The sequence below is a fragment of the Prunus mume genome, linkage group LG8 (genome assembly GCF_029339155.1).
Source record: "Prunus mume cultivar Tortuosa linkage group LG8, ASM2933915v1, whole genome shotgun sequence".
In the NCBI taxonomy this organism is placed as follows: domain Eukaryota; kingdom Viridiplantae; phylum Streptophyta; class Magnoliopsida; order Rosales; family Rosaceae; genus Prunus; species Prunus mume.
The window spans coordinates 14,688,459-14,748,730 of record NC_142705.1 but is presented as its reverse complement, the minus strand read 5'-3'; the positions used below and the strand labels follow the sequence as shown (position 1 = coordinate 14,748,730).

The window sequence follows — 60,272 nt, the reverse complement described above, 5'->3', positions numbered from 1 at the left end:
TTGAATAGCGAAGAGAACGAATCTTAATTACTAACTCAACCATATGGTAACAATTGGCTTATGAAGTGGGTTTAGGGGCAAAAGAGCTTACATGCAACAAGGATGTCACAGTGACAGTATCTCAAACCTATCATATATTGTCATGTCGGAAAATTAAAACACGTGATAATGGGTGATTGACGTAAGATAGAGTCACAGTAGTATTCCCAGTATAAGTAAGCTTTTCTCCTTTAGGAGAGTAGTCTGTGACTAAGTCCCAACTGGTGGGGAAGCTTCACGGTAACTTCATCCAAGTGTTTTGATCGAGTAACCACAGATAGACCCAACCACAACAAATAAGGTTGGGGAGTTAGGTCCATAGAATAATTCGAATACGTCTAGTCGGATTCAGTGTGAATGAAGGATGGAAATCCTACTTACGGTCTTTCACGTGGCATTTATTAGTGGTGAATCGACTCGGGTGAGATGATGTGTCAACAACCTTCATCAATACTGTATTTTATTCTTGATTTAAATAGTATGTGAACCTATTCAATGAGCCACATTTATAATCTTTGGTGATGAAACTTCACTTCGAGCACAGAAACGTGTATATACTTATTTTAAGTGTTAGTGCTAAACATAATCAATCAAGTGCCGTCATTAGATAGATCTTGGACACAAAAATCTGCCCACGTTCATTCACACAATTTTTTATTTTTTTTATTTTTTACTTAAAAGGGGCCAAAGAGCATGCACATTAATTTTGATTGACACATGATCATGAAATTTTAATTTTCATAACAAAAACGTTTTCTTAACAAATAATTTTTTTTTCTTCCCAAATCATAGATTTAGAGGGTCCCCAGATTTTATTCAATACTACTCATGTCATACTTCACTAAGTGTTCAAGATTGTAGCATGTCGGCAGCACAGAAAGGCTGCTAGATTGATGATGAGGAAGTATATCACCTTTTGTCAATCAAGGAAAAAGTTTTGGTCTTTTCTAAGACATGCCAAGAATGAGTCGCCAAAGTGCCAAATTAGGACCATACCTCTCGTGTACTTGGGTAGCTTTATTATCTCGACCGAATACAAAAAGATGAGGAAAAAAAAACAGAGGTGCAATGCAAAACAAAACAAAGTTTATAGTTGGTACATTCCATCATTATGTACTTCGTTTTTACCCAAGTTTTATCAAAGAAATTCTCCTAGATCCTATGCCTCTTGGCTCTTACCTCTTTCGATAATGCCAAATCAACCACGCTTTTACCTTTGATGTGTATTATTAGTCATAAATTGTCCAAATGTACGTACGATTAATCATGCTTTTTACTGCTTCCCCTATTTCTAACTGTTTTTTTTTTGTTTTGTTTTGTTTTTCAATGCCTTATTAATTTCTTCCAGAAGATTATGGATCAAAAACAATTATTTATATATTCAAAAGTGACTACATGCACGTGGATGATTATCAGTTGTTGTTAGTGTATTGGGGGACTCACATGCATTCAAGGACGGATCCAAGATTCTAAGAAGATAGAAAACTCGATGATACGGGCGAATTTCGTTGATAACAAAAGAATTCCAAATAATCTTTGATCTCTTACTTTTTTTTTATATTGACCTGACATTATAAAAGTATAACCTATTAAATAATATATACAAGACAATATGTTACCAACTAATTAATTCATTAAATCTCACTGATTGATAATTCATTATTCATACAAGTAAGAACACCAAAATTATTATAATAGTTTTCTCTATTTCATGACAATAAAAGCCTTTGACTGGTTTTCTCATAGGAACACTCTTACAAAATGTAATGGAAGTAATTCTTTTACCTATAGTATGAAGAAAAGGAAAGCTAGTGATATGAATGCTTTTCCAAAAAATCTAAAAATAGTTGATCACATGTTTATCAACTCAGAATTGATGTAGAACATAATTAATCCAAGGTAAAGTTTCCAATGTTTTCAAAACGAAAAAGATAGTTTCCAATATTAGCTAACATTAATTTCACACTAATCGGGCAAAAATTTATTATGTTTACACTTTTCTATCTTTTGCAAAGATTTACAAGTCAACCTTCTAGCAAGCAGAGGTGGGCTAAATGTAATTTTAAGTTGAAAGACAAGAAAAGTCACCTGGGCTATAGCCCAGGTTAGTACCTAGGTCTGTCCCTGCGTGCTAGCCTTCCTCAAAATAATATTGTTTTGTGGAGACGATCACTGCTACTAAGTAGATGAAAACTATCTTTCATAAATAAATAAATTTTAAAATAAAATAAAAATTAAAAAACCTCACCAAGAGCTCTCTTCCTCCTCCTCCATTTTGAAAGTCCATGGCTTCTCCCCACCCGAAATGGGTGTTTTTCCCCTGAGATATGTCTTAGATCTGGGCCTCCTTGCCTCCACTTCGGTTTTCTTTAGCTTTTTTATGTTTTTCCCTAAGTTAAGCCCATCATGTGAGTCTCTATATCTTCCATCTCTCCCTCTCCTTTCTTTCCCAACCACTTCACTTTTCACCCTTCACTTCTTACATCTACACTCTCCTCTTCTCTTCTCTGTTGTGATGTCTCCCACCCATGGCCAGCGACTTCGTCTGGTCGCCAGTTCTCAACCACTACCCTTTACTCCTCGATTGCTCGTCCGCCTCTCCCGTTGTTCTTCCTCGGTGGTGTGTGGTGGTTCGTGGCTGCGATTAAAGTGCATACTGCACTTAACTCTTGGATTATGAGAGTGCTTCCGCTCGGGTGGTTTGCTTACCCCCATTTTCCGTTGGCCTCTTTGATACCTCGGTATCAGCTTACTCCTCCTTGGTGGTGGTGGATCTGCTCTGGTGGTGTTGTTGACATGCTATGTGGTGCGGCTGCTTTGTGTTCTAGATCTTGGGTTTCTTTGTTTAATGTTTTATAGGCTTTTGTTGTTTATTTGGTTTTGTATCTTTGGGCTTGCTTTATTTGTTAGTGTTGGGCTGCATTTGGATTGAGCTTTCCTTATTTTGTAATGGTTCCCACTATTAATGAATAGAGTTCCCTTTACCAAAAAAAAGAAGAAAAAGAAACTGTCTTTCATCGCATAATTTTGACTTAACACGTGGTTTTTAGTGAATATGTATTAGTTAAACTATTTTGTCTATTGAAGCACTAGGAATATTATATTTTTGTTGATAAAAATTTAGGACTAAGGACATTCACACCATCGAGATTTAGGGTGCGTATCAATATGGGCCTTGATGTTTCAATTTTACCAATTTGATATCTAGCATTTCAAAATCTGACCAATTTACATCAGCCGTTAGATTGACTGTCTTGTCAAACGTTAAATGCTGACGTAGCAGATGCTGGACCTACCACACCTGACAGCTAAGTCCAAATTGTCCACTTGAAGGCATTTATGGAAAATAAAAATATTTCGTGCTTAGACCTTGGCACCTATTCCAAGGTCATCACTACCTCATTTAACCCAACATCAAATCTTTAGTTTTAGACCAAAAAATCGAGTCCATAAGAAAATGCTCATTGAACTTCCCCAAACTCATTTTGCAAAGAAGAAGATCAAGAAGCAATTTGATTCCTGGAATGGATGAACATGCGATGATGTGTTGGTGTGGCAAGGTTGCTACAATTCGAACCTCTTTTGGACATATTCGAATCCTAGGAGGCAATTTTCCATGTGTGTAGCAAAGGTACATGATTCTAACAAGGATTGCCAGTTCTTGGTATGGTCTGATGCAGAAATGTGTGACTGGTCAAAGGCAGTGATTCCTAGGCTTCTAAGATTGCGGAATAAGTTGGAGAAATCAATGGCAAAGGCAAGACAAAGAGAAAATGTGGTTTGGATATTGTTGGTGGGTTCAAAAGTTCTATTTGCAAGCTTCATTTTGGGAGGGATGTGTGGATCTGGAATAAACAAAAAGAGAAGATTAGTATTGGCCTCTCCCATCGAATGAAGTGTTGCGGGTTGTTGGGTATTGTGAAACCCTATATTTTTTAATATATAATTCTCTTGGTTAAATATATATTAGTATGTGTAATTATCTTGGTACGTATATGTAAATATTGTTGTTACACTTTTATATTAATTATTATATTATTATAGTAATACTTATATATTTATATCTTATTACAAATATTATTCTATTATATATATACATATATCTTAATATATATGTATATATATATGTATGTGTATTACTTATATATATATATATATATATATATATACTTTACTTGGGTAAAAATACATAAACTGCCAATGGTAGCCAACCTATCCTTTATACATATAAGTTATATTGTATTTGAATTAAGTAGCAAGTAAAGTTGAAGTGGCATTTTACTACTAGCTGGCATCAGTTTAGCATAGGGTGGCAAGATTAGTTTTCATTTTATTGACACCTGCATCCACATGCAAGCATTAAAACATTTAAATAAGAGTAGATATTCCTTGGAGACTAAGTAGGCAAGGAAAGTTATCCATAGTTGTTGCCAAATCTCAGCACTAGAACCGACATTCTCCAAGTATAAATAGGCTCCTCTATTGTTGAAAACATTAGATAACAACCTTGTGTAATATTAGAGGTTGCACATAGGGAGGGAGAGAAAAAGAAAGAGAGAGTGGTAATAATATTGTTGGAAGAGTTAGAGGTCAGAGCTTGTGTTTTCTTAACTTAGAGCAAAGGCTTTGGTATCAAGGTAGGTTCTTGGGGGGTCTTTTACAAAGATTGATTTAATTAAATTTCGTGAGCTCTATATTATGGATATTTTTTTGATATTGTATAATGTTCTGGATATTGGATGTTTATAAATTGTTAACTATTTGGTAAAGGTTTAATTGTTAAGATGGCTGGAGTAGAAGGACAAAACGAGAATGATGTGAGTGATAGTATGAGAATAATGTTAGCCATTCAAGATATGGCCTCTGCTATTCGTGAGACAAATCAACATAATCACGAACCCCATCAGGAAACTCAAGATGATCAAATAATGAGGATTCAAGGAGAATTTCGTAAGACACGACCACCTGTGTTCAAGGGTGATCCAAACCCTATGGTAGCAGAAGAATGGTTAAGACAAATGAGGAGAAAGATGAATGAACAAAGAGTTCCTGGAAACCTGAAAGTGACCATTGCTTCTACCTATTTGGAAGGACAAGCTTATCATTGGTGGGAATCTGTCTTGGCTATGCCTAATGTTAAGGTTGCAACTTGGGTTGCCTTTGAGACAATATTTCTGGAGAAATATTTTCCTGAAACTATGAAAACCATGAAGGTACTTGAGTTCACTAATCTTTATCAAGGTGATATGACTGTGGGAAAATATCAAGCTAAGTTTGAAGAACTTATGCGGTTTGCTTCTTGCATGATTCCTGATGAGTCTGCAAAAGCAAAGAAATTTAAAGAAGGGTTGAGACTAGAAGTCAAGGAGAAAGTGGAACTTTTAAATTAATAAAGTATGCTGAAGTTGTTGATCGTGCCTTAATGGCCGAACAAAGGATACCTAGTTCTAAGAGAGTTTTTGAAACTAAGAATCCTAATAGGAGACAAAGTAACAAACGCCAAAGATTTTTTCCCTCTCGTCCCCGGTATCAAAATCCAAGATCATTTGAGGCATCTCAAAACTCAGGATTTTGTTATCATTGTCGGCAGATAGGACATTACTGGAGGGATTGTCCCCAGCTACAATCATATTAGATACCTGTTACTCCACAACTACAACCACAGTTTCGTGCACCACAACAACAATTTCAAGCTCCACAAACACAGTACTGTGCTCCGTACCAAGCCCCATATCAAGATTCACTTAATCAGTTTAGAGGTCCTGTTAATCAACAGACACAATGTCTGAGGGGACAACCTACACAACAAAGGCCTAGGGCACCAGGAGCAGCAAGGAAACCAGAACAACTCACTCAAGGATAAGTATATGCTGTTGGACAAGTAACAGAGCCGAATGAACCTACTGTGGTAGAAGATTAGTGTGAGCATATAGGTTTGAATTTAAAGAAGTTAATAACAAAGATCTTTAGGAGTAAATTTTCTTAGTCAAGTGTTAGTAAATTTCGAGGACGAAATTTCTTTTAAGGAGGGTAGATTGTGAAACCCCATATTTTTTAATATATAATTATCTTGGTTAAATATATAGTAGTATGTGTAATTATCTTGGTACATATATGTAAATATTGTTGTTATACTTTTATATTAATTCTTATATTATTATAGTAATACTTATATATTTATATCTTATTACATATATTATTCTATTATATATATATATATACATATATCTTAATATATATATATATATATACGGTCAGTTTAAGAAGTCCCTGTTTATCTTCTTCCTCCGAACGCCAAATCCAAACACTTGAGTAGCTATGAGTCGTTTATTTAGAACAAATTCTTGTAGTTCAAGCAGTTCTAAAACCAGTATAAGCCGACTCCCAGAGATAGTTAATGAAGAACAATTTGAATATGATTCTAGTAGTAAAGAACAATTAGACTTTAGAGATTGGAATATACCTAAAGTCCCGAGTCAAAAAATTTATAAGAAACATTGGTTGCCTTCTAGTTTTAATAGCACAATGCATGTTAAGACAGTTGAACAAGTGTATGCTTTAAGTAAAGAACATGAAACCTGTCAGTTGCTTAATCTTGATTCAATTAAAAAACATAAGAATGATGGTAGTAATTTCTTGCATATTGGTTTAGTTCAAGTTTCTGTTAAGCCGCTAACAAGATTAGGATTGAAAGCCTCTATCCTTCTTTGTTTGCGTGATGCTAGATTCACTGAGTTTAGTGACAGTACCTTAGGACTCATTGAGTCCAGTTTGTGCAATGGTCCAATACACTTTGATTGCTATCCAGATTTCACTGTAAGTCTTAGTGATCCTCACATTCTAAGAACTTTAACTCTGAATATTAAGACTGAAGGTTATAATGTCCTCCTAGGAACCCAACCTTTAGCCTTAGTTTACAGAATTTATTATAAAGTTACAGGCACTAATATGAATTTCCAAGCCCTTAATAAAAGCCCAAAAGACTAAACTATTTTAATCCAGAGTCATACAACAAACGCCCATATCCAAGTTCCCCAAACCATTAAGTGGTCAGAAGTTGCCCTTCCAAGAGATTGGACCCTAGTTACCAAGAGCCAACCAGCTCCAATACAGCGTAGTCTAAACAATTTAGATTACATCCAACAATATTTAGACGGCACAGTAAAAATTAGATTTGAAAATCAGCCCCTAAGAAAGTCTAATGTCCAGTTACAACAGTTGCCAACCCCTGGTCAATCCCAAAGGCATGCCCCTGCCAGGCAATCCTTTGCTGCCTCATCTTCCACTCTAGAACAAGACCTAGAGTTAGAAAAGGCCATGATTGATTTCAAACTTGAGTCCCTGAGAAAATCCTCTCAGGTAAACCAGCCTTGTTACGGCAAGGTACCAGTTCAAGACGATAAGTCCGATTCACCTGAGTCACCTACACAATCCGACGTCTTAGTTGAAAATAATCAACTTAGAACCCTCAATAAGAAATTTGAAATTAATTGGAAACGCCTTAATTGTCACATCAAGGCTCCAGAAAATCAACATAGGAGAGATAGTTATCACCAAGCCTACCCTGATAGTGAAAGCCGTCAAAAAATCTTTAATGAATGGAAAGATTACATGCGGTCAGCCAAAGTTGAAATTTTCTACCTTGATTTTATTGAAAGCCGTTACATGACTAGTGAGTTAAAAACTTTAACTAAAGAAAAATGGAAAATGGTAGACAGATCCGTAGTTGAAGCCAGTCATCCTCCAGTTGACACCATAATCATCAATCATAAGAATACACCTATGCCTGCTAGCCCCTTCAAAGCCTTTGAAAGCAATGATGAAAATAGAAGACTAATTGAGCAGAATAATTACACCAACCAGAGTTTAATTGTCATAGGAAAACAACTAGATACAATTGAAACTAAAATTGACAAGATAAGTTCCCCAGAAACTAAGTCTAAACCAAAAGTTGAAAAGCCTATAGTCCAGTTTCAGGATCTTAAGTCAAGTCCCACACTTAAGATTAAACCCACAATGAAGAAAATTGAAGAAATATTAGAACAGTTGACCCCAAGTAAAGCTGAGAAATCTGGTCTTAAAACACTAGATTCTTTTGTCACCACAAACCCCTCTGAGTCTGAGCCTGAGTCAACAGAATCCGAAACTAGTAATATTTCAAAAATAGAAAATGCCTTTAAAAACCTGGAAGCCCAAGTTGAACCTAAAGTCAAGAGACTAGATAGACACATAAGCCCTACTAGTTTAACAAAAAATTGGTACCCTAGACCAACTCCTTCCAGACATCCAATTTGAAGAAAGAAACTTCCAAACCCAGTTTTCAGTTTCTTCTGATAAATTATATGAATGGAATATTGATGGTCTGTCTGAGCAAGAAATCTTTAATAAGCTACAACATATGTCCATGGTTGCCAATAGTTACATCACTAATCACAGTTTCAGACAATCTGAGATTGTACCCCTATTAGTTACCGGGTTTACCGGTACTCTTAGGTATTGGTGGGATAAGCATTTAACCCCTGAGTCCAAAAATCTGATCATTCATGTTGTAAAACTCAATGAAGACGGTCTCCCTATATTTGAAGAACAAATAGGTCAAGGTATAGAAGACGGAGTCAACACTTTGTTTTACACTATAATTGAGCATTTCACTGGAACCCCTAGTAATACCACTGCTAGGATCCATGACCAGCTAAGTAACCTCAGATGTCCTAAGTTGTCTGATTTCAGATGGTATAAAGATGTCTTCATTTCTAGAGTCATGCTTAGAGATGATAGTAATCAGCCTTTCTGGAAAGAAAAATTTGTTACTGGTCTCCCAAATTTGTTTGCCCATAAGATACGCACAACCCTGAGTAATGAGCAAGGTCATATAGATTGGGATAGTTTAACCTACGGAAATATTATAAATACAATCAACCAAGTTGGTATAAAATGTGTATTGATTTTAAGATTGGTAGACAAATACAATCTGACAGGAAATCCGTCAAATATGAATTAGGAAATTTCTGTGAGCAGTATGGTCTTACCAGATTCCTCCTTCTAGGAAAAATAAGCCTAGTCATACCCAAAAACATCGTCATTATTTCCGCAGAAAACAATTTTATCAACATAATGATGATAGTCATGAGTACTATAGGAAAAAGAAATTTCCCCCCAGGAAGAAATGGTCGAAAGCTCCAAAAGGTCAAAAGAAAAATCATTTCAAAAGAAATAATGATAAAGCCAAAGTCAAATGTTTTAAATGTCAAAAGTTTGGTCATTATGCCTCTGAATGCAGAGTAAAAGACACTATGAAACAGTTGAAAATTACAGATGAAGAGAAAGAAAAGTTGATACAGGTTTTAGAGTTGCGAGACTCTGAAACAAGCAATAATGAATCCATAGTGGCCAGTTCTAAATCTGAATCTGACCAGTTTTTAGGTTCACAGTCAAGTTCACCTAATGTCCAAATTGGTTGCACAGATAAATGCTGTAATAGATTAAAATCCGTTTCTGTTCTTACTAAACGGGAAGAATAAGAAGAGTTACTAATAGATTTAATAAGCAAAGTTGAGAATCCTGATTTGAAGTCTGAGTATTTAAAAAAGCTAAGAAAAGTCATTAGCCAAGAAAGTCCGAGTCAGTCTGCCCCTCAGCCGATTAGTTTAAACACCACTTTAGAAAAATTTGCCAAAAAGAAAGAAGTTACCTTACAGGACCTCCAATTAGAAGTAAAAATGATTAAGAAAGAAATAGTTGAGTTAAAACAGGTAAGTCATAAATTACAAAGTGAAAATGATACAATCAAACAAGATTTAGTCCGTGTTATGGAAAAAGAGTCTTCTGAGTCTAAAAGCCAGTCAGAAAGTCCTCACAATTCTGATGATGAACCTTCTGATAGCAAACAAGTTGTAAATCTAATTAAGCAAGTCAACTTTAGAAAATGGTATTCTAAAGTAACCATATTTGTCCAAAATTTTGAGTTCACCACAGTTGCCTTATTTGATTCAGGAGCCGACCTTAACTATATTCAGGAAGGTCTCATTCCTACTAAGTTCTACCAGAAGTCTAGAGAATCCTTAAGCACCGCTTCAGGAAAATCTCTCCAGTTGAATTTCTAAATACCAAAAGCCCATGTTTTCCAAAATAAGATCTGTTTCAAAACCTCATTTGTCCTAGTCAAAAATATCACTGATGAAGTTATTCTGGGATTACCTTTTATCGCCTTATTATACCCCTTCCAGGTAGATTATGATGGCGTCATTTCTACCTATTTAGGTGAAAAGGTCAAATTCGAGTTTTTATCTAAGCCTGAGTTGCATAACCTAAAAGCTCTACAAAAACAGTCAGTATCTAAGTCAGTACAAATTATTAGAAAAAATAACCAGTTGAATTTTCTTAAAGAAGAAATTAAATTTAAAAGACTTGAACAACAGCTTAGTGAGAAAACTTTACAGTTGCAAATTTAGCAGTTCGAGAATAAGTTAAAAAATGAGATTTGCTCTGAGTTGCCTAATGCTTTTTGGTATAGGAAACAACATGTTGTCTGTCTTCCTTATATCAAAACCTTTAATGAGAAAAATATTCCTACTAAGGCCAGGCCAATTCAAATGAGTCGAGAAATAATGGAATTATGTAAAAAAGAAATTCATGAGTTGCTTTAGAAGAAAATAATTCACAAAAGTAAGTCCCTTTGGTCATGTCCTGTTTTTTATGTCCAGAAAAACACTGAGCTAGAAAGAGGAGTTCCAAGATTAGTTATCAATTACAAGCCCCTTAATTCAGTCTTAAAATGGATTAGGTATCCTATACCTAATAAACGAGACCTGATTAATATATTAGAAAAAGTAGTTGTTTATTCCAAGTTTGATATGAAGAGTGGATTCTGGCAAATCCAAATAGATAAGTCAGATAGTTATAAGACTGCATTCGTTACCCCTTTTGGTCATTATGAATGGAATGTGATGCCATTTGGTCTAAAGAATGCTCCTAGTGAATTCCAGAATATTATGAATGAAATTTTTAATCCTTATAGTCATTTCTCAATCGTTTATATTGATGATGTCCTCATCTTTTCTGAGTCTATAGAACAGCATTGGAAACATTTGAATAAATTCCTTCAAATTGTCAAACAGAATGGTTTAGTTGTTTCTGCCAAGAAAATCAAGTTATTCCAAATCAATGTCAGTTTTCTTGGTTTCAATATCTGCCAGTCTCAAATCTCCCCAATTGATCGAGTCATTTAATTTGCTGATAAATTTCTTGATCAAATTCTTGATAAGAGTCAACTCCAGAGGTTTCTAGGATCTCTCAATTATGTTTCTGATTTTTACAAGAATTTGAGAAAACAATGTAAGCCTTTGTTCGAAAGATTGCAGAGTAATCCTTCCCCCATGGTCAAATGTCCATACCAAAGTTGTCAAACAAATCAAAGCCCATGTCAAGACACTTCCCTGTCTTGGTATACCTTCAGTTGATTTCTTTAAGATAGTCGAAACTGATGCCTCTGACATAGGTTATGGTGGCATCCTTAAGCAAAGAGCCTGTCCAAATTCTCCAGAACAAATTGTTCGTTTCCATTCTGGTATTTGGACCCAGTCGCAATATAATTATAGTACTATTAAAAAAGAAATATTAGCTATTGTATTATGTATAAGTAAATTTCAAGATGATTTGCTTAATAAATTTTTTTTGATAAGACTTGATTGTAAGTCTACAAAACATGTTTTAGAAAAAGATGTTCAAAACATTGCATCTAAACAAATTTTTGCACGATGGCAAAGTATTTTAAGCATATTTGATTTTGAAATTGAATATTTGAGAGGTAGTGAGAATTCAATCCCTGATTTTCTTACACGAGAGTTCTTGCAGGATGCACAATGGCACCCAAAAAAGACCAGCAAAAAGAATCCGCCACCCAATCTAAGCCATCCAAATCAGCCAACCAGTCGTCCCAGTCGCTCCGAATCCTTCCTCCATCCATGAGTCAAAATAAGCCAGTAATCACCTAAGCAGATAGTTCCCTTTCCTGGTTGCACTCCAATCTCAGTTGCCACTCCAATATCAGTTGCCAATAAATTCTCAGCCTTAGGATCCACAGGCCAAGTTCGCCTGATTACAATGACCTTAATCTCCAGTTATGATCCTTTTGCTGGTCTTTCAGTTGCCTTCAAAAAGTCATCTCCTTATTTGCCTAAAAGTAATTCTCACTTATTTATTATTGAGCCTAATTATGATATTCATTCTGACCCAATTGCCATTGCTAAGCACTATTTTCCCCCAGGATTTCATTATATGCCACCCAGTCCATATAAGTCCCTCAAGTACTATAAAGATATATTACTTGAAACCCAGTCAGTCGAAATTAAGCCGATAAGGGATCGAGATCACCCTGAGATCATCCTTTATCATTCCCTCTACATTCATAGAGTCATAAGTCAAGAATCTTTCAGTAGCCACCCTTATGAGTTGAAAACCCTTCAGTCAAAATTACAATATAATTATTCCGATTATATTGAAGCCTGGTACTCTATCTTCCTCCACCAATATGAGGATTTTAGCCATTCCTGGTTCATTAATTTTGACAATAAGTTCAAAAGCTCTTTTCCCTATTGGTTTCTCCATTGGTGGGAAAAGCATGGTCCAGTTGATGAAATTCTACCTATTTCTGTTCATGAGTTAATCCGCCATTTCACCAAAAAAGCCAAATTCGCCAGAGTTGATTTATTTTTCCCCAAACAGTTGCTTTTTGTTGCCTGGTATAAGGTTCCTTGGATCCTCAAATGGTCCTACAGAGTAACCATGGATACCAGAGTTCTTGCCCGTCAATTTTCTGTTAAGTGGTGGGACAAATTTGAAGTTGACAGAATTGCCAAGTATGTCTACAATGATTTGCCCAATGATCCTATTCAGAATCCAATCTCCTCTACTGGATCAGCCCAATTTGCTCTTTTAGTTGAAGGAAAATCTAAGTCTGAGCTCCAAGAAATTGCTCGCCAGTTAATAATTCAAGCCTCCCAAATGGATGATGATGAAGATAATGATTCCCCTTCGTCGTCTAGTTGCCAGCCCATGCAGAGTCCTACTAAGCCCAAGTCCTAGTATGAAGACAGTCAAGATCCCTATGATGCCTATGATTTAGGTTCTGATTAGGGTCCTAGTTGCAGACACAATAATTGCCCCGGAGAATGTGATTGAAAGCATCCTGTTAAAGTAGCTATCCTGCTTTCTCGTGCCTCTACAGTCAATATTCCCCGACACTTCACCTCGAGTAAAAGCAAAAGTTGCCGACAAACACTTCACCCTGAGTTAAAGCAAAAGTTGCCGACACTTCACCTCGAGTAAAAGCAAAAGTCGCCTTCAGTTGTAAGACAGGTTACAATTTACAATTCAGTTTTTTTAAAGATTGTCTCTAAACACTTTAGAGAAATCATCTTTGTAAACACTAAGTGTTCTTTGTATCTGAAGTTGCTGGAATCCTTTTGAGTATAAATAAAAGTTGTTATTTTCAATTATCCCTATTTTGAGTAATTTCATATAAGCATTATTTTATCTGCATGATTTATTGCATCAATCTGCATCTCTGCTTCTTCTAGACTATCTCCTTGGTTCCCCTTGTTTTGGTATTAGAGCAATAAGAGTTACGGTCTTTGTCTAAGTCTGCTACTTATCCCCGCCCAAGTGGCTGGTTTAAGCTTCTGAGTAGAAGTTCTACAGTTGCTTCTTCTTTTTCCCTTTTTCTCTTTGAGTCTTTTGTTGATCTTTCTTTAAGGTCTGACCCGTGAGTCCTTTTTCCAAACAGTAAGACCCAAGTGTAGAGGGCCTGAGCGGTGGGCAGGAGACAGAAAATTAAGAGAGGTTAATAGGTTTCTTGTAGAGAAAACAGTCAGTTTAAGAAGTCCCTGTTTATCTTCTTCCTCCGAACGCCAAATCCAAACACTTGAGTAACTATGAGTCGTTTATTTAGAACAAATTCTTGTAGTTCAAGCAGTTCTAAAACCAGTATAAGCCGACTCCCAGAGATAGTTAATGAAGAACAATTTGAATATGATTCTAGTAGCAAAGAACAATTAGACTTTAGAGATTGGAATATACCTAAAGTCCCGAGTCAAAAAATTTATAGGAAACATTGGTTGCCTTCTAGTTTTAATAGCACAACTCATGTTAAGACAGTTGAACAAGTATATGCTTTGAGTAAAGAACATGAAACCTGTCAGTTGCTTAATCTCGATTCAATTAAAAAGCACAAAAATGATGGTAACAATTTCTTGCATATTGGTCTAGTTAAAGTTGTTGTTGTTAAGCCTCTAACAAGATTAGGATTGAAAGCCTCTATCCTTCTTTGTTTGCATGATGCTATATTCACTGAATTTAGTGACAGTACCTTAGGAGTCATTTAGTCCAGTTTGTGTAATGGTCCAGTACATTTTGATTGCTATCCAGATTTCACTGTAAGTCTTAGTGATCCTCATATATTAAGAACTTTAACTCTGAATATTAAGACTGAAGGTTATAATGTTCTCCCAGGAACCCAACCTTTAGCCTTAGTTTACAGAATTTATTACAAAGTTACAGGCACTAATATGAATTTTCAAGCCCTTAATAAAGGCCCAAAAGACCAAACCATCTTGATCCAAAGTCATACAACAGACGCCCATATCCAAGTTCCCCAAACCATTAAGTGGTCAGAAGTTGCCCTTCCAAGAGTTTGGACCCTAGTTACCGAGAGCCAATCAGCTCCAATACAGCGTAGTCTAAACAATTTAGACTACATCCAACAATATCTAGATGGTACAGCAAAAATTAGATTTGAAAATCAGCCCTTGAGAAAGTCTAATGTCCAGTTGCAACAGTTGCCAACCCCTGGTCAATCTCAAAGGCATGCCCCAGCTCGGCATTCCTTTGCTGCCTCATCTTCCACTCTAGAACGAGAACTAGAGTTAGAAAAGGCCATGATTGATTTCAAACTTGAGTCCCTGATAAAATCCTCTCAGGTAAACCAGCCTTGTTACGGCAAGGTACCAGTTCAAGATGATAAGTCCGATTCGCCTGAGTCACCTACACAATCCGACTTCTTAGTTGAAAATAATCAACTTGGAACCCTTAATAGAAAATTTGAAATTGATTCGAAATGCCTAAATCGTCACCTCAAATCTCCAGAAAATCAGCATAGAAGAGACAGTTATCACCAAGCCTACCCTGATAGTGAAAGCCGCCAAAAGATCTTTCATATATATATATATATGTATGTGTATTACTTATATATATATATATATATACACTTTACTTGGATAAAGAATACATAAACTACCAATGGTAGCCAACCTATCCTTTATACATATAAGTTATATTGTATTTGAATTAAGTAGCAAGTAAAGTTGAAGTGGCATTTTACTACTAGCTGGCATCAGTTTAGCATAGGGTGGCAAGATTAGTGTTCATTTTATTGGCACCTGCATCCACATACAAGCATTAAAACATTTAAATAAGAGTAGATATTCCTTGGAGACTAAGTAGGCAAGGAAAGTTATTCATAGTTGTTGCCAAATCTCAGCACTAGAACCGACATACTCCAAGTATAAATAGGCTCCTCTATTGTTGAAAACATTAGATAAAAACCTTGTGTAATATTAGAGGTTGCACATAGGGAGGGAGAGAAAAAGAAAGAGAGAGTGGTAATAATATTGTTGGAAGAGTTAGAGGTCAGAGCTTGTGTTTCTTAACTTAGAGCAAAGGCTTTGGTATCAAGGTAGGGGTTTCTTGGGGGGCCTTTTACAAAGATTGATTTAATTAAATTTCGTGAGCTCTATATTATGGAAATTTTTTTTGATATTGTATAATGTTCTGGATATTGGATGTTTATAAATTGTTAACTATTTGGTTAATGTAGTACTGTTTGATTTACGTTCCTTGTATTGGATATTTACGTACTCTTAACTATTTGAACAATGTGGGCATAATTATATCTGCATTGGTGATATTTTAAATGGCTACATTGTTGTGAAGGGCATAATTATATCATGTCATAGAATTTGACTAAAATTCTGGAGTTGAGAAAATAATGGTGGAAAAGAGGGTAATGGAGAGGATCTTTTGTGTAGTTGAGTCTAACTCTTGGTAGGTACCAGGTCTCAGGGATCCCACAATGCACATGGTTTTTATTAGGTGATTCGGGATTGGCGAAAGGGAGTTAGACAAGATGACTAACAAAAGGGGAATTATGGGACAGTTGAAATGGGTGTTAGTTCATATAAATGGGCATTCGGGACCAAGTGGGACGTGCAAGTCTGCTTGTCCAATTATATGAATTAACGGGATTAGATGAAGAGCATTCATGCATTGTTACTAATAATGTGAAATTTGACTGCTTGATTATTTATCACTTAATTTAATTATATCAATTTATCGTGAAAGGTTTATGTCCCTATTGAGTTGTGGTTTTGCTCATCCCCTAATAGATTTTGCAGGTACCGAACCTGAAATCTGGAGCTTGTGATGATTTTTGGCATGTCTATAGAGTGTATTATAGCTTGTGGATGAATAATGAGCTACTCTTTCAGTGAACTCTCGAGTAGTTCTAACTTGTAAAATAATGTAAAATTTTTACGGTTTCAGATGTTATCGTTTCTGCGTTTCTGCTGAATATTCTATGTGAAATATTTATTTTATTTATTTAAATATTTTCTTCACATTTTAGTTATAGTTTTTATTAAATTCTATAATTAAGGTGTGAATCACGTCTTAACCCAAGGTTTTGTAAATCCGAGGGTTGGGGTGTGACAGGTGTAGGGGTATTTGGGTTGTTTGTGTGATTTTGTAAGGGTTTAGGGTTTATAATGTCATTTTGTAAGGCTTTAATGGCTATGTAAGGGTTAATGGATGTGAAATATAGGAGTGGCAATGTGAGTAATTTTAATGTTTTTTAATTATATTATTATAAAATTAAATATTATATTTTCGTCATTGACTTTATCTAGATTAGGTAAAATGGAGACTTTAGAAAAGATCAAAGGACAGAGAAATTTTTTAAAAGAAGTCAAAATGGACAAAATTACCCTTATTTATTTTTGGATTTCCTAAGGAATCCTATACATTTGCATGTCTTTGGTTTGAAAATTGAGAGATTTTTTTGTCTTTTTTGAAAAGATTTTGGCTTTTTCCGAAAGTGAAAATTTTTTTGTGGCTAAAACCTAAATTTACTAAAAATTTTATATTACCATCAACAGTACATCTTGAAATTCAAGGCAGCTGAAAGACAAAATTTTCTCTAATACCAACAAATAACCTAGAAAATGTTATGTCGCTTCCTCTATGTGGATGGTATTGTTGGCAAGGTGGAAATCTGATTTCTATCTCTGTCTTAGCTTTATCTTATGTCTAGTGTGAGTTTGGTTTAGTTTCTTTTTTGTCATCTTATGTCTCTCATTTTCTCTTAATCATTAACTCTAATGCCTATTAGTGGGTTGAGTTATGAGTTTGTTGTGTTAATGGGCTGGGTTATTGATGCAGAATGCATATTATTAGTTTTCCTACTTCTATTTGGATTAGTTTTCCTATTATTAGTTTTCCTAATTCTTAAAGATTCCTTCTTGTTAAAGGATCTCCTATTAGTTAATTTGCTTTTCTATTTCTTAAAGTTTACTTTTCCTTTTCCTAGACTAAAAAGGGTTTTTGCCTCTATAAATAGAGTTGTTTGTAATCTTTTAAGGCAGACTTGATTAATGATAAATTTCCTTACTTTAAACTCTCTGATTCCTTCCCTTTCCCTTCATCTCTTCAGTCTTTAATTCTTCTCATCGATCCCTTATTTCTTCTATGTTCTATTGCTCAAGTGTTTACTCTAAACCTACAGGTTGTTCTACATCAGAAACTTTGTCTTGGAAAGCATGAAATTGTTCTGCAAGGCTGGCCACGATTTAGGGTGCCATGGAAGATTATTTTGCCTGGTACAACTTGATGGATGCTCATAAACTTCACATTGGTAAGATGACGCTACAGGGAGCTGCTAGACAATATTGGAATTCCGTGGAGAAGCAACTATACCAATTTGGACAACCACATGTGACTCTCTGGGACGAGATGAAATTAATGCTTCACGAACAATATCTTCCCACCTTTTATTGCCATCAATTGTATGACCAATTATGGACCATTTCACAAGAAATTTTAACCGTTACTGAATTTCACGCTCGTTTTATCGAACACAAGATATGTGTGGGGATTCGTGAAGAACCCAACATCACTATGTCTCGCTTTATCCATGGTCTTCGTGATGATATCAAACGTGAAGTCCGGAGGTTCCATCCGCATACTTTGGAAGATGCATATTGCCATGCATTGGAAGCTAAAACTTTTTTGCATCCACAACGTTGATATACAGGGCATTCTGGGCACTCTTCCACTCTTACTCCAAACCGTAGTACTCCTAACTCTAAATATGGCGTTGCCAGTCCACTTGCTCCTACGATACCTGCAATAGAAAAAGGACCAGCCCCATCCACGACTGCTCATATCGAATGCTATCGTTGCCACGCTAAGGGCCACATTGCCTCTCGTTGTCCCTGCAGAACTTTAACCCTTGGTTCTCTCAATGAGGACTCTTATGTGGACGAGTATGTGGAGCCTCTTGAACCTATTTATGATCCAAAACTTGATAATTGTTGTGAGAAGGAGGCGTTTCACCAACTGAGTGTTATGCGTTGTATTTATTCAGCACCTTCATCTCCACCTCCTGATTCATGAAAGCGCACAAGTATCTTTCAAACATATGTCGCTTGCGGTACCAATAGATGCCAACTAGTTATTGATGGGGGAAGTACTCTGAATGTCATCTCTAAAACTGTTGTCGATCGCCTTCACCTTTAGGCCGAGCCACACCTCCATCCTTTTCATGTTGGTTGGGTCAATAAAACCAGATTACCTGTTACTGAAAGATGTCTTGTTCCTCTTCAATTGGGTCCCTGTCATAAGCAGCTTTATTGTGATATCCTACCTATGAGTGTTACACATGTGCTCCTAGGCTGACCTTGGCTTTATGACCACAGTGTGAAAAATTGCGGCAGAGAGAACACCTATACTTTTCAATATGAAGGAAAGAACATAACACTAAAGCCTTCCAATCAAACCATCAAACCAACTAAGGATGTTCAACTAACACTATCAATTAAAGAGAAGGCTTCGGAGCATCGATTGAGTATTTTATCACATGTAGACTTTGCACAAGAACTGCAAGAAACTAGTGTGGTCTTTGCTCTCTTGTTTAAACTAGCATCTGACTACACTCCCACTCCACTTGCCGAACCCATACAACAGCTCCTCACTGAATTCTCTGATGTCATACCTGATGACTTACCAGATGACCTACCTCTAGCAAGAGAGATTCAGCATGTCATTGACCTAGTTTGCAAATTCCTAATCTTCCCCATTATCGTATGAATCCACCTGAGTGAGCGGAATTGAATCAACAAATTCAGGGGTTGCTGGCTAAGGGCTTTATTCGTCATAGCTTAAGTCCTTATGTTGTTCCAGTTCTCGTTACCCCCAAAAAGGATGGCTCCTGGCGAATATGTGTGGATAGTCGCGCCGTAAATAAAATTACAGTTAAGTATCGTTTCCCCATATCGCGACTTGAGGATATGTTGGATGATTTGGTTGGTTCCCAATGGTTTTCTAAGATAGATCTTCGCTATGGCTACCATCAAATCCTTATTTGTGAATGAGATAAGTGGAAAACCGCGTTTAAAACCACAGATGGCTTATATGAGTGGCTTGTAATGCCCTTTGGCATGTCCAATGCACCCAGCACATTCATGAGGGTGATGACTCATGTGTTACGACCTTATATTGGTAAATTTCTGATAGTTTATTTTGATTACATATTGATATACAGCCGCTCCAACATCTTAGGATGATATTCTTTACTTTACGAAAGGAAAAACTGTATGCCAACTTAAAAAAATGTTTGTTTCTTCAACTGCAAGTTTTATTCTTGTGGTTCAATATTTCTGCAGCTGGGATTAGCACAAATCCTGCCAAGGTGAAGGCTATTATTGGTTGGCCAACACCCACGACTTTGATAGAGGCACGCAGCTTTCATGGTCTCGCCTTTTTGTATTGACGATTTATTCCAGGGTTCAGTACTATTATGGCACCAATAACTGATTGTATGAAACAAGTAGCTTTTCTTTAGACCTCTGTGGCTGCCAAGGCCTTTACAATTTTGAAGCAGAAGATGACTCAAGCGCTTTTTCTTTGACATCCTGATTTGACTAAAGTCTTTGAAGTCGCATGTGACGCTTCCGGAGTTGGGATTGGTGGTGTGCTTAGCCAAGAAGGACATCCCGTAGCATACTTTAGTGAGAAACTTAATGAAGCAAAGCAACATTATTCTACTTATGATAAGGAGTTTTATGATGTGGTACAAGCACCTCGGTATTGGCAATATTACCTACTACCAAACGAATTTGTTTTGTATTCAGATCATCAAGCTTTGAAATATCTCCACTCTCAACACACCACCATTAGCAGTCGACATGTTAAGTGGTCCGAATATCTCTAGAATCTTTACATCTGTTTTATGACACCGTCCAGGCATTGACAATAAGGCAGCCGATGCCCTTAGTCGTGTGGCTACTATTTTGTACACAATGACAGTTCAAGTAACCGGGTTTGATCGTATTAAGACTGATTATTCGTCTTGTCCAGATTTTGTAATTATTTTTCATGAAGTTTCCAATGGTAACCGTCGCGAGTATGTAGACTTTATTACAAGGGATGGGTTCTTATTTTGAGGAACACAATTATGTATTCCTCGTACTTCTTCTGTGAATTCCTTGTTTGGGAACTACATGGTGGTGGCCTCGCAGGACATTTTGGCAAAGATAAGACTATTGCCTCGGTGGAAGATTATTTCTATTGGTTATCGTTAAAACGTTATATTGCTCATCTCATCTCCCAATGCCACACATGCCAGCTAGCTAAAGCTCGCAAACGTAACACAAGTTTATATACCTATCTACCAATACCTCATGCCCTATGGAAGGATCTTAGTATGGATTTCCTGCTTGGCTTACCTAAGACTAGTCGCGGCTATGACTCTATCTTTGTCGTAGTTGATCGTTTTTCTAAAATGGCACATTTTCTGCCTTGTGCCAAAAATGCTAATGCTTCTTGTGTGGCCAAGTTATTTTTTAAGGAAGAAGTCCGTTTGCATGGCCTCTCTGTCTCTATTGTTTCTTATCGTGGAAGCCTTTGTGGAAACTTTTCGATACTACTTTGAAGTTTTCTTCTTCTTTCCATCCCCAAACATATGGTCAAACTGAGGTGGTTAATCACAGTCTTGGTGATTTACTCGGCTGTTTAGTTGGTGATGAACCTAGTAATTGGGATCTCTTGTTGCTTGTGGTTGAGTTTGCTTATAACAACTCAGTTAATCGAAGTACCGGTAAGAGTCCTTTTGAGGTTGTTCATGGGTTTTCTCCCCGATCACCTGTTGATTTCATTACTCTTCCTCTATGTCGTTTGCTGAACATATTAGGCAATTGCATGATGACGTCCGTAGGCAGATATCCATGCACATCGACACTTATAAACTGGCAGCCAATGCTCATCGTCATCAATAGGAGTTTTAGGAAGGAGATTTTGTTATGGTGTGGATTTGTCCTGAGCGTTTTCCTAAGCAATCTTTTAAGAAGCTTCATGCTTATTCAATGGGTCCTTATTGTATCATTAAGAAGCTTAGGTCCAATGCTTACTTGATTGAGTTGCCCACATATATGCATATAAGTCCCATTTTCAATGTTTCTGATTTGTCTCCTTATCGATGCACCTTTTCTCCACCTATTTCTATGGATGTTGCTCAAGGTTCCACTCCTCCTATGGTGCCACATATTCCTTCTACTAGTTCTACCCCTACAGATCAGATTGAGGACGTCTTGGATCATGAAGTTGTGGCCTCGTCTACTGGAGGTTTTACCCGTTATCTGGTTCGTTGGGTTGGAAGGCCTACTACTGAGGATACTTGGATTACAGAAGCTGAATTTCGCCAATTGGATTCCACTCTTCTGCAAAGTTATCAAGATGCTCTTCATGATCTTGATTTGGCTGCATCCCATCCTCCCATCATTCATACTTACAAACGTTGTCGTCATCCGTAATCTTGGTTTACTCGCCGGTGTCGAGTTCTTTTTCAATGGGGGAGAATGATGCAAAATGCATATTATTAGTTTTCCTACTTCTACTTGGATTAGTTTTCCTAATTCTTAAACATTCCTTCTTGTTAAAGGATCACTTATTAGTTAATTTGCTTTCCTATTTCTTAAAGTTTACTTTTCCTTTTCCTATACTAAAAAAGGTTTTTGTCTCTATAAATAGAGTTGTTTGTAATCTTTTAAGGCAGACTTGATTAATGATAAATTTCCTTACTTTAAACTCTCTAATTCCTTCCATTTCCCTTCATCTCTTTGATATCTAATTCTTCTCCTCAATCCCTTATTTCTTCTCTGTTCTATTCCTCAAGTGTTTACTCTAAACCTACGAGCTGTTCTACATCAGTTATTTATAAAATGTTTTAAGGTTTTTTTTGTTTTGTTAATGGGTTAGGTTGTTAATGGTTTTATTTATCAAGTTGTTAATAGGCTTTTAGTGTGTTAATGGATTGTACTTAACATTTGTGAAAGTTTTAGTTCAAAATTTTTTGGTTTAAAGCCAAAATTATTTTTATTTATCTATATATATAAAAGCAAAAGGCAGAGAATGGTGAAACATTCAAAATACCAGAAAATGACATTATTTAATAAAAACATTAAGAATTGAAATTATTTATTAAATGAGGATAATATGGTAAATTCACACATTTTCATTTAAAAAATTAAAAATAATAATAAAATAAGATAATGAGTCCTATTTTTATGGACAACACTACCTATTATCTTTTTAATTCTAAAATAAAATATAATATAAAAAAAGATAATGGGTTGTTGTGTTCCTAAAAATAGAATCCATTATTTGATTTTTCTTTTAATTTTAATTTTTTTAATATGAAAAAGTGTGAATTTACCATATTATCCTCATTTAATTAATAATTTCAATTCTTAATGTTTGCATTAACCAATGACATTTTCTAGTATTTTGAATGTTTTACCATTCTTTGCCTTTTACTTTATATATCTATAGATAATGGTAAAACATTCAAAATAGTAGAAAATGTCCTTGGTTAATGCAAACATTAAGAATTGAAATTATTAATTAAATGAGGATAATATGGTAAATTCACATTTTTTTCATATTAAAAACAAAATCAAATAATATGTCCTATTTTTATAGAACAGAAACTTGCCCTTGATTAATGAATTTATTAAGCATTGGAACTTTTTTATTAAATAAGGATAATATAATATAGTAAATTTTTATTTAAAAAAACCCAAAATAAGAACATGGGGTCCTATTTTCATGGGACACAATTTCTCTCTGTTTTTGGACTCTCTCTCTCTCTTTTTTCCTTTTTTTTTTTTTTGGGATTTTCTTTCTTAATTCTTAAATTAAAAACCAATTCACTAGTGTTTGTTAATGAAATTCAATTATACCTTCGCGTTTAGTACGTAAGTTTCCCCCAACCGGCTTTTAAATCCTATATCCACCACTGTTACCCTTCAAGGATTCTTAAGATATCCTTATAGATGTAGGATTAAACCTCTTTACTTTGAATAGATTATGAACTATTGATCCATAAAACCCTAGCACATAAAATAATTTATTGTGGGCCACTGGTAAATATCCTAGTTAAATTCCAAACCCGATTAAGATCCAGTATGGTTAACGTAACTAGGAGACAAAATCCATCTTGACCAACAACAACAACAACAACAACAACAACAAAAGGAGGAGACCAAATCCAAATAAGAAAAAATGGGTATTAAACGAGAAATAACTTCCAACTACACTTACCTTAAAATAATAATAATAATAATAATAATAATAAATAAATAAATAAACCAGAATCATTCATGTATTGGATTGTGGAGGGAGGGCCCGCTTTTACCCCATGTTAGCCTATGTGGGCGTGGCACCGGCATAGGATGTAAAAAAGCTTTCTTGAGACAAGTCTTGCCTCTCCTTCCCCTTCCCTATATTTAAAGTTTTATTTCATTTTTTTAAATTCTTTTCTTTTTCTTTCCGTTTTTTCAACAGTTTATTTTATTTTATTTTATTTTATCCTAAAGATTGTATCATGTCGGCAGGCTGCTGTATTCATGTGGAGTTATGGACAATTTCTCAATTTTTTGTCAATCAGTCAAGAAAAAGAGAATAGGGCAAAAAAGAACCATTATATAATAAAGTAGGGTCGATGATGTAGGCTAGTAGGGACAAACTATTTTCTGGTTTTCGACCATAACAAACTTGAGTTTTAGATGCTACCAACCACACACACCACAATGATCTTTGATTTTCTGCTGAATTCGTGTGAAGGAGGCGTGTGGATGTTTCATAACACATGCTAAGGCGTCGCCAAAAGTCTCCATAGCTCTCCTGCGTTTGTGTAGCTTTATATCAAGGGCACAAGTTGGTACAAAACAGAACTTTTAGTTGGTACTTTCAATTATTATGTACTTTTCATTTTATGATACGTGTTATAACTCGTTCACCTGTTATAACATAAGTGGGCGTATATTAAGCCTCTTAACTCTTACCTATATGATGATGCTTAATCGACCACGTCTTTATTGTTGATGAGTCGAGCGTCCCATATGTTAAATAATCAGGAATCGCCCACATTTGCATGCTATCACTACTTCCATTGTTAAATTTAAACAGAAAAACAGAAAAAACCATAGCGTCTTTCCCTCTCTCACTTTGTCTTCCCTGCCTTATTGATTTCATCCATAATAATATGATCAAGAAGCAATCACGCATGCATTCAGGATGGCTACAAAGCACAACACGCGTGATTATACTAAAGTAAGTATAAAAAATTCAATTCAATCCTCCACTAGACAAAATTTGAGGTCGCATATGTTGAACCGCACAACCAATTGCAGACCACCATTAGAAAAATCGAAACATATCCATAAATTTTTTGACACAAATATGTGCGAAACCCAATCCATATACTTTTTTGTCCGAAAAAAACCAAACCACTATTTAACGGGCTCTACATAGTAAACACAAAAATCAACCCCAAAGTCAACTTATAGATTAGTTTATCAAATTTGAAATTGGGTTTTGACAATGTAGTAAAAAAAAAAGTTTTTTAGGTTTTAGACATAAAAAATTTCACTTTTGGAAAAAAAATTTTTTGACACAAAATGTGCGATCCATATACTTTCAAATCCAACCACTGTCAATGGGCTCTAACCTAGTAAAAAAGAATCGTGACTTATTAGTAATCTCAAAATTTGAACCCCATTACACCTTGACAAATGTCGTAAAAAAACCCCTCCTTTCTAATTTTGGGCCAAAAAAGTAAAACATCCTCCCTCTACATGGGCTTTACACCTTTCCTGCCGGAGAAAGGGGCCACCATATGAGACAGTGAAAAGATGGACTTATCATCAAAATCAGAATCTTCATGCGCACAAGGAGGACCCACTTTTACACTGTTTTTGGAGTCTACGTGGGCGTGACATAAGATGGAAAATGCTTTCTTGATATGATATGCACGAACTGACCCTATAACATCTTGGACAGGAGAAGGCTAATTTCGATTGGAAAAGAGATGGGCAAAGTTTGGATTTTTGCAAGATATTTGTTGATTGCATATGGAGAGAAGAGGAACAACAACAAAAGACCAAGATAAATATGTGAAATTAAAAAAATGGTTAGATTTGAAAACTGAAGATGAAGAGGACCCTCACTCTGAATCATACGAAATTCATAACAATATACACTCAAAATCAGGCACACAAATTTTCAGCCCTGCTTACAGTAAAACTTCCTTTACTAAGATTTCCCTTCTTTGCTTGTTTTGTTTGAAATAGAACCGGGCCGGGTATAATCCAGTTGTAAAAAAAAACCGACAGTAAATGAAGAATAGAGTTCAAACTCAACTATGACATCTGCTAGACCTAATTGCAAAGGAAACAGAGCATTATAACTCCAACAGCAACATTGCATTTGCTAAGCAATTTGCATAAACTTCAACGATCAGTTAAAAGCGCAGATCGAAACGAAAGAAACTACAACAAGGGTTGTTAAGGATATACCATCTCAACGTTTACACATGTAATTAGTGAAATGTATGTACTGCAAATTCCATTCTTGCCTACATCTTTTGAAAGTTAGAATGCCCCTGCCTGACGTCAGTGACATGCACCTTGTAATAAAAGCAATATTACAATTGTGTCACTACTCACTAGCACAAGTATAATGGTGTTGCTGAGGGAAGCAGAACCCAAATCAGTATTTCATCCTTGGACTTCTGGAGCGGTTCAATTGTGGTGATCTACACAGAAGAGGGAAGGAGCTATCAATTATTATAAGAATAGCTAAATCCGGCTGCTTAAACAATTGCATCCTAAGAGATTAGTATACGCAGAAAATCTAAACCAATTTGATGGACTGAATATGCATATAAAGCATTTATGCATATAACCACAATTGCTAGGCATGCCACAAGGGGGTTTTATAACTAGTGAATTTTAAATCATAAAACGAAAAAAGGAAAAAAAAAAAGTAAGACTTTCTTTGCACAAATATATATGATGTATTTACCTTCACTCGAAAGAGCAGATGGAGGAATTTACGTGAGCATATCAATAGAAGGTAAATAAAGGGCATGGTAAATTATTCCCATGGCATACAAAATAATCAAGAAGTAAAGGACAGCAAAAATCAGGGATGCGAATGACATAACGCAAAGTACCTACAAGCAAACGGACCTTCTTGAATTACTTCCAAAGGGACCAGTCATGAAAGCCGAGTTAACAAGGATGGTCCGACCAAAAAGTTTAGCTCCATTCATTGCTGATATTGCTGCATCAGCTTCCTCAAATGTCTCATATTCAATCAGCGCATTACCCTGAAATCGTTTAGCATTAATAAGCATAAACAGGTATCCTACGTTTTCTCACCCTTTTCTTAAGTAAAGCCCTCTATTGGAGTAAATAAAAAATATATATCCAAGAAATTATATGGTCCCGGCATGCTCTTTTTATTTATTTTGAAGATAACATTTTTTAATCAACAAAATACAGCACAGATTGTGGAGGAGCCCACCTCACCACCTCAAAACGGAAATTACCATAAGTGACACTAATGATGAACAACAAACGAGATTCTGATCAAGAACTACATCTCTGCTGCCTTCCAATCTAAAAATAATGCAGAATAATGTCTTTAAACTCTCTAGAAACTAATGCCCTTAGAGAAGACCGATTTCCGATCCCACCTGACTATAAACCTAAAAACTTTTCTTCATCATGAGTTGGCCGACCAAAGATTAGTTCATAGACCCAAACACTTCCAGTGAATGACAGAGCAGCATCCATGCAGATGAAGCACGAATCAAGTATATAATCCATCCAAAAATTCAGCAATTGGATGCAATGAAAATTAAACCTCAAAAGAATTTCAAATGGAAAAGTGTACGTTTATAAACAGGCAAAAAAAAGTAAGATATGCAAAATGACAGGTCATAGATTTGAAAACGTCGCAAAAGAATAGGCATGTGAAAGGGTCTATATTGTGCCTAAAATTCCTAACCAAACCACAGTACGATGACTTGATGGGATATGAATCATAGGATGTGGGTAGTACCTTACATAACTGACTGAAGGTAGCCATGGTTTATGGTTTCAGATGACCAATATATCCATCGTGATCAACAACAACAATAACTTTTTGATAGGAGCAAAAACATTAACTTGGAAATGGGAATCTCAGCATTTGATTCCCATGATGAACATAAGAATTAAGATCCAACTAAATTTTCATGCACATTGCAAGACCTCAAAGATCCAGATAATTGGATTTGCATTTGCATATTGCAAGACCTTGAACTCCAACACCATTTCACATTTGATGAATCTGAATGTGAAAGAAGATACTTTGAATACCATCTTAAGGCAAGAAAACACTACCTTAAGGCTTCAATCCTATATAATAAAACCATTAGTGCTCAAACAGAAGCATCACCTAGGTTTTGTCCGAAAGCATCAAGATAAAAATAAAAAAACTTACCTTAGCAAATCCAGTGCGACGGTCAAGATTCATATGCAAATTCTTGATTTCCCCATAGTCACCAAATACATTCAAAATATGATCTTCCTGTGCCTCTTCATGTATTCCAGTGATCAATACAATCCATCCTTCAATAGCTGCATGCATAATAACCCAAAAGTCACCCAGAAATAAGTCAACCTTACTAAGTGACAGCAAAAGGACAAACATATTTGTTGAATACCAAGAATAAGAGTTGGACTACACATTGCAGCAAATGAATCATTAAGACCCATAAAAAATTACATTACCACTCCTCTCATTGTAACAATAGAAAGAGACAGATCATGGTACCAAAAAAAAAAAAATTGAAATGTCTCTGTACGAAGACAATTCATCCCACAAGGCTTTCATCATAGTGAGATAGGATGAGACGGAAATTTAAGCTTGATGAAGATCTTTCAAGATAGCATCCAACAACCACAAAAGAATCATTGTAATGTAATGAGCCTAGCTGCATAATCTGGTGAAGAGCACCAGATTGTTTGACAATACCATCAACAAACCCAAGTTTGGTTTTTACTGTAAAAGCCATATGCACCGTCATGCTCCTTGGCTGATTGTAATAACCATCAAGAAGAGTAGACAAAAAGAAAAGAACTTATAGAATATAGAGGGATCCCTGTTGGGTCAGTAAGCATTCTGTTTTGTGCACCCTATCTTTTCGAATCACAAGGAGCCACTTTTTTTCATTTAGAGTTTCATAACAACCTTAGACCATAATCGTATGGAACAAAGTGGTAGTTCTGGTCTCCTTGGAACTTAACTTCTGGTCTTTTCTTCCACTTGCTTACCAGAAAAGAAAATCGTTCAAAAAGTTCTAAATATTCAGTCTTGTTACTATCATATCTCGCTGACCAAATAGAGAGCCTTGTCCCTTAGCCCTAAACCCAAAACCCGAAACCAATTAGTATTAAACTGAAAATCATATTAAATCTCAGAAACAGCCAGGTGTAGTTTCTTGGATCCAAAATAAGGAAATGTCATTTCATTTTCATTCATCTTTCTCTGCAACCAAACAAAGAAGTCCACAAAACATTACAAATCAAAAAGAAAATTATGCGGAAATAAAAAATAAAAAGGCCTAGAAGAAGTTATAAAACACGTAAATAGCCCTAATAATCATTTTGTTAAGCCTAAAACAAAATAAATAATAATTACAAGCACAAAAATTAAGAATTAATATCCAATCAAACGAAGCCTAACAACTAAATCAGTCTCGCTCTACAGTTATTTCCCTAACTTCAATCCGGGACCAAAACAGTGACATTTGGAATTATTCACAACTAAATTCCCGTTATCGAGCATTTTCCGAGCAACCAAACAGAAAATCGAGCATCAAAGAAAAAAATGCCGAATCCGAAGGAAATGACAAATAGAGCAATGCGAGAGAGAGAGAGAGAGAGAGAGAGAGAGAGGAACTGACAACGTTGAGGAGCGTAGCCTTGAGAAGGGGGCTCATTCGCATCGAGGAAAAATGGATTGTTTGGGTGGTCTAGGGTTTTGGATTGTGATCTGAGACGTCCTCTTTCTCCTCTGCCTATGGTTCTCCTAGGCATGGGCTCAACGACTGCGTCCTCCATTGAAAAGTCGTCGTCGTGGCCTTCCATAGCTTTCGATCTCTCTCGCTCGCTCTCACTGGTCACTACCGAGAACCAAATGCTTTTTGGTGCAATTAATTAGGACTGAGTACGGTGCTTTCTTTTTTACTTTGCGGGTTCCCGCCAGTTCCCTCCAGTCTCTGTTTGTCAAGCGAACGAGTACATACATTAGTTGCAAGCAACCCGAATAATGCTACGTCACTAGCGAGTATTGAAACACTTGTCATAGCGGTATTGGCTAATAACAACAAAATACTGTTATTTTCATTTAATAAAAGTCTTTCGCCGGAGTGAATGATGCAATTTTCTCTGAACAAATAAAACGCTCTTCTTCTGTTTTTTAATACAAGCGACAGTCTAAACTATAAAAACGATGAAATTTGCTCATACACATACTACCAAGGTAGGGGTGGGCACGATGCAGATGCGGTATTGAGCCTGCACGCCACCGATATCGGAAATTTGAATCGGTATGACAGTGCGGTATTAGGGTTTGCCAAAATTGGTACTGCATCATACCGTAAATCGGTATCGATGTACGGTATCGGTACCATTTCGGTACCAAAATGATACAACTAAAAAATGAACTAATTCAATATTCAACACCAAAATAAGTGATGTCTAAGTTACAAATTCAAAGATTCAACATATTCAATATCCATCAACATATTCAATATCCAAATCAACCAAATCAATATTTATTCATCAACATATTCATCAAATCCAAATGGTTAAAACTCATGCATTATGGCTTACAAACCAAAAACTTATGCCTTATGGCTTACAAAAATACAAACACAATCCAAACATAAATGACAAAAGCGTTTGAGAAATTGAAAGGCAAGCGAGAGACAGAGAGCGAGAGAATGAAAAAAAATTATATTTCAATAGAGTACTATTCGGTACGGTACGGTATTGATCGGTATCAAAATCTTGATACCGCTACCATACCATACTCGATTGGTACGGTACGGTACGGTACCAAATATCTATTGGTACCAAATGAAACGGTATAAAATCGGTACGGTACGGTGCGGTTAGGGTACGGTTTCGGTATTTCGGTTTAAGATGCCCACCCCTATACCAAGGTGCCATGGAAAGTTCGAACATGAGATCATTGGTCTACAAGTCAATATCCTTTTCTACAATGCTAGACTCCGTTGGGAATTAGTTAAGGGTTTTAATCACATGTGTAATACATAATTTTTTTAAAAATTATTTATCTTATGCATCTAATAGATGGCTGAAATTAGAAGTCTTTATCTAATCTTTTACATAAAATTTTAACTTGAGAAGCTCTCGTAAAACAAAAACACTTGGTTAATAAATTTACCACAAAAAAGGTTTGAAAACCTTTTCGATTCCTATGGTTTTGTTTGAAATTGCAATTTGGTTCTTGTTCTTTTTTCTTTTGTAATGAACCTAAGGTTCTTGTCTTTTAATCTATTAATTATGGTCATTTTTGTCTAGTTTGAACATTAATGTGTGCAGTTGCATATGTAGAGACTCGAACACATCGAAGTAGATTAACGTTAAATAAAATTGGCTTGTTAGATATACACACATTGATGAAATTGTTCAAATTCAAAATACATTGACCAAAATAAAACGTCGAGCAAAATACAGGAAAAAAAAACATATTGCTATTTGAGTTCCAAAATGAAGAAAACATAGCCATTTGAATTCCAAAATGACAAAATGCTTTGCTGTTGTTTTTATTCTCTTATAAAATGAGTATCCAGATATAAGTTTCTTTTTCACTTTACCCACCCCCCTACCTACCTACACGCACAAAAACTCAAAACTCTAATGAGAAATGTTCGAATCCAGCAACATGCTAATCTTATCTAGCAACTTTTATTTAGTAAATTTTATCTTTTTAAACAAAGTTTTAAATTATATATATATATATATAACTAAAGGTTAATTTCGATTTAGTACCTAGAACCTTAAGGCATGTTTGCTCATGCACTCTCAATTTTGACAATTACATACCTTAAACTTTTTAATTTTTTGCAATTTGGTTCTAGCATTAATTTCACTGTCAAAATTTCAGTTAATTGTTTGCATGACAGGCCTGGGTCTCACCTATTCGTTTATTCGATGTCAGTTCAAGAGTGTCTCCACGCCCATAAAGAACACATTACATGCATTCATACCAAACCATTTTTGAACAAAATACCCAAAAATACCATTCAACTGACATTGAAGGAAGTGAATAAGTGGGACCTAGGCTTGCCACACAAGCAATTAACGGAAATTTTGACAATGAAGTTAACGCCAGAACCATATTGCAAAAAATTGAAAAGCTTAAGGTATATAATCGTTAAAATTGAGAGTGCATGAGCAAATATACCTTAAGGATAAGAGTTCAGGTACTAATTGAAATTAACCCTAAAACTAAACATTACAATTAGAAGATTATTGCTTATACACAAATCTAAGAATTTTAATTTTAATTTTAAGGTTACAGTTTAGTACCATATAGTTACACCCTTAAGTTAAGACATGTAAGTCTCTATCTTCTCAATTTTAACAATCACATACCTTTGTCTTTTAAATTTGTTATAATGTGGTTTTGCTGTTAGAGTTTGTCAAATCTCTCTGTTAGTTGTCTACGTGGCACTATGGGTCCCACATTTTTCAAAATTTAAAATGTAAAATTGATTAAAATATTAAAAACCAAAAAAATTTATTTTAAAAAAAATCTCTCTCTATATATATATATCAAGCTCCAACACCCAACCCTCAAACCTATACCACAGCCACCCTCCAACACAGAGCAACCACCCAGCGCCCCCTTCCCTATGACCACCACCTTCCAACCCTCAACCAAGGGTGGAGGCAATTGGGGACCAGTGCAGTCACTACCCCCCACTGAAATTTTATTATAAAAAAAGAGTAATGTTAAACTTACCACATTTTTATCTCATATTTCTATACCACATGATGTGGCATGTCCATATTATATGTCACATCAATTAAATCAATAAAGTGTATTTTAATTAAGACAATTAGAAAAACAAATATTAGAATAAATCATAAAAGAAAAGAAAATATTAAATAATTTTAATTGACGTGGTTGTCCACCTCAACTGCTACATAAGATGGTATAGGGATGTGATATACAAATGTGGTAAGAGTAGCATTATTCTAAAAAAAAATAGTACTAGTAGTATTACGAGTCTGAAGCAATATGGATATGGGCCAAATAGGATTTCAGCCAAAAAGTGGCGTAGTCTATTAGATTTTAATTAAATTACCTGCAGCAGTGGCGTGATCTACTAGATTTCAACGTGGGCTAGCCAAATATTCTAAAATTATACACTACCCATTCCTAAAATGATTAGAATTATTAGTATTATTATATATTGCCTTCTTAAATCAATAAACCTAAGCCTTTTTCTCCTTTCGTGGGTTAGAAACACGACCAGACCAGCCAGTTGCTTGTGAGTTTTTTTTTTCTTCTCAAATTCTAATTATATTATCAAGTTTTTTTTTTATTTCTATTGATTTTAATGGGTCTTTCAATTTATGTGTAGATTACCAAAGGGAAAAGGCTTTGGAGATATTTGGTAAATCGCTATTCAATCCAAGTATGTATTTGTCTATCCTTTGTAATTTTTCTTGCGTAGTACGTAATTGTTTATCCCTTTAATGCAATTGTGAACTTGTGTTGGTGAAATTTTAATTTTAATTTATAAATTTCTATATATATGATTATTTATTGGTTTGATTAATATATTGCTTTGAATTGAATGCTCAATTTGCTTCAGTTTATAAGTTTGAGAAGATGTTCATAATTGCTTCGATTTAAATTTAGTTCATACATGTGTTTCAGTTATGGAAAGATTTTTCAAAAGAAAATCAAAGTCTGAGTTAGTGGAGTCGTCACCTGCAAAGAGTCAAAAGAAAAATGAAAGTAGTTCAAAATAAACTACAGAAGTTAACTTGGAAAATCTGTCATTTGATCTCGGATTACGTAATCAAATATTGAGTTACCATCCAAATGTTCGAGACCAAGTTCGAAGAGATTATTTCCAAAAAGGTCCTTGTCAACCTCGAGGGCATAATTTTCCTTACAAAAATTTTGGAGCAAAACGAAGACGATTTAATCCTGGTTGGTTTAGTGAGTTTCCTACTTGGTTGGAGTACATCATAGAAAAAGATGTTGCATTTTGTCTATGTTGTTATCTCTTTAAACCTGATATTGGAGAGCAATCTAGTGGTGAATCTTTTATTGGTGTTGGATTTTTGAATTGGAAGAAAAAAGATAGACTACAAATTCATGTTGGAGGACCAAATAGTGCCTATAATAAAGCTTGGAGAAGTTGTGAGGTCTTATTAAACCAAAGGCAGCATATTGAAACAATTCTCTCAAAACACTCAGAGCAAGATTGAATTGATTATTGAACCCATTTAGGTGCATCAGTTGGTGTTAGTAGGATACTTTTACAACAAGGGCTTCCATTTCGTGGGCATGATGAATTTGAAAATTCAACCAATCAAGGGAATTTTCTTGCATTTTTACGATGGCTATGTCGTTTCAATGATGATATAAAAGTTGTCACGCTAAAAAATGCTCCTGAAAATATGAAGTTGACATCACCTGATATCCAGAAGGACATTTCAAGTGCTATTTCAACTGAAATTATCAATGCAATCATAAGGGATATTGGTGATTCATTATTTGTCATTCTTGTTGATGAATCATGTGACATGTCTTCAAAGGAGCATATGGCAATTGTGCTACATTATGTGGATAAAGGTCAAGTAATTGAACATTTTGTAGGTATTGTGCATGTTATAGATACTAAATCTTCCTCACTCAAGTTAGCCGTTGATCATTTCTTTTCGAGACATAGATTAAGCATCTCTAGATTGTGAGGGCAGGGTTATGACGACGCAAGTAATATGAGAGGTGAGTTTAGTGATCTTAAAACACTCATTCTAAATGAGAATGACTCTGCTTTTTATGTTCATTGTTTTGCTCATCAACTTCAGCTAGCTTTGGTAGCTGTGGCAAAGAAACATTCAGAAATTGCAGATTTATTTACTATGGTTTCTAGTGTGGTGAATGTTGTGGGTGCATCCGCTAAGCGCAGTGATATGCTGAGAGAAAAGCATGCTGATGTAATTTTTGAAGCACTCAATAATAATGAGCTCTTAAGTGGGCAAGGCCTGAATCAAGAAACTAATCTTAAGTGGTCTAGTGATACACGATAGAGCTCTCATTATAATTGTTTAATCAGTTTGGAAAACATGTTCCCGTTTGTGAATAGATGTGCTTAAGATTGTAAGAACAGATGGATCAGGTTACGAACAAAAATTTGAAGCAAAGGTTCTATTGACTTTTATGCAATCATTCAGCTTCATTTTTGGTCTACACTTGATGAAAAGAATTTTAGGAATCACAAACGACTTGTCTCAGGCATTACAAAAGAAAGATCAAGATATTGTGAATGCCATGGACTTGGTCAAAATATGTAAAGGAAGATTGCAAAGTATGCGAGATAATGGTTGGGATTCTTTACTTGATCAAGTTTCTTTCTTTTGTGGCAAGTATCATATTGAAATTCCAAAAATGGATGATATTTTTTCCAGTGGAGGGAGACCAAAACGTAAAGCTTAGCCCATCACAAACTTACATCATTATCGTGTTGATTTATTCGTTGATGTCAATGATATTCAGCTCCGAGAGTTAAATGATCGGTTCAATGAGAAGAATACTGAATTACTTCTTTGTATGGCATGCTTGAGTCCAAGTAATTCATTCTCTGCTTTTGATAAAGCAAAGTTGATGCGACTTGCCCAATTTTATCCAAGTGATTTTTCTGAGCACGACTTCAAATTACTTGAAGAACAACTTGAGAATTACATTTGGGATATGAGCTCTAGCAATGAATTTATAGAATTGAAAGGTATTACTGATCTTAAGCAAAAGATGGTTGAGACAAAAAAAGACCATATCTACCCTTTAGTGTACTTGCTTCTGACACTAGCACTAATCCGACATGTTGCGACCGCAAGTGTAGAGAGAGTATTCTCTGCTATGAATATTATGAAGAATCGGTTATGCAATCGAATGGGGGATTTGTGGATGAATGATTGCTTGGTTGCATATATTGAAAAAGACATTTTTAATAGTGTAGATAACGAGGTTGTTATGCAACGATTTCAAAATATGAAAACTCGTCGAGGACAATTATGATTGTAATGAATAGACAATATAGACAATATGATTTTTGATGTTTTGATGTCTTGTGAGTTCGAAATTTTTATTATTTATATTTTGTGAGAGACCCCCAGACACATGAAATTCAGCCGCCCTTGCCCCTGTAACCCCAACCCTATCCTGAAACATCTCCCCCACCAATTTCCCTTTGTTCTTAAGAGACCACCCTATATAGCCCTCCCCCCTCCTCCATTATGTCTTTCACCCACAAATCCCTCAAACCCACCCCACAGATGCAAACAATGTTCGAATTTTGTTTTTATTTTTGTTTTTTGAATTTGCAGAGATAGAAAGAGAGATAGGGGTAGAGAGCAGAGAGCAAAGAGAGAGAGATGAAGACTAGCAGATCTCAATGAAAAGCGTTGACTGAAGTGTCAACTAGGTCTGTAAGATGGAGAGAGAGTGGTCGACGAGCCGGGTTCGTTGCAGGCTGGGGTTCTGGGTTTTTTGTTCTTTTAGGTTGTGTTTCTCTTTTAAATGCTGGGATTGGACCTTGTTCTTCTGTACATATATGAAAAATTTATCTAATGCCATTAGAGATGTGTTTTCCATTTGTTGAAGAAAATAATGATTTTCTTTTGGGGGAAAGGGGAGCTGGGGAGGGGGTTGGCTACTATTGGCTATCCAATAGAGAAACCATGTTTGTGAAAACATTTGGGATCGAACCTTGTAAATCATTTCCATCTAATTCAATATATACAAGGTTGTTGCTATTGGCACTGAAGAATTTAAAGGACTATGAAAAATTTGAAGGAGAAAGAGAGAGAGAGAGAGAGAGAGAGAGAGAGAGAGATTTATTTTTATTTTTTTTGGTTTTTCATATTTTATTTATATTTTAATTAGTTTAAAATTTAAAAATGTGAAAAATTTGGGACCCACAGTGCTATGTAGACAACTAACATAGAGATATGACGGAAACCCTAACGGCGGAACCACATTGTAACAAATTTAAAATACCAGGGTATGTGATTGTTAAAATTGAGAAGATAGAGACTAACATATCTTAAGAGTGTAACCACAAGGTACTAAACTGTAATTAACCCTTAATTTTAATTGTATACATAATTTTCACTTATTTAGAAGGATGTTTGCTTAAACTTCCCATTAGAGCACTCTCATCCATTTGCTATGGCAAAAGGCAAAGGCAAGACAATGGTTGTTACTATTCACATGAATAGTGGCAGCTCTTGCAAAAGTCTTGTTGTGTTTCCACCCATTACCATGACAAAGGGTAAATACTATTCACTTTTATTTATTTATTTATTTATTACTTAAACGATTAATTTAGATAAGATTTTCAGTTGTCACGTGTTAATATTTATTATAAAATTCACACATCATATTTCAGATAAGATTTTCACCCTCTAAAATTGCGTCACGTGGTCATCTCTATCTTCTAAATCCCTCTATAAAATCAAAACCTCAACTCAAACCTCTCACACCATATCCTCTCTATCCTTTCAATTTTCAGATACAATTTTCAAATAAAATTTTCGAATAAGATTTTCGATTAGCACATATCCATATTTATTATAAAATTCACATCTCAAATTTCAAATAAGATTTTCGGATAAGATTCATGATTGCCACATGTTGATATTTATTATAAAATACAAATCTCAAATTACATATAAGATTTTCACCCTCTAAAATTGCGTCATTGTCATCTCTATCTTCTAAATCCCTCAATAAAACCAGAGCCTCAACTTAGACCTCTCACACCATATCCTATCTATCCTTTCATTTCTCATATTTTAGATTTCATAGTCCACTCTTAATGTCTTACATAAGAAGGTGCTTGAAGAGGCAATAGCGAGAAATGAAAGAAAGAAGGTGCAAACGAGCTGAAGAAGAAAGAGAGGAGGAAGAAGATGATGAACAAGTTGTCATGGATATGCGTATGCTTGATCTATCAAGCCAAGGCAACCACAATGGTTTACAAGTCAGTTGTGGCTTGAACATGGACATACGTAGGCATTCTCGGGGTAAAAATCTTTTGGAAGATTACTTTATCCCAAATTTGTTGTCCTCTACTATTGATTTTCAAGAGCGATATAGAATGCAACCTTATTTGTTCAATAAAATCATGCATAATGTTTGCAATTACGATGCATACTTTGTTCAGAAAGTGTGATGCTACTGGGGCTTTGGGGCTTCTTTAGAAACAAAAGTTTACAACTTCTTTACAGATGCTGGTGTTTGGTGCATTTGCAGACCAGGTGGATGAGATTGCTAGGATGGGGAAATCCATTATCCTAAAGAGCTTGGTCAGATTCTGTGATACAATTGAAACTCTATATATGAGGGATTACCTCCGCAAATTTACGCCTAGGGACCTCCAAAGGCGTCTACAAAAAGTCGAGGCTCGAGGTTACCCATGCATTATTGGAAACATCGACTATATGTTGACAAGAATTTATGAACGGCCCATAGGAGCAAATGAACAACCACTAGAGCACGAACTATTGGTTAGGGACGGTCATTACAACAACCTTATAATTGATCATTATACGGAGATGCAATCTTTTTATATTCATGTATGACGTCAAGTTGACTTGATGGAGCACTTATGGGCAGTGAGAGGCAATGACAGTCAATAAAGTCAAGTGAAGATGCTTAGTTTTTAATTATGCTTTGTGTTGATGTATGCGTTGTTTGAATTATGCTATGTTTGTGCTTTGTTTTGAATTATGCTTTGGTTGTGTTTTGTTTTGAATTATTCTTTAGTTGTGTTTTATTTTGAATTATGCTTTGGTTGTGCTTTGTAATGAATTATGCTTTCTTTGTGTTTTGAATCGTATTATGCTTTGTTTTATAACTATATTATAAAACAAAGAAATGTGTTAAATAAATAGCTATATTATTGAATGCTTTCTTTATTCAATAAAAGAAAACAATACAACTAATTAAATAAAGAACAAGAAATACAACTAATTAAATAAAAGACAAGCAATACAATTAATTAAATAAAAGACAAGCAATGCAACCTAATGGTTTTCATCATTTTACCAATCAGTATTGCTGGGTATCGTCACAGAAAAGCCTTCTTCTCATAACATCACTTCATTCTAACTTCCAAAATGACTTTGTTTCTAGCTTCCAAAATGACTTTGTTTTAGGGAACATATGGCTCGTATCCATGGCCATGGTTTCTCAATTCTTCTTCTCCATGTCTTTTTTGTGTGATTACTCCCTTTCTCTTGCAAATTCTTCATACATTGTCTTCTCATCCAAATCTCTTTTCATGTCTCTCTCTCATTGTGCCGTTTAGAGCAATTTGCTCCAAAATTTTTGTAGTATCATTGGTGGAATTACTCCCACTGTTGGCCTTCGCCGCCTTTCTCCCAATAGGCCTCAATTCCTTTCGGATTAGTGAGTCTTGATTCATCGAGGAATCCAAAGGCGAATCCGATGCCGTTGAATTATGGAGCGACGTTTCATTCAACACAACAGTCGGACCCGTGAGAATAATTTTGAATCTCGAACAATTTTTCATCACCTCACAACATTGGTGATTGTTGAAGATTTTTTGCCCTAGCCAATGGCATCGAGCCACATTTGTGCTTGCATAATCTATTAAATAAAATATTGAAAAAAAAATGGACATTAAATTTAATAAAACGGAAATTACGAATAATTTACCTCGTTGCCAAGATTTTGGCCTTTTTGAATGTTATCCCTCGCTTTTGCCAACGTATCTCTCCATTTCCCTAACTCTTTATTCAAAAAATTTCACCTACTAGCCAAGGCCATTTCCATACGAGTGGCCTGATCTTTCACAAAATTTGGCATGAATTTTTCTCCACATATGAGAGAACTTCATCTCATTGCTCGTGATAGGGCAATGACCAACTTGGATCCAACACTCACATAACAAAACATCTTAAACGGTTGTCCACGCCCCTTCGGCTTCGATGGAAGATGTCATTTTTATTTCAACACAAATGAATTTCGAAAATGAAGAAAATTTGGCATGGAAAGTGAATAATATTGGAAGGAGAAGAAAATGTATGAAGATTTGGTGTGGAAAGTGAAGAATATTAGTAGGTATTTATAGAAGAAAAAAAAATCAGAATTTTTTTGTATTTTTTTTTTAATATTTAAAATATTTTACAATTTTTTTATTTTAAATCGCAGCCGTTGGATTGGAGGACAAATAACGATCAGACAACCCATGACAACGATAAAAAAATTTAAAACCCACCTCTTGCCCGAGCTCCTAAAGCCCGTTGGAAGCACAAAATAAGGCTTGGACCCCCTCCTACCAGGGCCAAACTGCAGCGGTGGAAGTGCTCTTGGAGCGGATATGGTTCGGTTACCAAATTGACGTCATTGACAACCAAATTCATGAATCAAGACTGCAGGACCACAAGCATCCAGTGACTACTTTCAATTCATCGAGAAATTATTCAACTCTATGTAAGAGAAGATGAATTTTGACGGAAAAATAGACAGAGTTAACGGAAAGGAACACTAGTAGAACGTGAGACTTAATTTGAAGACGACATGCTATGCAAATCGTGATATAATTTGGTTAGAGTGCTGCTAAACGAACCCTAAAATTGACTGAGTACACCCTATGATCTAAGTACACCCTAATATTTAAATCAAAATGTCAAATTAACTAAGTACACCCTATTTAACTACCAAAAATACCTATGGTACACCCTAATACACTCTATCTCGCCCAAAAAAAAAAAAAAACCAACAACATTCATCATTCTCCCTATGATCCCCTTTTCTCCGTACTTTAATTCTAAAAATTTTAACTGTAAAATCTGGACAATATTGTTCTTTTTGATATATCCTAAATCTAACTAATGATACAAAAACGTTCAACATAATTCTTTGATTTCATTCCTCTTGATGCTAAATCAAATAATAAGTAATACTAAGTAAGGGAATCACTCTTATTAAAATACTCAATTTTGCAGCTTCGGGGTTTTAAATTTTTTTCCCAAGAAACATAGTATTTCATGCCGTCTGATTTTTATTATTATTAATGAATCCAACATCTAAAACCAAAAAACAACTCTGATTGTCTTCTCAATCAGTGGTTGACAAGGTTAGCCTATCTGCAGTCCTTGTCTTTTTTTCAATGAAATCTTTGATTCATGACCACACACCAAAAGAAATAAAAATAAATGAATAAATAAAAACCCACTGATTGCCTTGCTTGCTGATTTAAGCCCCAATATGATTCGTGTGGCTACTTTTGAGGAGGGAAATTGGAGAAAACAAGTTTTTACAAGGAGCTTCAAATATTTTTGGGAATTTTCTGAATTGAAAGATGAAAGAAATGAAAAAAATTATAAGTTTGGAGAAGAGTGATTGAAAGGAGAAGAGGTTCTGCTGGGCTTGGTTTTGAGAGATAAAAGAGTTCGGCTGTCCAAATGCTAAGATGGAGAAGAAGAGAAGTGTAGGGAAAAATATGCGGAGTCATGTTTTAGATGGTTTTTAAAGAGTGCTGAACGAAATCTAAAATTAACTAAGTACACCCTAAAAATATGTGGTGTTATGTTTCACAATTCAATATATCATTTATAGTCATTTTATATTAGGGTAAATTAATAATTCAATAAATACTTTGATAGTATGGTGTACTTAGTTAATTTTAAGGTTCGTTTAGCAGCACTTTTTAGTTAATGCTGCACAGAAGAGTTGAGTCACAAACCTCCACGTCACGCTACTCATATTCTTCCTTTATTCTTTTCCTAATCAAGCTTAAGAATGTGCTCCAACACAACACATTGGGCTCTCATTAAGCTTGCACGAATTTCAGGGGATTTGAAAATATATCTTTTAGCCTCAAATATTCCTCCACTTGAAATATCCAATTCATTTGCAATGGCCACAGTTTCATTGAACGGTTTTGGAATTTTATCAAAATTTAAATAGAATCTAAAATGATCACAATTTCAGGCAGATAATAGGTGAAAATTTATTTTGAATTGAAAAAAAGTCAGAAAACATGCTTTTTCAAGCATATATCTCAATTGCGTCAATTGAAAGATATAATTTAGTAATTTACTATGAAAAAGAATTCTCAAAACAATTTAAGCCTTCTGCATTGTTCATACACTGGACGGTTAAAATACAACCCAAGAAAAAGCGCTCCAGTAGAATTCACATTCCTCGTCGTTCTTGATGAATCCGCTCGGCCTACATTTCAAGGGCTGCAAAGATTCTTGAGATCCTCCTCCTTTGCATACCAGTTGGGTATTATCTTTGATACATGGGGATAAAGGTCTTTGTATGAGTTTCTGATTGTTCCTTCTGCTACTCCTGTAGCAACTGAGATATCTGCACTCACAGTGGCCATTACTTAAATCAGCACTTGTTAGAAAACCATAAAAATTATGGGTGGCATGAAACCGATCAAGTCTTGGATCTACCAATAAACCCATTAAATTACAGGTGATGCAGGCCATATGTTCAGTTCACAAGCTTTCAACTACATTTTTCAATTAGTTTCTAAGAGGGAGGATGATACTGAACCTTTGAGAGGCTTCTTATCGTCTGAAAGCTGAGTGATAATATAAATAACTGCTGCTGCTATCGATATAGGGCTCCTCCTGGAATTGAGAGATAAAAAAGAAACAGGCCATCATCAAAAGCAAGTACTATAAAGTCAATCATAATTCAAGGACCGATCTCAAGATAAAGAATCTATCAAGACAACAAATGTATGAATCAGATATTAACTTAAGGCAGCAGAATTCAGATATTAACTTCTTCAAATGGAACCAGGGAATGCCATTTCTGACCATTATGTCTAATGTTAAGGAATCAAAACCAGAAAGATGAACTTTTCATTATAACCTGCAATTCCTCATCACTGTCCAAAACAGAAGTGCAGGAAAATGAACTAAACAAAAAGTGGTTCTGATCAATTCATAGGGCTCATGTCAAAATTGATAAGGTGAAGTAGAAAAAGGGAAAGAAAAAAAAAAGTCCCATTTAAACAGAAAGCCAAGAGATTGAGCAAAAAAAAAAACAGACTGCCAAGCTCACCCAAAGATGGCCTAATATTTGAAGAGAGATTGGGCATTCCTTAAGTCATTTAGGGCTGTTTGAATAGTTGAACACAGGATTGCACAAGATCATTTTGTTTATTAGTCCAATTTGCCCCTCTACATAGTACTTCACCTTATATCAGCCAATCCTTTATGATGCCTTGCCATTGGCCTCCACAATGAATGTTTAACATAAACAATTCGAATCAGCTATTTTGATCATGTTACGTTTTACAATATTTCTGGGTCCATCCTTATCTTTTCCAAACACTTGACATCCTATGAGATAAATGACATGATCTGTAATGATGAGGAAAAAAGAACCTGTGGAAATTGATAAATGGTGCAAATGAATCTATGGAACCATGATGACAGTATACACAATAAGAAAGGTAAAATCAGTCATGCAAATATGCAATCATGAAAATATACATTATTTTCAGCATAATGCATAACAAAAGGAACTACCTTATATCAAATTCTTCTGACTTTTGCACAGCTTCTTGGGCAGCTTTGACTGCTTGATTATTCATTCCAAGATTGGAACAGAAGCGCCTCTACAGTTAAGTTGCTATTAAGTCAGTGAAAACTACAAACTAGGAAAAAAGGAACTAAGAATTTAAGCCTACATATGTAGCTCACCATAAAGTCCCCAGCATGTATTGTTCCCATCTCCACTGACTGACCCTTCTCTAGTCCCAGTTGTTTCACTATATATTCTTTTGCTCGGCCAATTTCCTTCTTTGAGGCTCCATTGGCGACAGAGCAAATTTCTATTTGAAATCCACAGGTTCAGGGAAGCTCATACACAAAGGCAAAGTAATTCAGGAAGCATCCAGATGTTAAAAAAGTCATAAACTGTACCCTTTACAGTGCGTGGCTTGTCTTCTTGTCGACAAGCAATGTACAGGCAAGCAGCCAATAATGCATCCTGATTTCTTCCTCTACTAGATTTCTGATCTTCCACCCTCTTATATATCTCATTAGCCCGATCCTTCAAATCAAAACATAAAAGCCTCATCATCTAAAACTCAAATCCCATGAAATAGCAGGCTATGAATATAAGTTCTTAAGATCCCTTTTATTAGTTTTTAAGAAGGAAACAGAAGATTTTATTAATCTAAACTAAACAACAATGCAACAGTAATGATAATGAACAAACAGTCCGCCGAAGGTACAATCATAACCTTCTACAACCAACTAAAAGTAACAACACAAACTACAAGAAGTGCTTAAGATTCCTGTACATCAAAAAGAATATATACTTTTCAAGATTTTACCAGAAGTTTTTTGCTAAAATAATTATCAACTACATGACGTAAAAACATAAAAATCAGCACAGACAATGTGAATTCACTACTTGTTATCACACTCCTAATTGCAGCAGATATGTGAATACAAGTTTCGCTGTGATGTGAAGATAATGCACTCTCTCTGTCTCTCTCAAAATTAGAAAATAAATAAAAACCCTGAATCAAGTCTCAAGGATAACCCATCCCACTCGACTTTTATAATGTTCCTCTCAAGCCAAACGTGCCACATCAAAGTAAGATTGAAACAGCTACAGAAGCAACTAAAGCCTAATCTTTATCAAATTTTATAATCCAACAAGATCACCAAATCAGTATTCACCCAATCAGCACCAAAATGGAAAAAGACCAGTATCCAGAAACCGCAATACGCCAAACCTTGTAGAAGTAAAATGATCTACTGATTGTTCACCCTTTTATCCATACACCGCTAGTCCCAATTAAAAAAGGAAAATTTATCTTCAACTCAGATATCAGTGAATGAAACAGTTGAATCAAACAAGACAGGCAAGGTAGAAAAGTTCGTCTGAAATGCTTTCCCTGGAAAAGTATTATGTTGAAAAAGTAATCAATGAATAGACTAACGGTTTTCACTTGTAGCCACTACTGTGTTTCAATTATATAATTAGTTTATCAAGGATACTTGTAGAAGCAATATACTGTAAAATGAAAATGTGCAGTAGTGGTCTGGTGCTACTTAGAATTTTCTAAGAAATAATGCTTAGAATCCCCTGCAAGTATAATTACGTAGTGCAAAGTCATAGACAAAGTTTTAGGGTATACTTCAACAAATATTCAGAACTGAAATTATAGTAACTTTTATTCTCTTACAATATAACAGCCATATTTCATTCCATATTTCATTTGTATCACAAAATCACAAAATAAAATAATGGACAAAGCTTTTCTTTGACCTTAAATGTATCCACAATAATGGGTCGCTAAAATTTTATGCACGAATTTGGTAGGCATATGAGCGTACTAGAACTATTAACAGTCCCCATGAATAAATGTTTATAGTACACAAATAGCATACCTTGATGGTTGCCACAAGGCCCAACCTGAAATACAATGTTACAACATCAGCTATTTTTCTTTATAGTAGTTTACAAATAATCTCATCATAAGAGAAATTTAACACATCATGTGAATAACTTTTGATACTAATACTATATAAATATCATCACACATTACAAAAGGGAAGAAGCAAGATTTTGACAGATGAAAAAGTGTAACAAAAACCAATTACCTACTCTACTCTAATATACGTGGGATTGAACTTAATAGTTTAGCTGTTTTGAAAAAACTAAAAAGCTTAATAATTTCAATTTGTCCAATGCAATTGATTACAGTATACCTTAGATTAATATTTCAATCTCCTCATATATCTCATATATCTACTTAGATTAATATTTCAATCTCCTCATATATCTCATATATCTATCAACTTAGATTCATGAAATTACACGATGATCATAAAGGGCAATACTCTCATTTGATTTTGAACCAAATTCCAAATTTAATCTTGAAAAGTTGATTAACAGTTATGGTTTCAAATTGTAATAAAAATTTCCCAACCCAAGCTAATTAGATGTTCAGCTTTGGATTTTCAATTTTCATTTCTACTTTCCCAATACCAATCAGCATCCTCCTCATCCAAATTCAACCCTCAAACAAAACCCAAATCCAGTTACAACACCTTAAACTACTACAAACCTCTGCCATTTCTACTTTCCCATTACCAATCATCATCTTTCTCGTCCAACTTCAACCCTCAAAGGAAACCCAAAATCCAGTTACAAAACCTAAAAATACCAGAAACCTCGGATTTTTCTACGAACCAAAATACCTTCCCACAATATCGCAGCAACAAGCACATACCTATCAGACATGGTGGCGATGGTTTTGAAGGCCAGAATCAAGCCCCGATCCGGATTCGACCCACGGTTCTGCCACCGCCCCAACGACGAAGATAAGAACTCACCAGATGCCCCATTAGGCTTGGCTATGACGGTGGACAACCCGCCATCGGCCAATAGTGGGTTGGTGGGACCACCAACACGGACCGGGTCGTTATCGCCGGACTCGTTCGCGAAGGTACGCCACTCTGAGGTCTCGTCGATGGAATGAGATTCCAACACTAATCCACACTCGGAGCACACCGTGTCTCCCGCCGAGTGGTCGAAAACCACCTCCGTCTGGCGCTTGCAGTCTGAGCAATACGCATCGGACATTTCTCTATAAGATTACAGTATTTTCTCGGGGAAATGGTCTTTGGGAGATGGGAAAGCTTGGAAGATGAGAGTTTCCCTTTGTTGTTTCTTTCTCCCCTTGTTTGGGTGAGCTGAAAGATCTTAATAGGAGAGGAAGGGGATGTGGGGGTATGTATAGAAAGAAGGATTGGAGAGTATTGAAGGGACTTTTTTAGGAAAGTCATGAAGCCTTCGTGACGGCAACGGTTTGGACATACGTACTCTTTTGGGCTCTACTTATATTGGGCTTGCATTCTTGCGTTGGACATGGTATTGGACTCTTTCTTCTTGGACGCGTTCTCTTTTCATTTTTATGAGGGTTAGAGGTGTCAAACGTATCAGGCCGGATTGAGCACGATGCGAATATAGCCCGTTATGTAAGGTCCGGCACAGTCCAGCCCATATTTTTTGGCGGGCCAGGATGACATAATTTGGTCCAACTGGGCGGGCCATTTAGTGAATTATATATTTTTTTAAGAAAAATAATACATCATTTATAATGTTTACATATTAAATTGGAGAGTTTCACTAAAACACCCAAAATGGGAGCTGAAATTATAAAAAAAACCCAACACCCAAAACACTTTATAAACACACCCAAAACCCATCATTACACACACTCAAAACCCATTTATAAACACACCCAAAAAATATACAATTGTTGACTTGGGGGTTGATTTTGGGTGTGTTTCTATGTTTAAATAGTGTTTGGGTTTTTTTTTATAAATACATGTCTAGAATTGGGTTTATTTATAAATTTGTAATTAAATTAAGTCTATTTCTTTTCTCTAATAATAGATTTTAAAAATCAATGCTTTCTTTAAAAATAAAATAATAATTTTGTTATTCAAGTTTCAATTTGTTAAACCTGAACAATAGTCTCTTTTTCTATTTAAATGTACTTCGAGTCATTGGCTTCTTTTTCCGACAAATAATCATTCTTATTAGCATTTACATAATTGTTAAAAGGATTGAAATAAAATTGTAAAATAAAAAATTTCAAAAAAAGCAATCCATAAGTCAAGTTTGGAGCTGACCCATATCTTAGTGGCCTGGCATGAGCCCACCCTGATCCTATATTGGCTAAGGTAGCGGGCTTGAGCAGGACTTAATGATTTTCATAAATGAATGAACTCGGTCAGAATCATTTATTAAGTGGGTCGGGTCGACTTGTTTGATACCTCTAATGGGAGAGAGGGGGGAGGGGGACAAAAATAGAACAAATCCCTATCGATTCACACTTTGATTTAGTTTTTTTTCGCACTTTGGTTTTGTATTTTTATGAAAAAAGTAATCAGTTAGAAAATGTTATTGTGGTGGTGGTGGTGATGTAGTTTTGTTGTGGGTGTATTAGTATATTGTAAATGTATTTTGTAAATATCATATCAATCGTATAAAAAATACATTAATAATTTTTGTTCGGGTGAAAATATATATATATATATATTTGGACCTATAATTGTTATAAATTGTCTTGTCAAATTCAATCCAATAATCACATTTGTCGATGAAAATTAGTAATTTTATGTGTGAGTCTCAGTCCAAAATTTGGATTCCAAATGTGCCAGTTGTCTAAAAGTGACACATAGGGCAATATGCGAAATATTCATGTCATTGCCAATCCATGGATTGACATGTCTTTGAAAATTCGTTGGTAATTCTATAGTATCAGGTAGGTCCCACATACACATTCAAAATTTTCCTAAAATCATTGTGCATTACAATTATGTATATATTCAAACCCTTGTTTTCTATGAAGCAATACCGGAGCCGCGTGTGGTGGTCAGAGTTGTGTAGGAGAGAGGAGAGAGAGAGAGTGGCGACAAGAGAGAGATATATATAATTTTGACAAAGTTTCGGGTAGGGAAATCAAGTTACCTTGTGTGTTGAATGTAGGCATGTATTTATAGGGCTCTAACTAGGGTTTTTCAAAGATTAATTTCTATTTGGAAGGAATATATCATTTCCCTTAAATGGAGAGATTGAGTTAATTAGCGATTTCAATTAGAATTAAATCCCTAATTGATGATAATATCCCCAAATAAAGATAATAGCTTATATTTAAGATAATCTTCCTATTTTTTGTCTTAATTAATTGGCCTAATAAATAGACTCAATTATTGATCTGGGTGCTATTCTTCTTGTCTACGTGGCGTCTCATGATTGGAACTGGAATATTTGTTCTCACAGTTAGCGTGGCCGCCCATGTGGTTTTTCATGTCCCATGGTAGCACATCTTTCCATGTGGAGTTTCTTTGAGCCATGGCTTTTTGTTTTGCTTTCTGTGCTTAACGTGTAGACTGAAAACCCACGTGAAGATTGAAGCCAACCATGGAGAAATGGATGACAAACCAAGGCCCATGCAAGTTGATGGCAAAGTAGGCGTCAATCCTTTTGAAGCAGCAATAGTTGAAGGAAATAATTTTATTTGAGAAACATGTTTTGAGACTCATACAAATTTTATTTCAACAATATGAATTATCTATTTTTCAAGTCTTTATTCATACCTACTGACACTTCTCTTCCTGATGATGAAAGAAGTTTTAAATTACAATCCCCCGACTCCCCAATGATCCGAAAATGTTAAACATAGAGTAATTGATACAAGTCTTTCCCAAAGTTTGAATTCTTTATTTAGCTCAACTAAAAAAATTTAAAATCCTTGAATGTGATCAAATAAAAACGACGGTGATAATAATCAAATGACCAAGCTATTTGTGATTGGTTTTCTATATATATATTTTTTTTGGTTACGTGAAGCTTGACCCTTCTTTACGTTACATTTCCGAACCGAAAGCTAAAGTTGTGTTGATTAAAAAACAAGCACATCTGTCTGTCTCCTTTCAGAAGCCGAAGAAATGGAAAATGCCATTAGACGTCTGTTTCAGCTTTCAATTCAAAGGCCTAGTTTTGTACAATGCAGCAAACATTGCCTTTATGGGGTAGCAAGTCTTAGCTTAGGACGTTTATTATTGCTTTGCTTCACACTGTTTAGATTTCCTCATACTTTAAACCAAGTTGCATCGAATAAATTGACCAAAAAAAGTTGCATCGAATAATTCTAAATTGTACTGTATGGAAGTCCAAGTGCCAAGAAAAGGTATAAATATGATTCAAAATTTACCAATATTATAATTTGTGTCAAAAGATACGAGTCATTATATAGTGAGAGCCTTATATATGGCCCTTAGTGAGGTTCTATTTCTTAATTGTTGGATCAGGCTAACCAATTTAATCCAACATTTAACCAGTTTGATCTAACGGTTAAGAGATATAGTCAGTGGCGGATCTAGGATTCAAAAGTCAGGCAGGCGAAACTTACCTTAAAAACTCGACGGTACGAGTGAATCTTATTCATAAAAATAAAAAGACACACCTAGTCAAGGGGGACGTAATGAGCCTTACCCTCAAATATGCATATCTATACATAAATAAAAGCTTAACAAAAAAAAAACAAAAAAACAAAAACAAAACAAGAAGTAAATGCAATGCGACACAAAAACTAAACTATTTTAATCTAAAATTGTACCCTACGAGGCATAGAAATCTTAAATTCCTCAATTACCTCTTCATTATCGATAATATTAGCAAACTCTCTTTCAATGTGGAGAATCATGCAATCAGTAAGGAATTCATCAGCTATGGTGCTTCGAAGTCTATTATTAATAATTCTTATACATGAAAAAGCTCGTTCCGTTGTTGCTGTAGAAACAGGAAGAGTCAACACCAATTGAATCAACCTGTAAAGCAAATGGTAGTTTTCTGCCAAAGTTGTTTCCACAAATTGTTGACATAACTGAGGAAGAGTGGTGAGGTCCTTAAAGTAGGGAAGGCCATGCATATCATTTTGAAAATACCTCAACTCAATTTCCAAACCTTTTAAGTCACTTGCATTGAAATCACCAGGATAGAATTTCTCAGCAAGTTTACATGGATGCCTAATATTGAATGATTTGAAGGAACTACGAGGATCCAATACTGAGCTAAGAATAAGAAGTTCAACTGTTTGCTCTGGAAATCTATCATTTAACTCCCTCAACATGCAATCTATCACATCATTAAATGCATCAATGCGATTGTAATGTTCAACTGTAATAAAATCTTGTTGTTGACAAGAACGACGTGTGCCCATCATATAACGATAACTCATATCAGGAACATCAATACCATGTTGTTCACAAAATGATACCACACTCATGAATAAATCATCCCAGTCATGTGCCCTCATATCTTGGAACTGTGATTTTGTGTTTTCAACAAAGTTTAAAGCACTTACAATATCTTGAGTTTTTTTCTGAAACACTTGACAGAGAAAGTTGGTCAATCCCATAATTTTATCTATCAAAAGCAATGCAAACACAAACTCAAAAGACATCATAGCAATATAGTTACTCTCTGCATCACTCCGAAATTGTTGGTTAGGTCCATGTTCACTGATTTCCTGAAGAAGTATTTTAGTCTCTTTAAATGAACTCATTAACCTTGTAATAGAGGCAAAGTGAGATCCCCAACGAGTGGCTCCAGCTCGTTTCAAACTACAACCTTGATTAAGTCCTCTACCTGTCTCAAGTTCCCCAGAATCCAACAAATTTTTGAGTTCAGCTTTTCGAATTAAATTTAACTCATTACGGCGCTTAGCAGAAGCACTAACAAAATTCACAATGTTAGTCAACATTGAAAAAAATCTTCATACAACCTTCACATCTTTAGCTGCACCATTTAATGCTAATTGCAAGGGATGAGCAAAGCAATGCACATAATATGCATATGGATAATCTTGAAGAAACAATGCTTGTAATCCATTCCATGAACCACGTATATTACTAGCACTATCATACCCTTGGCCACGCATGTTTTCCACTAGAATGCCGTTATTATCAAGTACTTTGCATATCTTTTGTTTAAGAGTCAAGGCATTAGTGTCTACGACACTCACAATATCGAAAAAGCGTTCACGAATAAATCCATCACAATCAATAAATCTTGGAATAATAGCCATTTGTTCCTTGCCTGATTCATCAAGTGATTTATCAACAAGAATACAATATTTGTTCTTCCCAAGTTTGGCACAAATTTTCTTCTTCACCTTGGTAGCAAAAATATGCAAGATCTGTTTTTGTATATCATGGGCAATATACTGAGCATTATGAGGAGCCTTATCTAAAACAACTTTCTCAACTTCTATATTCATTCTTGCAAAAGACTTTAAGATTTCAACGAAATTTCCCCGGTTAGATGAGTCAACAGATTCATCATGACCTCGAAAAGCTAATGCTTGATTTGCTAGATACCAAATGCCCTCTATTGTGGTTGTAAGTCGCAACCGATTGTCCATCACTTGTTGCTTTGATTGCTTATCTACCACATTTTCAATATGAAGAGATTGGTTTTTTCCCACTTTGCATAGCAAGATGATGTGGAGAATTTAGCTTGCCTACATGACTTTGAAATACACATATTACCACCAATTCTCTTCCAATTTTGAAATTCATGAATAGTAAAGGTTGAATGTGAATGATTCATGTCAAATATGAAGTAAGGAAAACAAAATGCCAAATCTTTAGCAATTGAATACTCAAGCCAAGGGAATTTACCAAACCACAATTCATTAAATCGACGTAAGTCTTGCCCTTATAAATGGCTTGGATAGTCTTCTCACTCCAGTTGACAAGGTCCTAAAATAATATAGTTTTTTCGCACATTATCTTATTCATTCACCGAATATTGTCATATTTGACGACGTAATCTCAGATCACGCTCAAGATAATTGATATTAAAATCTTGACCACTATCAACTCTTTGAGTCTCAACTCTTTCAACTTGAGGCTCGACAATGGGAGAAGACAGAAGATTTGGCTCATCACAAATTGGAGACATTCTAGAAGATGATGACTCATCATTCTTTTTCTTAAAAAAAGAGAACAAATTCTTTGATTTCTTGGGGTTTCGATTGTGATCCGACATAATAAAAGATAACCTATTTAATCAAACATCCCAACAAAAAATCAAACAATTTCTCATAATAGCATCAATGAATTTAATCAAACATTAACATACCAACAACAAATCAAACATCTCAACAATGCCAACATCAAATCAAACATCTTAACAAAATTCTTAAAATCAAAGACCTAATTAATTTCAACAAAATCCCCAAATTATATTTCATTCCTAATTAAACCCTAGAAAACTCAATTTCAAATTAAAATTAAAACTAAGATGCATATATTTATTTTAGGAATAACCCAATAAAAGAAGATAATTATAGAGAAGAGATTAAGAAGAATACTTGTTTCCTTGTATATGAGAAGAGAATGGGCTGTCCACGATTGCACAGCTTGACTATTGCACAGTCAAGACTGTTGAGTTGAGAAGAAGCTGCCGACTGCTGGAATTGCACAGCCACTATTTGACTGAAGCGCGCAGCGTATTCCCGTAGGGGTTCGTCTTCTCTCTGCCGAATCGTGTACGATCGTCAGAGTACAGACGGTCCGTCGGATCATGAAGTGATTGAGAAAATCTGCTTGATTCGTCAAACGAGTCTACCGTTCTTGGTTCAAGACGGTAGAACCAGTTCAAAGCGGCTCCAGAAGGGAGGATGGGAACAACAGGCATTGCCCTCATCGCTGAGGCCCTTGCATCCGACCGCGATTGGAAAGAGTGAAGGTGCGTCAAGGGGTCTTCCACGCTGGTGTAAACGGTATACGCAACGGCTGTACCTCCTGTCCGGTCTGGACTTCTTAATGCACTCGGTAAAGAGTCCCGGTCGAAGTTTTCCCCAGTCAAGTTCTTGGGACCGAGTTCGGTCGTCTTCCATCTTCTAAATTCTCTGGAAGAGCAGACGGATAGCGAGGTCTCGGCTTGGGACCTCCTCGGAATTGTAGTCTTTGGAAGTTCTCCTCGGACTTGATGGTCTTACCTTCGAATACTCCGTGGGAGTTTCCGAACGGTAGTTTGATTCGGTGCCCTTGGAGGGAGCATACTCATCGTCAGATTCTACCTTCGACACCAACCCTCGGACCTTTCTAAGAGGTGATTTGCTCCCAAGGACCCTTATCCGTGAATCCTGCAGCGAGCATTGATCCTGATTGGGGACCGCTACCGTTCGACATCCTTGTCGTTGATCCGATGGCGATATCGGTATGTGAGGCTGGTCCCGTGGAGTCGGGACTACCAGCTGTTTAGAGGCGCAGGCGTTGCCTTTGCTCTCTTCTTCCCTTTTTCACCGGGTCCGCAGACTGGGAAGGTTATGTAGCCTGAATATTCTGCGTTTCCTGCGATTAAGCACCGGGGTTTCGTCTACTTTGGACGGGAGGAGGTGGTTATGTTCTTGGAGCTTGGCCATTTCCTTATGAAGGGAAGTCATTTTAGCCAGAAGCTCCGCCGACCGTAGTCTAAATCACCGGAGGATTACCGAAGGAGTGCTAGGGTGCAGACGGGGCTTGCTCCACTTGGCTGTCGTACGGTAGTCCATCCTCCGATAATAACGTTGGTACTGGGTGGTTCCCATGTGTTTTTAGGAATTGTAGGTCGATTCTTATCGCTTCCCACAGACGGCGCCAAATGTTAACGCAGAAAAATAGTTCGGCACTTTCCCGCGCAACTTAGTGATGTTGGGCCTTCGGTATGCACTGGGCCTCGGTAGGGCGTTCGATCTACAAGATAACAAACGCTCGGTAAGACTTAGGGCACCAGTGTGGTACCGGGCGAAGGCTCTCCGATGCTTAAGTAAATACGAATTTAGTAAGATTGAACTACAGATCAATAGACAGTATGCCGTAAGTTCTGGTTAATTACCTTCAAGTTGGGATAGTTGTCCTTTTTTATAGGCCTTGGGAGGTGTGCAAGTTGTTTAGAATTTCGATGTGGGACTGTGGACTCCAATTGTGGGACTGCCACGTGCCCCTGGGGGTGGAGTTGCCGTAATCGTGCGATCGGTAGAAACGGAACTGTAGCTAGGTGCCGAAGGCTTCCATAGCTCCAATTTGGTCCACGTGTCCGATGCTTATTGGCTGTTCATTTTGGTATAAACAATCTTTTATTCATTCAAATGATGTGTACATTTTCTTTTATACTAAACCTTCAGAATGCCTTTTTTTCTCGGACAAGACGTGGGTTATTTTGCATGTTGTATGGTGAGAAGCAATGTACTTTGCATCTATTGCTGCCGGAAGATCTTCTTTTACGTTAAATCAAGGAAGATTTCGAATTCGACAAACACTAAAGGGCCAACTAACAAGGGGCTGTTGATATAAATTGACCAATCGATTGTCCTTATCATTGTTAGGTGCATGTTAATAACAAAATATATCAACACATCATATAAATCTTCTATTAGGAGAAGATTTAAAAATCAATACGACTACAACATTCATGGGTGAATACCAAAATGGGTGTACAACACAAAGTATAGAAACTTTGTTGACTGGAAGATGACGTGAGAAATTAGCATAAGACTACCACATGGAAAGTTTTATTGCCGTTGTAAACCAATACATAATACATAACTTGAATCTTTATCATATTTCCCTTTCCATATGAACCAGCAATGAATTTCATGTGCTTACATATAAAAGGGATGTATATCTACACTAACAAATTGAGGAACATATTAAACTACCACATACATCATGGAGAGATGAGGCTCGGCGATTAGTATTTGAAGCACAAAACTACTCCTCTGGCATCTTCCCCACACTAGCATCCCTATTCACACACACAAGTCAAGTCCAACTATACATGCTAAAAACAAAAGGAAATAAGTGGATGCAGAACAAAACCAGTACAATAACAGTGGGTAAGCAACTTATGTACTAGCAGAACAAAACCAATACAATATCTAGTTGTAGTTATCTTATTTGGTGAAATCAGATATTTTACAAGCAACTTATGTACTAGCATGGCTTGAAGTGAAGAAATTACAGAGGGAGTTGCTGAAGGAACCGAGCTGCAGAGGGAGATGGGTTAGGGAGTTGTAGAGAAAGAGAGCGAAGAAGATAGTTGAGAAATGCAGAAGTAGACATGCAATCAAATTAAAGAGAGCTAACCAGAAAAAATAAATTATTAGAAAAGGGGGGAGAGAGAGAGAGAGAGAGGATTGCCAATAAAGTAATAAAAACCTAGTTTGTTCATCTTAAATGAATCCTCAACAGTTAGATGGGGATAGATCCTGAAATGTGACAATTTTGAGTTACTGATTCAGGTTTGGGTGTTGAATCAGTTGAGGGGGATTTGCATGCAAAGAATAGTAATCAAGTCGCGCAAACCTAAAATAGTGCAGCAAGAAACCTAAGAGTGGTGTAGTGGCCACAAGGCCAACATTTAAAAATTACTTAGATAGATCAATCAAAACCAAGATAACTAACTGCGATATACCTACCTGGATCTGCGTGCAGATGCAATGGTGTCCAGCAAGGTTTGTTTTTCCCTCCATTCCCGGTATGTATCAATGATGTAGTCCGTTGTAAAGGCATCATAGGTCCTATTGGAAAACAAGGAAAGTCAAACTATAAATGTCGGTGATTCCTGAGGTGTGAACGTCGGAACAGACACACAGATAGGTTGTTGACATGTATGCATTGAGGAAGTCCACACTTGAGGATTCCTCTATAAACATACCTAAATCTAATCAAACACAACTCGAGTAAACGAAAATACAGAGATGCAAAGACCAGAAGAACCAACATGATTACGAAGCGAAGCGAAGAAACCAATTAAAGCAAGGATGCAGAATAATTAGAAACTGGAAATAAAAATTATAAAAGAAAAAAACCACATAATTAACAATTACCTATCGAACTCTTCGACGTTTTTGTCCGCTTCTAGCATCAGTGTCGTGGCTTCATTTGTGAGATCATAAATTTTATAACTCATTACAGAAATTCCAGAGAGTATCAGGAGTTTCAATATGGAATGACCAGCTTCAGCCATTGGGAAGGATCGGATCAGATCGGACGGGACGAAAGGAATGCTCTCGAGTTAGGGCTTGAGACGGGATAGCGATAGCAGAGAAGAAGGGTTTGGATTCATCTCTTGGACTGCGTGCAGTTTCTCTTGTTGTTTTCAATGTTGGCATGTTGCAGTTTGCTTTGGACTGTTTTGGTTGTTTAATGGAATTTGTTTTGGGAAAGAAAAAAAAAGCTCCTATGTTCTCAGCATCCTCTTTGTTTCTGTTTTCATCCTCTTTTCTTCCTTCAATTTGTGAATTTTTTGGGGTTTATGTATCAGTTAGGTCCCATGTTAGCACATCTTTCTTATGTGGAGTTTCTATGAGCCATGGCTTTTTCTTTTGCTTTATGTGTCTAAAGTGTAGACTGAAACTCACGCGGAGATTAGCCAACCATGGAGAAAAGGATGACAAAACCAAGACCCATGCAAGTTGATGGCAAAGTAGGCGTTTCTTAATGGAGTACTTACTCAGATTTATAAAAAAACACAAAACAAAAAATTCATGTTCATGTTGCTGTATTTGCAGCTCTTGTTAATGTTGTAAGAAACCTCCAAAGTTATTGTAAGATATTGTAAGAAACGTCCAAACAACAACAAAATACAGGAAATTAAAATATTGGAAGAGGGTTCTTCATATTATCTATAACCCCAAGCCCAAACAACAACAAAATACAGGAAATTAAAATATTGGAGGAGGGTTCTTCATATTATCTATAACCCCAAGCCCAAACAGCAGAGGGTTCTTCATCCCTTTACAATTTCTGTTGAAAAGAACAAGTAAAGGATCCAACAACCATAAATCTGCATCCTATCCCATACCATCACCTGCAACGTGTTATTAAATAACAAATAACAACATAAGACAATAGCAAAACCAACAGAAATATCCCAAACCATGTTTTGTTCCTAATAAAATTTTAAACATGACCATGTTCCAGGAAATATACGATCCAAATTAAGAAGAAGAGAAAGAGGAGACCTGAGTGATGCGCTTTTGGGGACCCTCGAACTCTGTCCTGCGTGCCTCTCCGACATCCTGTGAGAGATTACGGAAGACGAAAAAAAATTATGAGAGATTATGGAAAAAAAATAGACAAAAAGAATACAAAGAAAAGTAACGATAATAATAAAATCTTGTGATCAAATTGAATAAGATATGATGAAACTGTTGGTGTATAAGTGTGTCTGCTGAAATGTAATTAGAATAGGAAGGTTCTATTCTTTAAAAGGCTGCGTTGGATCATAGTCCAAGTGTACAGCAGAGAATGTTTTAGCTTATGCCACTTGTCATTATCTCATAGGGTAGTGCATGAATGACTAAGATTGAGTGATGTAATGAGGAATATTCTATTCCTAACGGTTTTGTCAGAATCACAATATATGCATGTTTTGGAGCTGAGCTAATTCAGATAGCCAGCTTCTTCTCCAAGCTCTCTCTCTCAGAAATTCACTACTCTTTTTCTCTCTGAAAATCTCTCTGCATTTCTTTGAATCTTATTACATTTCTGATTGAATTAATATGCAAGATTATGGTCTGCATATACTAACAGAAACTACCTCTCAGCTTCGATTTCCATAACAATCCGATTCAGCTTCTCACTGTCTTCCGCGCGCAATCTCGAAAAAGAATAAGTGGCCATAAATGTAACGACACCAACAAACAAAAGAGCAGCAGGGTGTGCCATATTGATTGATTGGGAGGAGTAGTAGGAGGACTCACTCAATGAGATGAGACAGACGGCGTACAAAACCAAAAACTACAGAAAGATATTGGGTCGGGGGTTAGGATTGAACAGATAAATATGATCTTACTCGGCCGTTGGATGTTTCTAACGGCTGAGGTTTAACCCAGTCTTCTTCACCTAATAACATGTAGCCCCAAGCTATTTTTAAAGTTCGGGCTTGGGCTGGCTTTTTTTTTTTTTTTTTTTTTTTTAAACACAAAATCAAACAACACCAAATTATATCCATACATATAATGCTCCAAACCAACTTATAAATTCATTGAATTAAAAAAAAAAATAGGTATTAAACATAACTATCTTTACTCATTAGTATTTGAGACAAACAGTTTTTCTGTTTTGATTTTAAGATATAGGAATTGAATTTTGTTTTTAATTTGGCGGAAGAGGAGGTCCAAATTTGTTAGCCCACCTTACATAAAACACTGAAACGACAATTATACCCTTTTTGTTTACAGGGTGACCCAAATTCGTTGGTTTCCTTGTTTTTTTTTTCAAAAAATTTATATATTAGATCAGATCGAGAGACCTAAGGCATCTTGAGAGCTCTTGTCAACCAAAACAGCATCGGTGGCGTCATAGGAAAGTCAGGTAGCATGATCAAGCACTACAGAGCCACCGAGGCCAAGATCCGAATCGAAGAAGCCCAAGTCAAGTCACCGGACGGGTAGTGGTGATCGTCGCTCCGATCGCAATCTGTTCCAAGATTTGGCCGAGAACTCCAGTGCCTCGAAAATGTTAATGGTGCTGAGGAAGATGAGATTGAGGTGGGGTGGTTTCGTGCCGAGGGCGGGCCGGGTCGATGATAGGGAAGGGCGGTAAGGTGGTGGAGAAGATTAGGAAAGAGACTGATTGTAAAATTAGGGTTTTGAATGAGAAATTGCAGGCTTGTGCAGTTTCTACGGACGAGATGGTCGAGGTGAGGTTGTGTCTTTGCTTTTTCGAGATTTCAATTACGTTTTGGATGTAAATTAGATAAGTTGTGTGTATATTGAGTTGGTCTGAGTTTGGGTAGGGACAAAAAAAAAAGAGACAAACTACATTTACTTGATGCAACCAGATACGTGACACAAGAAATTGTTGTTAATAGGAGTTAAATAAAAAAAGGGTAAACTGCCAAATATTCTTCTGAACTATTATGCTTGTCGAAATCTCCACCATGAATTAATTTTTCAGCTAATTTAGCCCTCAGATTATTTTAAACCGTCAATTTAGCACTTGTCATCAAGTTTTTAGACTTCCATCCAATTTTCTATTAATTATAAAGATAAGATTGTCATTTTATAAGGACGATACCAAAATATAATAAAGTTTGTCATTTCTAATTATAATATTAGTTCCTCCCAGATACATGGCTTCCTTTTCGTTTACAGGCTAACTAAACCCAGGCAACCCATTCAAAAAAGACTTTCAGCCCTTGGCATAGAAGCTGTGAAAGAATAGGCTGCTGGAGGAAGAACCGTTCTTAGAGTGAAATCCAACAAGAATTAATCAACCAAAGCATGCTTCCCAATAGAGTATCTAAAAACCAAAAACACCACAACATCAAACACCAACCTCCATTGATAAAGAAAACCCATAAGCAAAAAATCACTCCACGACTTGTAAAGTCGAAAAATCAGAAAAAGTACCTAATACTCAGTTGAAGATTGAGCATCAAATCGTAGTTCTTATGCCCTTTTGATATGGCCTGGCCATGCTTCTTGGGCTCGCGTAGAAGTCGCCATTCGCGTACCGTTTCTGCTCAAATCCGTGCTTCCGAACCGACGACCAAGAGCCCCGATACGTGTCGCCGTCGGATCCGATGAACGCCCCGAACCCCTCCATCCTATCCGACTTGAACTCTCCCTCCTACGTCACACTCGATGGCCACGAGAACTTGCCTTTGCCGGAGAAGACGTAGATTGCCTTCCCCTTTGTTTTTTTGTTTTTTTG

The 60,272-nt window shown here is 35.9% G+C and overlaps 4 protein-coding genes, 1 long non-coding RNA gene and 2 pseudogenes across 7 annotated transcripts in view; 2 read left to right on the top strand and 5 right to left on the bottom strand.

Moving 5' to 3' along the window:
- The first annotated feature begins 17,946 nt into the window (after positions 1–17,946).
- Positions 17,947–19,455, top strand: LOC148914807 (uncharacterized; annotated as a pseudogene).
- Positions 19,456–26,085: 6,630 nt separating this feature from the next.
- Positions 26,086–29,977, bottom strand: LOC103342455 (uncharacterized). 3 transcript variants are annotated; one of them, XM_089042146.1, is made up of 4 exons: positions 29,660–29,977; positions 28,195–28,331; positions 26,883–27,034; positions 26,086–26,458 (listed from the first exon to the last, which is right to left on the bottom strand). In XM_089042146.1, exons 1-4 carry the CDS (start codon positions 29,841–29,843, stop codon positions 26,413–26,415), a joined length of 519 nt encoding a protein of 172 aa, XP_088898272.1. In that variant the 5' UTR covers positions 29,844–29,977; the 3' UTR covers positions 26,086–26,412. The 3 variants fall into 3 exon arrangements, with proteins under 3 accessions (XP_088898272.1, XP_088898274.1, XP_088898273.1); XM_089042148.1 differs by having other exon boundaries at positions 26,879–27,034; positions 29,660–29,976; XM_089042147.1 differs by having other exon boundaries at positions 26,895–27,034; positions 29,660–29,975.
- Positions 29,978–33,677: 3,700 nt separating this feature from the next.
- Positions 33,678–36,045, top strand: LOC103342454 (uncharacterized; annotated as a pseudogene).
- A 5,954-nt stretch (positions 36,046–41,999) lies between these two features.
- On the bottom strand, positions 42,000–46,766 carry LOC103342413 (Cyclin-like family protein). Its single transcript, XM_008246034.3, has 7 exons — positions 46,277–46,766; positions 45,432–45,456; positions 43,950–44,079; positions 43,728–43,858; positions 43,554–43,642; positions 42,568–42,644; positions 42,000–42,372 (listed from the first exon to the last, which is right to left on the bottom strand). The coding sequence occupies exons 1-7, from the start codon at positions 46,627–46,629 to the stop codon at positions 42,239–42,241; spliced, it is 939 nt and encodes a 312-aa protein (XP_008244256.1). The 5' UTR covers positions 46,630–46,766; the 3' UTR covers positions 42,000–42,238.
- Positions 46,767–50,164: 3,398 nt separating this feature from the next.
- LOC148914806 (uncharacterized) lies at positions 50,165–51,322 on the bottom strand. Its single transcript, XM_089043307.1, has one exon. It carries the CDS (start codon positions 51,320–51,322, stop codon positions 50,165–50,167), a length of 1,158 nt encoding a protein of 385 aa, XP_088899433.1.
- A 12-nt stretch (positions 51,323–51,334) lies between these two features.
- On the bottom strand, positions 51,335–51,982 carry LOC148914805 (uncharacterized). The gene has a single exon (XM_089043306.1). It carries the CDS (start codon positions 51,980–51,982, stop codon positions 51,335–51,337), a length of 648 nt encoding a protein of 215 aa, XP_088899432.1.
- Positions 51,983–59,634: 7,652 nt separating this feature from the next.
- LOC148914804 (uncharacterized) overlaps positions 59,635–60,272 on the bottom strand; it is a 660-nt gene continuing 22 nt past the window's right edge. Inside the window, exons 1-2 of the long non-coding RNA XR_016122767.1 lie at positions 59,969–60,272; positions 59,635–59,858 (exon numbers count right to left, since the gene is read on the bottom strand). The exon at positions 59,969–60,272 is cut by the window's right edge and continues 22 nt beyond it. This is a non-coding gene — a long non-coding RNA (uncharacterized LOC148914804). The remainder of the gene's footprint in view (positions 59,859–59,968) is intronic.

Bases quoted from the DNA above. Each gene is read 5' to 3' on its own strand.
- LOC148914806 (XM_089043307.1), bottom strand. From the start codon at position 51,322: ATGTTGACTAACATTGTGAATTTTGTTAGTGCTTCTGCTAAGCGCCGT.
- LOC103342455 (XM_089042146.1), bottom strand. From the start codon at position 29,843: ATGGAAGGCCACGACGACGACTTTTCAATGGAGGACGCAGTCGTTGAG. The intron at 28,332-29,659 runs GTCAGTTCCTCT...TTATGCATGCAG, and splicing joins AGGCTACGCTCCTCAACGTT to CTATTGAAGGATGGATTGTA. The intron at 26,459-26,882 runs GTAGGTACTTTG...TCTTCTGTGTAG, and splicing joins TCAAGAAGGTCCGTTTGCTT to ATCACCACAATTGAACCGCT.
- LOC103342413 (XM_008246034.3), bottom strand. From the start codon at position 46,629: ATGTCCGATGCGTATTGCTCAGACTGCAAGCGCCAGACGGAGGTGGTT. The intron at 43,859-43,949 runs GTACAGTTTATG...GATTTCAAATAG, and splicing joins CAAGCCACGCACTGTAAAGG to AAATTTGCTCTGTCGCCAAT. The intron at 42,373-42,567 runs GTTCAGTATCAT...CTGTGAGTGCAG, and splicing joins CGATAAGAAGCCTCTCAAAG to ATATCTCAGTTGCTACAGGA.
- LOC148914805 (XM_089043306.1), bottom strand. From the start codon at position 51,982: ATGGACAATCGGTTGCGACTTACAACCACAATAGAGGGCATTTGGTAT.